We start from the raw sequence: 71,443 nt of genomic DNA on the forward strand, positions 1-71,443 counted from the left end.
CAGCATGGCTTGCCAAGAGGTGTCATGTCTGCACCTGGAATCTGAACCGGCAAACTCCGGGCCACCAAAGCGGAATGTGCGAACTTAACCGCTGTGCCACTGGGCTGGCTCCATTAGTGTTGTTTTGATTTGCATTTCCCTGATGATCAGTGATGTTGAGCATCTTTTCATGTGCTTATTGGCCATCTGTATATCTTCTTTGGAGAAATGTCTGTTCATATCCTCTGCCCATTTCTTGATTGGGTTGTTTGATTTTTCTGTTGTAGAGTGTTATGAGTTCCTTCTATATTATGGTTATTAAGCCCTTGTCAGATATATGATTTGCAAATATTTTTTCCCAGTTGGTGGGTTGTCTTTTCATTTTGATCCTGGTTTCCTTTGCCTTGTAGAAACTCTTTAGGCTGATGAAGTCCCACTTGTTTATTTTTTATTTTGTTCCCCTTGTCTGAGAAGACATAGTATTTGAAAAGATCCTTTTAAGACTGATGTCAAAGAGTGTACTGTCTATATTTTCTTCTAGAAGTTTCAGGGTTTCAGGTCTTACCTTCAAGTCTTGATCCATTTTGGGTTTATTTTTGTTTATGGTGTAAGAGAATGGTCTACTTTCATTCTTTTACATGTGGCTGTCCAGTTTTCCCAACACCATTTTTTGAAGAGCCTTTCCTTTCTATGTTGTATGTTCTTAGCTCCTTTGTCAAAGATTAGCTGTCCATAGACGTTTGGTTTTATTTCTGGGCATTCAATTCTGTTCCATTGATCTGTGTTTGTACCAGTACCATGCTGTTTTGATTATGATAGCTTTGTAGCATATTTTGAAGTCAGAGATTGTGATGCCTCCAGCTTTGTCCTTTTTTCAGGATTGCTTCAGCAATTTGGGGTCTTTTGTTGCCCCATATGAATTTTAGGATTCTTTCTTCTATTTCCACGAAGAATGTCACTTGGATTCTGATTGGGGTTGCATTGAACCTGTAGATTGGTTTAGGTAATGTGGACATTTTAACTATGTTTATTCTTTCAATCCATGTGCATTGCATGTCTTTCCATTTCTTTATGTCATCATCAAATTCTTTCAGTAATGTCTTGTAGTTTTCACTGTATAGGTCTTTCATTTCCTTGGTTAAATTTATTCCAAGGTATTTTGTTATTTTTGTTGTGATTGTGAATGGGATTGTGTTCTTGAGTTCTCTTTCTGTTAGTTCATTATTAGAGTATAGAAATGCAACTGATTTTTGTAAGTTGATTTTATACCCTGCAACTTTGCTATAATTATTGATTATTTCTAATAGCTTTCTGATGGATTTTTTGGGATTTTCTATACATAAATTCATGTTGTCTGCAGACAGTGAGAGTTTCACTTCTTCATTGTCAGTTCAGATACGTTTTATTTCTATTTCTTGCCTAATTGCTCTGGCCAAAACCTCCAGTACTATGTTGAATAAGAGTGGCGAGAGTGGGCACACTTGTCTTGTTCCTGTTCTCAGAGGGATGACTTTGAGTTTTTGCCCATTGAGTATGATGTTGGCTGTAGGTTTGTCATATATGGCCTTTAGTATGTTGAGGCACTTTTCTTCTATACCCATTTTGTTAAGAGTTTTTCTCATGAATGGATGTTGGATCTTGTCAAATGCTTTCTCTGCGTCTATTGAGATGATGATGTAGTTTTTCTTCCCCATTTTGTTAATGTGGTGTATCACATTGGTTGATTTGTGAATATTGAACCATCCCTGTGTCCCTGGTATAAATCCCACTTGATCATGGTGTATGATCTTTTAAATGTATTGCTGTATTTGTTTTGCCAATATTTTGTGGAAGATTTTTGCATCTATGTTCATCAGCAATAGTGGCCTGTAATTTTCCTTCTTTGCGTTGTCCTTGTCTGTCTTTGGTATCAGGGTGATGTTGGCATCATAGAATCTGTTAGGAAGTCTTTCGTCTTCCTTAGTTTTCTGGAATAGTTTGAGAAGGATAGGTATTAAGTCTTGTTTGAATGTTTGGTAGAATTCTCCAGAGAAGCAGTCTGGTACTGAACTTTTGTTTTTTGGGAGGTTTTTGATTACTGTGTCAATCTCTTTACTTGTGATTGGTTTATTCAGAGTCTCTATTTCTTCTTGACTCAGTTTTGGGAGGTTGTAAGAGTCTAAGAATTTATCTGTTTCTTCCAGATTGTCCAATATTTTGGCACACAGTTTTTTATTCTCTTATAATCTTTTGTATTTCTGTGGTATCCATTGTAATTTCTCCTTTTTCATTTCTAATTTTATTTGAGCCTTCTCTCTTTTTTTCTTAGTGAGCCTGGCTAAGGGTTTATCAATTTAGTTCATCTTCTCAAAGAACCAGGTTTTTGTTTCATTGATCCTTTCTACTGTCTTTTTTGTTTCAATTTCACTTATTTCTGCTCTAATTTTTATTTATTTCCCTCTTTCTACTGACTTTGGGATTTGTTTGTTCTTCTTTTTCTAATTCTACTAGGTGTAGTTTGAGATTGCTTATTTGAGATTTTTCTTGTTTCTTAAGGTGAGTCTGTATCACAATGAATTTCCCTCTTAGGCCCACTTTGCTGCATCCCAAATGAGTTGGTATGATGTGCTTTCAATTTCATTTGCCTCCAGATAATTTTTAATTTCTCCTTTACTTTCTTCAATGATCCACTGGTCATTCAGTAGCATGTTGTTTAATCTTCACATCTTTGCCCCTTTCCCACCTTTTTTCTTGTAGTTGATTTCCAGTTTCATAGCATTATGGTCGGAAAAGATGCTTGATATTATTTCAATCTTCTTAAATTTATTGAGGCTTGCCTTGTTATCCAACATATGGTCTCTCCTTGAGAATGTTCTATGTGCACTTGAGAAGAATGTGTAACCTGCTGTTTTTGGAGGGAGTGTTCTCTCTCTATATATCTATCAAGTCCATCTGGTCTAGTTTTTCATTTAATTCTACAATTTGCTTGTTGACTCTCTGTCTGGATGATCTGTCCATTGGTGTAAGTGGGATGTTGAGGTCCCCTACTATTATTGTGTTGTTGTTAGTATCTCCTTTTAGGTTTGTTAATAGTTGCTTTATGTACTTTCGTGTTCCTCTGTTGGGTGCATAAATATTTATTAGTGTAATGTCTTCTTAGTGGAGTGTTCCTTTTATCATTTACTGCCCCTCTTTGTCTGTTTTGTCTTGGAGTCTACTTTGTCTGATGTAAGTGTGGCAAGACCTGCATTCTTTTGTTTGCCATTAGTTTGGAGTATTGTCTTCCATCCCTTCACTCTGAGTGTTTGTCTTTGGGCTGAGATGTGTTTCCTGGAGGCAGGATATTGTTGGGTCTTGTTTTTTAATCCATCCTACCACTCTGTGTCTTTTGATTGGAGAATTCAATCCATTTACATTTAGAGTGATTATTGATATATGAGGGCCTAATGCTGTCATTTTATTGCTCATTTTCCAGTTCTCCTGCATTTCCTTTGTTTCTTGTCCTGTGTATTTTGGACTACCAATTCAGTTAGGTAGTTTTCTTTGTTGGTTTTCTTAGTTTTCTCCTTATTTATTATTTGTGACTCTGTTCTAATTATGTGTTCAGTGGTTACCATGTAGTTTTCATAAAAAAATCTCATAAATGAGATAGTCCATTTTCTGATAGCCTCTTATTTGCTTAGACTAAGCGAGTCCCATCCCTTTCCTCTATCCCTTTCTAAGTTGTTATTGTCACATCTTATTTCATCTTGTGTTGTGAGTTTGCAGTTAAAATGACAAGATTATATTTATTTTTGTTGGTTTCCTTCCCTTTATCTTTAATGTTATAATCAAGTGTTTGCTAACCTGTTTTGATGGCGAGCTGCAATTTTCTGATTTTTCCTATCTACTTATCTCCTTGCTCAAGGTTTTGTAAGCCCTTTCTTTTTCTTTTTTCTTTTTTTTCCAGATATGAGGGTCTTCTTGAGGATTTCTTGTAGCGATGAGGTCTTGTGGCAATGAACTCCCTTAACTTTTGTTTATCTGGGAAAGTTTTTATTTCTCCATCATATTTGAAGGATATTTTCACTGGATAGAGTATTCTTGGCTGAAAGTTTTTGTCTTTCAGAATTTTGAATATATCATTCCACTCTCTCCTAGCCTGTAAGATTTCTGCTGAGAAATCTGCTGACAGCCTGATAGGGGTTCCTTTGTAGTTTATTTTCTTCTGCCTTGCTGCCCTTAATATTTTTTCTTTGTCATTGACTTTTGCCAGGTTTAGTACTATATGCCTTGGAGTTGGTCTTTTTACATTGATAAGGTTTGGAGATTGCCTTCTGTCACGTGGATTTCCAGCTTCTTCCCCAGGTTTGGAAGTTCTCAGCTATTATTTTTTTTGAACAAACTTTCTGTTCCATTCTCCTCTTCTCCCTCTGGGATACCTATAATTCTTATGTTGCATTTCCTAATTGAGTTGGACATTTCTTGAGAGTTTTTTCATTTCTTTTTAGTCTTAGTTCTCTCTCCTCCTCTATCTGAAGCATTTCTGTATTTCTGTCCTCCAGACTGTTAATTCTGTCCTCCATAATATAAGCTCTACTGTTCAAGGTGTCCATATTTTTATTTAGCTCATCCATTATGTTTTTCATCTCCAACATTTCTAATTGGTTCTTCTTTATAGTTTCAAGCTCTTTTGTGAAGTAACTCCTGAACTTCTTGAATTGTCTATCTTTATTCCCTTTTAGCTCGCTGAGTTTTTAAGTGATAGCTATTTTGAATTCTTTGTCATTTAAGTTATAGGTTTCTGTGACTTCAGGATTGATTTCTGGGTACTTGTCATTTTCCTTCTGTTTTGGAGATTTAATATGTTTTTTTCATACTGCTTGATGGCATGGATTTGTGCCTCCACATAGAGATAGAATTTGGTTGCAGCTTCCACTTGCTGCCGCTGGGGGGAGGGGACAGGAGCTGTGTAATCTGCGCCCACCAGGATCCCCATCAGTTGTGCCTGTCTGAGCCTGGGCCATTCCTTGGGATTGCCGTGGCCCTGTAGGCTCTCTCACCAACTGTGGAAACAGTCACCTGGGGGCTCTGGGCTGCTGCCACCTGTTCCCACTGTCCCACCAGATGTACTCCCCTCCAGGGGGACCCTGTGATACTGTGGATATTTGCAGCTGCTGGGGGCACTTTTGCTCAGGCTGCAGATATGCTGCCATCTGTTCCTAGGTCACACCAGCCTTTGAACTTAGTAGGCGGGGCCTCTCCACTGGGATAGAGCCTGAGTCACTCCTTGGGGCCATGGTAGGACTGAGAGTTTTCCCACTGGACCAAGGAGCGATCACTGGGGGCTCAGGGTTGCTGCCACCTGCTCCCACAGTCCCACTGGGTCACACTTCCTCCTTTGTGGCCACAGCAGAGCTATGGGCACTTAAGGAAGCTGAAGGTTTGTTTGCCTGGACTCACAGCTACACCACATAAAAGATATTCTTTTTAAAAGCAACCAGTACCTTTTAATTTTACTCAATTATATTTTAACATAAATTTATGTGCGTATAGTATGTTCATACATTGTGTTATTGGCTAAGTGATATACAGATGAGTAAGACCCCAACATTAAAGCTCTTATATTTGAAGGTTTGAGATATTTAAACAATGAACAGGATGTGGCTAAAAAGTATAGGTGTCATTTAAGAGGAACAGATACAATTTTATGAGAGGTCAGAGGAAAGAGTGATATGGCTAGGGAATTGTGGAGAAGGTTCATTTGAGTCACTGGTATTTAGGCCAGGCCTGAAAGATAGGTGGGATCTAGATAAACAGAAGTGAAAATGGAAAGTGATTTCTTCGATTACTTTCATTTAGAAATGCATGACTTCGAAGGAAGTTTCTTAATATTACTTATGATTCCATTTTCCTAGCTGGAGTCCAAATTCTTTTATATGCTTTATAAGGCTTTTTGAGAACTGACTCTGTTTACCTTTCCATCTTTATAATTATAACTTCATTTGTTATCACTTCACTCATGATTATAACTTCAACCCTAATCCCACTCCAACCCATTGTATTCTACTCTCTAACCACACTGATTTTTTTTATGTAGTCAAAAATTCATATTCCTCCTTCTTTCCAGACTTTGCTCTGTCTATTTTCTCTTCTTCTAACTTATGTTTATTCAGGTCTCAGTTTAGGAAGCCTGTCTCGACTCCCAAAGATTGGGTGGGGTACACCTTCCTCTACATATTCACTACCCTGATTCCTGCTCCTCAGAAACAAGCAATTCCAATTCTTTTGGCTGTTTTTTCTGCTATTTTCCCACATATTTCTAAAAATATATATATTTTTCCTGCCACTCGATTTCTCAGTTTTAGATGAGATCTTCCTAATAGGAGTAATAAGGACTGAGCTCTTTTAGACAATACCCTGCAAATATACGTTTGCCTCTCTTCATGTTCTCAATGATGTTAAATCACCATTTTTAAATAAGCATGTTCACAGCTAAGCCATAAAACAATTTTTGCACAACTTTTTGTCTTCCTTGGAGTTAATACTTGGCTCCATTTTCTCTCTGTAGCTTTCAAAAATATATCCCCAAATTCTCCAACAAAACATGCATACATGTACATACACAGTTATATTAGGTGAAAAGGGACAGAAGATATGTTTGTATAAAAAAGGAAGTAGAGTAAAAAGACTTAAATAATCTTTACTAATAAGCAGGAAACCAAGAGTATTTCTAGGTGTTTTCAGGGTACCCTATTGCCCAACTTATGAAACTTAGCAATACTACAACACTTCCTTCCCCAAAATGCCATGAGAAAAGTGTAAACAAAGTATTGTGTGCTTTGAAAAAAGAAAAAAGTGCTATGGAAGTATAGGGGAGTGTGGGGTTAAATCTGATCATGAAAACCAGGCAGCCTTCATGGGAGAGGTGATATTTAGTTTGTTCCTTAAGGATGAGTAGGATTTTGACAGGCAGAAGAAGCAGTAATGGCACAGAAGTTTAAAATGCTCAGTGTTGCAGAAGATGGCAAGTCATTCGTGAGATAGGCTTTCAGAGTGCTGAAGATGCAATGGGATCTGATCGGATCTGTTTTAAAAAGATAATTCTGACGGCCATATGGAGGGTGGGCTAGGTTGGGGGGGGGATATGGGAGTGACACAGAGGCATAAACGGGACCTATTTAAGTCTTGAGATCACATTTTCCATTGCTTTCCTATCCACCATAGTATCTAGTACAAAATTTTGCACAAAGTGAGACTCAATAGATAAACATTACTGACTCACAGAATCAAAGGGTGTGTTCTGTTATATTGAAGTGGAGAGAGGAGAGAACAAGTGAGGGAAAAAGAAAGCAAAGACAGGAGAAGCACTCAGAGGAAACTGGATGAGAGGAAGCAAACAGGATTAAGCAAATCCTTCTAGCTTCCATTCCACCCATTCTGTGGAAAACAGCCCTAGATGACTGGTCTGAAAGTAACTTTTTTTTTTTTTTTGCTTAGAAATTTCCCCAATCGCTTCCTGTTCTCAGTCTCCTCTTGACTAGCTGCTAGCTTTACTTCCTCATTTGAGTGTTAGAAATCTTAGGCTTAGCTAAAACGGCCACCTGGTATACCACCTGGTCCAATCTAGAGAAACATCTACCATAAAACAGACAGCACAAAATAAGCAAATCTTAACAACCACAAATATTACCTCAATAACAAAATAGAATCCAGGTATAATTATCACCTAGTATTGAAACAAATGAGAACAAGCAAGTGGATAGTTAGGCAGCCTTAAAGTCATGTTTCTTAAACTCTAGCTAGTGTAAGAATTCCTTCTGGCCAGCTTGGGGATGGGCTGCTCAGGTCTACCTTAAAGAAAGAAGTTTCCATTCAGATGCAAGGAGTATGGTCAGTTAATGCACCCAGTTGTCAGCTCCTTCAGGGTTTGCCTCAATTTTTGAGCTGAAGTCATGCTCTTTTGGGGGCAGCCCCTGACCAATGCTTGAACAAGGCAATGGTACAGGAGCTCAGCCATTTCTTCCCCAACATGGGATTCCTCCAATTTGCTCTGGAGCTCCTTGTTGGGCTGGCAGAGACTTTACCAGGTCTGCATTGCAGTCTGGTCACTTTTCCTGCCCAATTCTGCTCCCTCATCCGTTATTTCACAGGGATTACTCCTTGTGGTGGCCATGGAGATACCCTACTCAGATCTCCTTCAAGAGAACCTGCTGTGGGGAGCACCGTTGACTGACAGCATCCAACTGCCACACCCTTAGTCTACCACAGCATCCATGCTGAGACCGTGCCTCCCTCGGGCTGTTCCCAGCCAATGACTGAGCATGGTGGGGGTTCTAGTGTTAGGCCATTCTTACTTAATGCAGGATTCCCCTAATGGAAAACCTTTGCTTGTAGGTTCTACATCAGCCTAGCTGACACTTTCTCAGAACTTCACAGTGGTCTGAGACTCTTCCCACCCAATTCTTCCTTCCCCTTTTCCATTCACAAGTATCAGACCTGCACCACAATCTGAAGACTCTCCCCACCTACTCTTACTTCTTCCTTCTTTGTCCTTCACGTGTGTTTCTCCCTCTAAATCTCTTGTATATGGAGAACCAGAACTGTTTCAGATAATGCTAATAATGGCCCAAGAAAAAAGGAGGTTAGATGGAGTTTAAGGATTGGCTCACTCACTCTCCAGATGACAAGATGGAACACATTCCAAATGGGATTTGAGGTACAGGAGGGCCCTTGGCACGAATTGGTGGCCCAGTTGTTGAAGACATCACCAGTGATAACTTGAGAAATGAGATGACTCTGCAGGTCAGAGCTCACCCTGGGAGAGGTGTTCACAGGGTTGGCTCATTATTATCCATGGGACTGATGGGACATGAGGTAATAAAGGCCAGGTAGTAACAGAAACCAAAGGTCACAATTACTCTAATGACTTGTAAAGTTGGAGAGACAGCCAAGGGAGTTTGACAGGGAGTTGTGGAGATACCAAAAAGACATGATGTCTCTAGAAGCAAAATAAGTGGGCAGCTAATAAAGGTTCTGGCCTGAAGAAAGCCAGGATGGGAGAGAGGAAAACTGAGGGTTGAGTTGGAAGCAGGAGTGGCCCAAATTACAATCACTCCCAATGACCCACTAAGAGACTTTGTGCTTCCCTTTCCCAAAACTCTTGGCTCTGCTGGGTTGGAGATCCTGGTCTCCAGAGGAAGTACACTCTTGTCAGGAGACTCAGCATGGGCCCTTTAAACTGCAAGCTAAGACTTCTGGCAAGACACTCTGGACTCTTGTGTCCAGAGGGCAGTGGGTGAGAAAAGGAGTCACTATCTTGACGGTAGTATCAGCAGGAGGAGGTAAGACTATGTTTACGTATAAGAAGGAATACTTGTGTACCCAGGTGATCCACTTGGATATGTCTTGGCCATTCCTTGCCCTAACATAAGTGCAAATGGGCACATACAGTAATTCCAATGTATGAAGTGTATGATTACTATGGGTTCAGATGTCTCAAGAAGCAAGGTTTGAGTCTCACCACCAAGTGAGCCACCAAGACCTATTGCGATGATAGTTGAGAGCGAGGGGAATTTAAAATGAATAGTGGAAGAGAAAGGATGGATACTAACTGAGGCCCTGAAACTGACTGCAGAGGCGGTGGCCATATTTTACCTTACCAACATTCTTTTTCTAAGTTTCCCCTTGAGAAGCCCTTGGGAACCATGACAGAACTGCTCCCCAAATACGTGTGGAGAAATGGATCTGTGTGGTGCAAGGGGTAGACTGTGGTAGCAATGGAAGTGATCTCCTTCAAGAGAAGCTGATGTGGAAGTGAAACACAGGCTCCAACTGCCACCCCACTGGACCCACTGTGGCATTCATACTTCCTCCAGGATGCTCCCAGACGGTAACTGAGCACAACAGGGGTACTAGGCCCATTCCTGCCTGACTCCAATGGACAAGTTTTGCTCTGGGACTCTCCATCAACCTAGGCAAAACTTTCTCAGACCTGAGGTGACACTTGAGACTGCTGATAGCCAAAACTTCCTATTTCTCTTCTTTCACAGGTGTTGGACTTATATCTCCATCTGTAGGTTCTCCCCATCTACCCCTGTGTGCTCTCCATTTTTCCGTCATGGAATTTTCCCTAATAAATCTCTCACGCATCTATCCCATCTTGGTATCCGCTTCTTGGAGAACCCAAACTGACACAGTCTGCAATAAACATTTTGCCCTCATAACCCTAACTCATTTTAGCATTTCCTTCCCAGGGAACCCAACTAGTACACTTGTGGAGCTTATTAGAAATGCTTTTAACTAGGTAAGGGTCGGGGCCCAGGAACTGGTCTTTCTTACTGGCATCTCACTGTTGTTCTTCGTGTTGCAATTGAGATTAGGTGAAAGACACTCCTTAATTTCATCCTCAAGATTAATAACTCCAAGACCATCAAACCAACATAAGAGCAGTGAAACTAATTTTTATTAAAAGCAAAAAAGGAGAAGAAATTCCAGCCCAAAAGGCACATGCTATGATATCAAAAGAAAAAGAAAAATTTTTAAGGGCTAAAGACAAAATGAGGGGGCTGGCCCCATGGCCTAGTGGTTAATTAAGTTCAGCTTGATCCACTTTGGTGGCCTTGGTTTGGTCCCAGGCACAGAACTGCACCCCTCCTCAGCAGCCATGCTGTGGTGGCTACCCATATACAAAATAGAGTAAGATTGGTACAGATGTTAACTCAGGGAAAATCTTCCTCAGCAAAAAAAAGAAAAAAAATAAAGACAAAATGAAAACATCAATGGAGTGTAGAAAGAGCAGAATTAACGCCATAAAGCAGGAGTTGGCAAACTGTGCCCAGAGGCCAAATCTGGCCTAGGGCAGTCAAATTGACTGATAGTTTCCTTTATGCTTTGTGTTACTTGTGTCTTGTTTAAAAAATTCTTCCCTATCATGATGTCACGACAATTTTCTCCTATGTTATAGTCACATTTTTGTTTTTTCCCAGTTAGCTCTTTAATTCATCTGGAATTAATTTTTGTGTATGATGTGAGGTAGGAAGCAAATTTTATCTTTTTTCACAGACATTTGACTCAACACAACTTATTGAATGAATCCTCTTTTCCCACTGATACTTTTTCTATTGAACACCAGATTCCCTTATCTGTTTCCAGAGGGTTCTCTTACATTCCATATTATCACGCTGTTTTAATCACTGCTTCATAGAAAGTCCTGTTGTCTGGTAGGCAGTCTAGCTCTTTAAGACATCTCAATTCATCACATTTGGGGAGTCTCTACGTATACCATTTTCCAAATAGTTATCTTATCAGATTTTAAAACTCTAACAAAAAAGGTTATGATGTTATAAAATGACATTTATTAAGAAAACCATGTGTGTCTTGTTTAAATGTTACCTCCTTAAAATAAGTAATCAGTAACTATTTGCTACATAAATAATAAAAATTTTATTAATGTTATAGAGATTCTTGAAATAGATTAAAAAATAATTGGAAACTCTCAACAAGTGAATATACAGAGAACGTACCTCAACATAATAAATGCATATATGACAAGCTCACAGCTAACATCATACTCAACAGTAAAGTGCTCAAATCTATTCCTCTAAGATCAGGAACAAGACAAGGATGCTCATTCTTGCCACTTTTATTCAGCATAGTATTGGAAGTCCTAGCCAGAGCAACTAGGCAAGAAAAAGAAATAAAGTGCATCCAAATTGGAAAGGAAGAAGTAAAACTGTCTCTATTTGCAGATGACCTGATAGTATACCCTAAAGATTCCACCAAAAAACTGTTAGAACTAATAAATAAATTTACGAATTCAGTAAAGTTGCAGGATATAAAATTAATATACAAAAATCTTTTGTGTTTCCATACACTAACAATGAACAATCAGAGAAATTAAGAAAACAATCTCATTTACAACTGCATCAAAAACAATACAATATTGAGGAATAAATTTAACCAAGGAGGTGAAAAACCTGTATAGTGAAAAGTATAGGACATTTATGGAAAAATTGAAGAAGACATAATAAATGGAAAGATATTCTATGCTCATGGACTGGAAGAATTAATATCATTCAAACGTCCATACTACCCAAAGCAATCTACAGATTCAATGCATTCACTATCAAAATTCCAATGGCATTTTTGAGAAATAGAACAAACAATCCTAAAACTTGTATGGAACCAAAAAAGACACCAAAGAGCTAAAGCAACCTTGAGAAAGAACAAAGCTGGAGGCATCATGCTCCCTTATTTCAAACCATATTACAAAACTATAGTAATCAAAGCAGTATGGTAATCAAAGCAGTATTTCAAACCATATTACAAAACTATAGTAATCAAAGCAGTATGGTATTGCCATAAAAACAGATACATAGATCAATAGGACAGAAGAGAGAGCCCAGAAATAAACCCGTGCTTATATGGTCAATTATTTTTAAACAAAAGAGCCAAGAATATACAATGGGGAAAGGAAGTCTCTTCAATAAATAGTGTTGGGAAAACTGGACAGCCACATGCAAAAGAATGAAACTAGACCATTATCTTACACTGTACATAAAAATTAACTTAAAATGGATTCAAGACTTGAATGTAAGACCTGAAACCATAAAACTCCTAGAAGAAAACATAGGCAGTAAGCTCCTTGACATTGGCCTTGGTGATGAATTTTTGGAATTGACACCAAAATCAAAGGCAAAAAATGCTAAAATAAACAAGTGGGACTCCATCAAACCAAAAAGCTTCTGCACAGCAAAGAAAAGCATCAACAAAATGAAAAACCAACCCATCAAATCAGAGAAAATATTTGATAATCATATATCTGATAAAGGGTTAATATCCAAAACATACAAAGAACTCATACAACTCAATAGCAAAAAACCAAAAAATCCATTTAAAAAAATGGGCAGAAGATCTGAAAAGACATTTTTCCAAAGAAGACATACCGATGGCCAACAGGCACATGAAAAGATGTTCAACATCACTAATCATCAAGGAGATGCAAATCAAAACCACAATGAGATATGACCTCATACATGCTATTACCAAAAAGACAGGAAATAACAAATGTTGGTGAGGATGTGGAAATCCTTGTGCACTGTTGGTGGGAATGTAAATTGGTGCAGCCACTACGGAAAACAGTATGGAGGTTCCTCAAAAAATTAAAAATGGAACTATCATATGACCCAGCAATTCCACCTCTGTGTATTTATCTCAAGGAAATGAAAACACTAACTCAATAAGATATCTGCACCCCTATGTTCATCGCAGCATTATTTACATTGGCTGAGACATGGAAGCTACCTAAGTGTCCATCGATGGATGAATGGATAAAGACAATGTGGTATATATACATATACCATATACAAGCCATGGAAAAGAATGAAATCTTGCCATTTGCAATAACACGGCAGGATCTTGAGGACATTATGGTAAGTGAAATGTCAGGCAGAGAAAGACAAATACTATACGATCTCACTCATATGTGGAATCTAACAATAAACAAACAAAAACCCCCTGAACTTACGGATACAGAGAACAGATTGGTGATTGCTTGAGATGCAGGGTGGGTGAAATGGGCGAAGGTAGTCAAAAGGTCCAAACTTTCAGTTATCGGATAAATAAGTCCTGAGGATGTAATGTACAGCATAGTGACGATGATTAATAATATTGTATTGTATATTTGAATGTTGCTGAGAGGTTTCTTTCTTTGGTCAACCATATTTACATGTTTCTTTATTCCAGTACTCTCAAATTTTTTATTTATTTATATATTTTTTATTGCAGTAATATTGGATTATAACATTATATAAATTTCAGGTGTAGATCGTTATATATTTCGATTTCTGTGTAGATTACACCATATTCACCAACCAAAGACTAGTTACCATCCGTCACCACACAGATGTGCCTAATCACCCCTTTCTCTCTCCCCCCTCCCCACTTCCCCTCTGGTAACCACCAATCCAATCTCTGTTTCTATGTCTTTGTTTGTATGTTGTTTTTATCTTCTACTTATGAGTGAGATCATATGGTATTTGACTTTCTCCCTCTGACTTATTTCACTTAGCATAATACCCTCAAGGTCCATCCATGTTGTCACAAATGGCCAGATTTCATCGTTTCTCATGGCTAAGTAGTATTCCATTGTGTATATGTATCCCATCTTCTTTATCCATTCATCCCTTGATGGGCACCTAGGTTGCTTCCAAGTCTTGACTATTGTGAATAATGCTGCAATGAACATAGGGGTGCACATATCTTTATGCATTCATGTTCTCATATTCTTTGGAAAAATAGCCAGCAGTGGAATAGCTGGATCATACGGTAGATCTATTCTAATTAAGAATTATTAAAAATTATTTTGAGGAATCTCCATACTGTTTTCTGTAGTGGCTCCACCAGTTTGCACTCCCACCAGCAGTGTACGAAAGTTTCCTTCTCTCCACATCCTCTCCAACACTTGTTTCTTATCTTGTTAATTCTAGCCATTCTGACAGGAATGAGGTGATATCTCATTGTAGTTTTGATTTATATTCCCCTGATAGTTAATGATGTTGAACATCTTTTCATGTGCCTGTTGGCCATCTGTATATCCTCTTTGGAGAAATGTCTGCTCAGATCTTTTGCCCAATTTTTAATTGGGCTATTTTTTTGCTGTTGAAATGTATGAGTTCTTTGTATATTTTGGATATTAACCCCTTATCAGATATATGGATTGCAAATATCTTCTCCCAATTGTTAGGTTCTCTTTTCATCTTGTTGATGGTTTCATTTGCTGTGCAGAAGCTTTTTCGTATGATGTAGTCCTATTTGTTTATTTTTTCTGTTGTTTTCCTTGCCTGGTCAGACATAGTACTTGAAAATATGCTGCTAAGACGCATGTCGAAGAGTGTACTGCCTTTGTTTTCTTCTAGAAGTTTAATGGTTTCAGTTCTTATATTCAAGTCTTTAATCCATTTTGAGTTAATTTTTGTGTAGGGTGTAAGATAATGGTCTACTTTCATTCTTTTGCTTGTTGCTGTCCAATTTTCCCAACACCATTTATTGAAGAGACTTTCCTTTCTCTATTGTGTGTTCTTGGCTCCCTTGTCGAAAATTAGCTGTCCATATATGTGTGGATTTATTTCTGGGCTCTTGATTCTGTTTCATTGATCTGTGTGTCTGTCTTGGTGCCAGTACCAGGCTGTTTTGGTTACTGTACCTTTGCAGTATATTTTGAAATCAAGGAGTGTGATACCTCCAGGTTTGTTCTTTCTTCTGAGTATTCCTTTGGCTATTGGGGATCTTTTGTTGTTCCACATACATTTCAGGATTCTTTGTTCTATTTCTGTGAAAAATGTTATTGAACTTTGATAGGGATTGCATTGAATCTGTAGATTGCTTTAGGAAGTATAGACATTTTAACTATGTCAATTCTGCCAATCCAAGAGAATGGAATATCTTTCCATTTCTTTGTGTCTTCAATTTCTTTCAACGATGTTTTATAGTTTTCAGTGTACAGATCTTTCCCCTCTTTGGGTAACTTTATTCCTAGGTATTTTATTCTTTTTTTTCCAATATAAATAGTGTTGTATTCTTAATTTCTCTTTCTGCTACTTCATTGTTAGTGTATAAAGATGCAACTGACTTTGGTATGTTGATTTTGTATCCTGCAGCTTGACTGTATTCATTTACTACTTCTTAAAAGATTTTTTTTGGGTGGATTCTTGAGAGTTTTCTAAATATAAAATCATTTCATCTGCAAATAGGGACAGCTTCACTTCTTACTTTCCAATTTGGATCCCTTTTGTTTCTTTTTCTTGCCTCATTGCTCTCGCTAAGACTTCCAAAACTATGTTAAATAAGAGTGGTGACAGTGGGCATCCTGGTCTGGTTCCTGTTCTTAGAGGGATAGCTTTCAGTTTTTCTCCATTAGGAATGATATTAGCGGGGCCGGCCCCGTGGCCAAGTGGTTCAGTTCGCGCGCTCCACTGCAGCGGCTCAGGGTTTGGATCCTGGGCGTGGACATGGCACTGCTCGTCAGGCCATGTTGAGGTGGCGTCCCATATGCCACAACTAGTAGGACCTGCAACTAGGGTATACAACTATGTACCAGGGGGGGATTTGGGGAGATAAAGCAGAAAAAAAAAAAAAAAAAAGATTGGCCACAGTTGTTAGTTCAGGTGCCAATCTTTAAAAAAAAAAAAAAAGAATGATATTAGCTGTGGGTTTGTCATATATGGCCTTTATTATGTTGATGTACATTCCTTCTATAGCTGTTTTAATCAGAGTTTTTATCATAAATGGATGTTGTATCTTTTTAAATGATTTCTCAGCATCTATTGAGATGATCATGTGATTCTTATTTTTTATTTTGTTAATGTGGTGTATGTATCACCTTGATTGATTTGCAGATGTTGAACCATCCCTGCATCCCTGGGATAAATCCCACTTGATCATGATGTATCATCTTTTTAATGTATTCTTGTATTCGATTTGCTAGCATTCTGTTGAGGATTTTTGCAGTGATGTTCATTAGTGATATTGGCCTGTAATTTTCTTTATTTTCTGATGTCCTTGACTGGTTTCGGTATCAGGGTAATGTTGGCTTAGTAGAATGAGGAATAGAAGAATAGAAGAGGAACCTTCCCAGCCTCTTCAATTTTTGGTAAGAGTTTGAGAAGAATAGGTTTTAAGTCTTCTTTGAGTGTTGGTAGAATTCACCAGAGAAGCTTTCTGGTCCTGGACTTTTATTTTTTGGGAGGTTTTTGATTACTGTTTTGATCTCATTATTGGTGATTGGTCTATTCAAATTCTCTATTTCTTCTTGATTCAGTTTTGGAAGGTTGTATGATTCTAAGAACTTTTCCATTTCTTCTAGATTGTCCAATTTGTTGGCATATAGCTTTTCATAGTATTCCCTTAGAATCTTTTGTATTTCTGAGGTGTCTGTTGTAATTTCTCCTCTTTCATTTCTGATTTTATTTATTTGAGCCTTCTCTCTTTTTTTCTCAGCGAGTTTGGTTAAAGATTTGCCCATTTTGTTTAACCTTTTCAAAGAACCAGCTCTTGGTATCATTGATTTTTTTCTACTGTTTTTCTAGTCTCTATTTCATTTATTTCTGCTCTGACTTTTATTAATTCCTTCCTTCAACTGATTTTGGGTTTGTTTGTTCTTCTTTTTCCACTTCCTTTAGGTGGCTTGTTGGATTGTTTATTTGGGATTTTTCTTGTTTGTTGAGGTGGGCCTTTGTTGCTATAAACTTTCCTCTTAGAACTGCTTTTGCTGTATCCTGTAGATTTTGGCATGTCATATTTTCATTTTTATTTGTCTCCAGATAATTTTTTATTTCTCCTTTGATTCCTTCATTGACCCAATCATTGTTCAGTAGCATTTTGTTTAATCTCCACATTTTTGTAGCTTTTCTGATTTTCTTCCTGTAGTTGATTTCTAGTTTCATAACTTTGTGGTCAGAAAAGATGATTGATATCATTTTAATCTTCTTAAATTTATTGAGATTTGTTTTGTGGCCTAATATGTGATCAATCCTGGAGAATGTACCATGTGCACTTGAAAAGAATGTGTGTTCTGTGGTTTTTGGATGGAATGTTCTATATACATCTACTAAGTCCATCTGATCTAATGTCACATTTAAGACCAATGTTTCCTTATTGATCTTCTGTTTGGCTGATCTATCTATTGGTGTAAGTGGAGTGTTAAAGTCCCCTACTATTATTGTGTTCCTGCCTATTTCTCCTTTTATATCTGTTAATAATTGCTTTATATATTTAGGTGCTCCTATGTTGGGTGCATAGATATTTACAAGTGTTATATCTTCTTGTTGGATTGTTCCCTTTATCATTATTTAGTGTTCTTCTTTGTCTCTTGCTACAGTTTTTGTTTTAAAGTCCATCTTGTCTGATATAAGTATTGCTACCCCAGCATTCTTTTCTTTGCCATTTGCATGAAGTATCTTTTTCCATCCCTTCGCTTTTGGTTTGTGTTTTTTAGGTCTGAAGCGTGTCTCTTGTATGCAGCATATGTATAAATCTTGGGTTTTTATCCAATTGGCCACCCTATGCCTTTTGAATGTCCATTGACATTTAAAGTAGCTGTTGATAAATGCGTACTTATTGCCATTTTGCTACTTTTTTTTCTGGGTGTTTTAGTAGTTCTTCTCTGTTCCTTTCTTCTTCTCTTGCTCTCTTCCCTTGTAGTTTGATGGCCTTCTTTAGTATAATGTTTGGGTTCTTTCTCTTAATTATTTGTGTATTTATTATAGGTTTCTGATTTATGATTACCATGAGGTCCATACATAATAATCTACATATATACAAATCTATATTCAATTGATGGTCTCTTTACTTTGACCTCTTTCTAAAAGCTCTACTCTTTTTCTCCCCTCCTCCCACATTTTGTGTTTTAGATATCTATCTAACCTCTTATTTTTTTTGTGTGTGTATCCATTACCTTCTTATCATTGAAATAGGTAATTTTAGTACTTTTGTCTTTTGACCTCCATATTATCTTCATAGGTGGTTGATCTGCTACCTTTACTGTATTTTTGCCTTTACCAGTGATTTTATTGCCTTTTGTCTTGTGATAATTTTCTTATTCTTATTTATGGTCTTCTCTTTCCCAGTTACATAAGCCCCTTTAGCATTTCCTGTAAAACTGATTTCTTGTTGATAAACTCCTCTAATTTTTGCTTGTCTGGGAAACTCTTTATCTCACCTTCCATTCTGAATGATAACCTTGCCAGGTAGAATATTCTTGTCTGTAGGTTTTTTCCTTTCAGCAATTTAAATATTTCATGACACTCCCTTCTAACCTGTAAGGTTTTGGCTGAGAAGTCAGCTGATAGCCTTATGGATGTCCTTTGTATGTCACTTGTTGCCTTTCTCTTGTGGCTTTTTGGATTCTCTCTTTATCTTTAGTTTTGGACATTTTAATTACAATGTGTCTTGGTGTGGGCCTCTTTGGGTTTATCTTGTTTGGTGTTCTCTGTGCTTCCTCTACTTGGATGTCTGTTTCCTTCCTTAGGTTAGGAAAGTTTTCAGCTATTATTTCTTCATATAGATTCTCTGCCCCTTTGTCTTTCTCTTCTCCTTCTGGGACACCTATAATACGAATGTAGTACACTTTATGTTGTCCCAGAGTCCCCTTAGACTGTTCTCCTTTTTAATTCTTTTTTGTTTTATCTGTTCAGCTTGGGTGATTTCCTCTAGTCTTTCATCCAGCTCGCTGATCTGTTCTTCTGTATCATCTACTCTGCTATTGAGTCCATCTAGTGAACGTTTCGTTTCTGGTATTGTATTATTCATTTCTTATTGGTTCTTTTTTATATTTTCCAATTCTTTGTTGATGTTCTGAGTTCATTCATTCTTCTCCCAAGATCAGTGAGCATCCTTATGACTTTTTGTTTGAACACTTTGTCAGGTAGGTTGTTTATTTCTGTTTCATTTAGTTCTTTTTCTGGGGTTTTGTCCTGTTCCTTTGCTTGATCTGTATTCCTCTGCCTCTTCACTTTGCCTCTTTCTCTGTGCTTATATCTATGTAGTAGGTGGGTCAGCTATGTCTCCTGATCTTGGAGAAGTGGCCTTATGTAAGAGATGCCTTTTGAGGCCCAGCAGTGTGCATCCCTCTTGTCACTAGTTCCAAATGTTCCGGGAGTAACCTCTGTGTGGGCTACTTGTGTCTTTCTGTTGTGGTAGGTTTGCTCTTGCTGCAGCTGCCCAGGGAGTCTAGGCTGTCCCCCTTCAGCCACTATATCAGTTTTGGGGAGCCCAAGCACAGTTGGCTGCAAGGTCTAACAGCACATTCCTGTTGCAGTTTTTCTGTTAGGTGAGTAGGCTCCTAGCATGGCTGGTTGCTAGGCTCAGGGGCTTACAATTGCTGTAGGCCACTCGCCTACAAGGTGGTTCTCAGCTCTAAGAGAGTAGATCTTAAAAATTCTCATCACAAGAAGAAAAATTATAATTATGGTGATGGATGTTAAGTAGACATTGTGGTGATCATTTAGCAATATATACAAATATCAAATCATTACATTGTACACCTGAAACTAATATGTTGTATGTCAATTATATCAATAAAAGAAGAAAAAAATTGGAAGCTAATATCCAATAAAAGGAGATTAACACAAAAATAGATGTGATTTACTATTTTATGAATATTTTGGGAACAGTTCTATTTCAGTTTAGAGAAAAATTAATATAGATCCTATACATTGCAACAAGTTCCAGATGGATTAAAGCCTTAACAACAGAACAGAATGAAACAGAATAATATACACATTCTGGGTCTTGGTGGGGAAATACTTTCTGAATATTGAAGAAAGATGAAATACTCTCAAAGAATATATTTCTGAATATATAAAAACTTAAAAAAGCTTTTCTGCAATAAAATATTGATATCAAGCAAGAGAATGGAGAAAAAATGACAATATAACAAAATAATAATAATGAAACATTTGCTTTCTAATATATTCAGCAAATATTTGCACACATACACATATATGTATGTGTACATATATGCATACATATATATAGACAAATACACACATAACTAGAAACATATAAATAAATATATAGTTTATAAATATATAAGGTATACATGTAAATATAAACATATATATGTGGTCTATACTCAGATCTAGATGATACTTTGTCAAGAAAGAAATATTGAAGTAAATGCAAACGTAGAAACACATGACACTGTCATAGTAGAAAACATAACATCTCATGGCAATTATATCAATTCGAACATGTATTACATTTAAAAAATTACATTAAATTTAAATTAAATTAAATTAAATTAAAATTACATTTTAATTACATTAAAAATGCAAGAAAAATGCAAGAGCCTAATTTTTGAAGACAAGTGGCAAAAAGGTTACAAACACATATTGCTAATAGGCTGGCAATGTCCTTCCCAGGCCTGAGCTCTAATCCTCAGGAGGCTGGGATTCTGACAGATAGGCTTCAAATCCTTCCTCAATGCGGGCCTGCGGTGGAGCCTGGAGGTAAAGATTCCCGTCCCCGGGGAGCCTGGCCCACTCCGGGTAAAGATCAAACCTTTTGCTCTCTGCTAGGCCTTATGTATTTCCAGATCGCATGATTCCTCATATTTTTACTTTCCAGCCCAAACTACCTTTACATTAGGCTCAGCACAGGTCAGGGTGATTGAGAAATCTCGTGACCGGGCTGCACTGAACTTTGGTTAGGGTTAAACCTTCTGGATTACGTAGGCCGCCTACAACACCCCCCGCCCCGCTTACTCAGTCGTTGGCTTGGAATCATTTGGAAACAGGTTTTTCATTTCCGTCAAACGTGCCCCAGCTTTTATCTGCTAAGACTATTAGGGGACCATTGGATTTAAAACAGTCCCTAAAGATTTGGATAGGGGTTAAAAAAAAGAAAAAGAATGTGAACCATTTGGAATTTATGATTCATCTCGAAAGATGAAAGACGCAGGGAGCATGAACACCAGCGCTGGTTGGAAGCCCATCTTGAAAATTCAGTCATGGTGGGACTCCTGAGCTTTGCTGAGCTCGATAATGTGAAGGATGACAGTGAGTTTTAGCAGCTGGGCACGTTTTGCACGTGGGCACATGCTTTGTACATGGACACGTCTTTTGCACATGAACACGTTTTGCACGTGGAAACGTGTTTTGCATGTGGACACATGTTCAGCTCTTGGACACATGGGGATGTTTTACACGTAGACATGGGACATGTTTCGCACGTGGGCACGTTTTACACATGGACACGTTTTGCTCAGCACAGCGCTGCGGCAGCGACAGGGGAGTGGGACGCAGGTGACCGCGAAGCGGCGCTGGCCCCGAGTCCCGGGAGCGGCGCCACACCGCCCGGGAACTACAACTCCCGGCACGCGGGGCCACCTCGGGCCGGACGCGCGGCCCCAGCGCGCCGATTGGCCCCGCCCAGCCGGCCCGCCGCGGTCGCCGGCCCAGGTCCCCGGCACCGCCAGTCGCCGGGCCGCCGAGCTAGGGGCGCGCGGCAGCGAGCGGCATGGAGCCCCGGACTGCGGACGGCTACTTCCTGGGCGACGTGGGTACGCGCGGGGCGCAGCGGACGGTTCGGGTGCCGGCCTCGGGTACAGGGGACGCGGGGCGGGGGTGCTGGCAAAAGAGCGAGGACGGCCGGAGCCGACTCTTGGGGCTGAAGAGGTGCTTCTGATGACATTCGCTCCGAGATCGGTGACGCGCCTGGCTGAGAGTCAGGGGCGTTTTGGTGGGTCCAGGTTGGAGGGCCATGTCCTTGAAGGAGCAGGGTCCGGTGATCCTATGCATCTCCGACGAGGTTTCTGTGTCCCACTCCTTGTCCTCGGCTAGCGCCTTGCAGGGCTGGTCATCATTGTGACGTGACAGTTGTAGGACTTCAGAACAGCAGACCTACCGGAGCGCCGCGCACCTTGGGGAAGATCAAGGAGTGTGTGCGCGCGTGGTCATTGCCAAGTTCTGAGGAGAACCTGGGAAATGCCCTGGCGGGACCATTCAAAGAGCAGCCCTGGCATGAGCCCAGTGTGGGAGCTGGAACCTCTTCCAGGCGGCCGATGTCATTAGCATCCTACAGACTTACCCAGGTGTGATAGAAGGAATCTGCTCCAGGAGGAGGATGTGCCCCTGTGACATCAGGTCACACTGAGTAAACAATGCGACCTCGGTTCTTCACTGAATCTTCTTTACCATTTGAGCTACCCAAGAATAAAATAGATTTGAGGGCAAAGGGAGGTTCTCTGGGGAAGCAAACTTTCCTGCCTATGAAATTATACTATGGCAAATGAAATGAGCAGTGAGAGCACATTGAAAGGTTGGAAAGAAACAAAAATCGAAGGTGTTTTTACACTGGTAAAAACAGTAGTGCGAATAAAAGTGAGAAGTCTTAACAGTAAATTTAGGTTAAGAGAAATTGCAGTCAGAGCAAGGCCAAAGGTATTTTAATTGATTTTCCAAAACAGCCACCTTCAACGTGATCAAAGGCATTTAATAAGCCTCTATTTTCTCTTGGCATTCTGCCCCAGGCAGGCATAAGACTTTGACCTGCCAGTGTGATCTGTGTTTGATTGGTTCAAATAAATCAGCGATGAACAGCTAAGCATGGAACCTACTTGAACACATATTTTAATATTTTTATTCCTGTAGAGCATTCAATAGCACAGTATTACTTCTGAGCATTTTTTTTTTTTTTGCATAGTTTAAGGAATGTATCTTTTGAAGAAAAGCGTATTCTAAACTAATGGATGCATAACTTCTGGGGTTTGTGTCTATTTTTGACTCTGTCATTGTTTTATTTAATATATGTCTCCAAAAATATATCCTGCTGACATTTTTATTCTCAACCCTCATGAATAAGCGGAATGTGTTGTATCCAAAACAACCCAGAAGTAGGGGCCCATCGTAGGAACTTTAACCCATTTTAACATTCTGATCTCAAGTTCTATATGTGTGGTGTGCTCCAATAAGTTCAAAGAATTAGGGGCAAGTCACATCCTAAAGTGAATCCAGTGTTTATAACTTAGATTAAAATGTAAACAGATTGTTATTGACCCAAGGTAAGTGTCTATTTGCAAAGCTGAAAAAAATGATCCCCATATTCAGCATCTGTACTCAAGAGCTTCTCACTTGGAAGTAAGAAGCTGGCAGAAGATGAAAGGCTGCCTTAGGCAATTTGGGCTCTAGCAAGGTGAGCTGCCGATCTTCTCCAGTTGTCCTTAGCCAGGAACTCTAAACAGTTCATTGCCGTCTGGGGTGTTCAGAAGGGGAGATGGAGAGAGAAAGGAGAGGCAGCTCTTGGGACTGTGATCAGAGCCACTGAGCCGCTAGGACACACTTATGTGCTGGACACTAGCCACAAGCCCTGGGACAGCTGTAAGACGGTCATCATTATTGATAATTAGAGACGAAACCGAGTTCACACAGCTAGAAAGTAGCAAAGCTGAGGTTTTAACTCAGGTGGCGTTTCGTTTTGTTTTGGTTTTTTTTGGTGGTTATTTGTTTTAAGCTAAAAGTCTCATACCTTTCCCATGAAATAGGCTGGTCTGTAATGATTTTGTCAACTTGAAAAGCAAATTTGCCTGTTATTTTATCTCAAAGTGAGTTTATTTGGGAATAGCCAAAAGAATTGCAATTTGGGATGTGCGTGCTATGGCAAATTAAAGGCAAATCCAGAAAACAAAGGAGGGGAGATGCTTTTATAGAGAAGCGGAATCGGGAGGGGCTGTTCTAAATGAAAGTCCATTGGGAGAAAGAAGCGGTTCAGGGTGGCAAGGGCCTCTCATCAGCTGAAGGCTTCATTTCTCATTGGCTGAACTGAGGCGTTTCTCATTGGCTGAGCTGCGGTGTTTCTCATTGGCTGAGCTGCAGCATTTCTCATTGGCTGAGCTGTGGCATTTCTCATTGGCTGAGCTGCAGTGTTTCTCATTGGCTGAGCTGCGGTGTTTCTCATTGTCTGAGCTGTTGACTGGTGGGGAGAGAAATCCTCTTTCAGCAGTAAGGTAGTTTTACTCCTCATCCAAGGTGCTAGCCTCCCTCTCTTCCTGTTTGGTGTAATTAATGGTGTTTGATAGGGCTTGAGAGCTCCTCCTACAGGCCTTCCAGACTCCAAGTTAGTTAAGGTTTCTTTTATTGATTTCCACAATTTGTAGGGTTACATGGAGTGTTGGACTGGTTTTGTGGCTGGGATGGATGAGCTGTGTCTGCTTTGGGTTTCTCGGGGATGTGGGACTACTTTTACCACCGATTGGCCATCTCTGCATTAAACCACATCACCTTTCCTACTGTGAGAAGTGTATTTCCCTCAGGAGTCCACAGTCAGGAGCATGGGTTGGTCTGCATCCCCGTGCATGGGGAACCTATATGCCAGCTCATTCTTCTGTTGAGTCTGCGGACTTTGATTTTTTAAAAATACAGTTGTATTGAAAGTACTTTGAGAGATCTAAATAATCGGTGTCCTTGCTGGGAAGTCAACTTCCTTAAAATTTTCTCAAATCTTGTTTGTGTCTCTGCCTTGGAGAACGCTGAATTGTAGAAATCTCTAGATGTGTCCTTTAGTGGAGAAACTCTGGGCACTGCTAATAAAAATGTCTCAAGGAAATCCATTTAGGATGATTTTAACACCAATTGGGATTCCAGGGCAGTCACTGGGGCCAGTAGTGGTCGCCATCTATAGCAGTACAAATGAGTTTTAATTTTTTGGCACAACTTTGAAGCCTTGGAGCATGGGGAGGCGTTGGGAGTTTCTTCATCTGGGGATTGAGGAACGGTGGGTTTCTCACAGCGGGAAAGATGATGTAGTATAATGCAGAGATGGCCAATTGGTGGTAAAAGTGCTCCCATGTAACACCTTTTGAAAGCAGGCTGACTTGAGCTAGACCACAAAGCTCCTTCAGGAGGAAAGAAAAAAGATTTGCTGCTCCAGGACGCTGGCGCTGGGACGCAGCGGAAGGTAAAGACAGTGCTTTCCTATGACAGAGAAACAACCGAACAGGGATTCCCCATCTTGGCCACACACTGCCATGACTCAAGGAGCTCTAAAAATTACTGATGCCTGGGTCCCATCCCCGGAGATTCTGATTTAACTGTTCTGGGGTACTGCTTGCGTGCCATATGTTTTAAAACACCCCAATTCATACTGATGAAGTGGATACAGACATAAGCGCTAATGTCAATCAAGAATTTAGTTAGTGTGATTTGATAGAATAGGAGGAAATGTCTTCCATCTCCTATTTCTACCTTCGTAAAGATTTAAATAGCACCAAAAAGCTGTCTGAAGCAGTATATAGAAGCAAACAAATTAGCAAGACCAGGTTGAAAAGTACGTCCCTTGCAGATACATAAGTCACTAGCAGCTATTTTAAGGAGCAGAATTTATAGAAGTGATAAGACAATTTAAATTCTTTGGATCTCCCTTCATGGCCAGTCTAGGTGAGGATGGAGATTAGGTTACTAACAGGAAAAAGCTGAGAAAACACTTCTAAGTCTGTGCTCGGAGATCTGCCTTGCTCCTGAGCATTTGACTAAACCTGTCATTTAAAATGGTCTCTTCCACTTGCTGGAGCTCACAGATGTTCAGAAAGGAGACTAGTGTGAGCTCACCTGTTCCATCATGGTTGCGACTGAATCCGTACATTTTTAACACGAGCACAGACATGCATCCTGCTATAAGATAAAGTGGAATTATGCGTGGGTTGGGTAGTTTGGGAGCTCATTCAAAGGGCCTTGTTATTCGGAGTTTCCCTCTTTGTGGGGTGAGTTTCATTGCATGGTTCCAGAGAACAGAAACCCCTGCAATTCCAGAAATGGTGGCCTGCCAGGGGTGGGGGTTAGGGGTGAATGCTATCCATGTGTGCAGCGCTGTGAAGGGTCACTCAGAAGCCACTGGGAAAGACTACAGGAACAAGTTGTTCAAACACGCACACTTAAGTGCCCTGGGTTTCTCGTATGGGTGGTAAAAAGAAACAACAACAGGGGCTGGCCCCGTGGCCGAGTGGTTAAGTTCGCGCGCTCCGCTGCAGGCGGCCCAGTGTTTCGTTAGTTCGAATCCTGGGCGCGGACATGGCACTGCTCATCAGACCACGCTGAGGCAGCGTCCCACATGCCACAACTAGAAGGACCCACAACAAAGAATATACAACTATGTACCGGGGGGCTTTGGGGAGAAAAAGGAAAAAATAAAATCTTTAAAAAAAAAAAAAACAACAACAGTGAAATCCATTAGATGCCTGTGAATGGTCAAGCTTTGAGAATTTGATTTTGATGGGTTGGAAAGGCAAAGCCAGAAATAATGCTCTCCTGTTTGGGCCTGTATATTTAACATGTTTGTTAGAAACCAGAGCCAAGAATCCCAGTGATGCTGAATGGCCCTAAATGGTTTTTGCTTTTGCATTGAGACAAGAAATGTGTCCCATGTCCAGATGGGTTAGTTCTTAAATATGGGGCATGCCCACAAACACACATGCACAGCCCGGTGTGGTGGGAAAGGAACCAATTTGAGACCCAGGGATTCCCGTGCTGGGTGATCTTAGGCAAGCCTTTTGCTCTGTGTCAGTTTCCTAAAATGGGTTAAATGAGAGGTTATAAGGATTTCTTATTAGTTTTTAAAATATAATATTTTATGGATATAATACTATACGTAGTTTTAAAAAATTGAATAAAACCAAAAGACTTGTCGTGAAAAATTTCTGTCTTCATCCAACGCCTCCTCTACTCCCACTACCCAGAGGCAAATACTTTCAACTCTTTTAGCTGTTCAGCTGGTTTACCTCCATGTTTCTAAATAACATGCTGGTAGAGCGATCTCCCGACTTTTAAGTTTTACGCTTCCTACAGACATCCTCTCAGAGGAGAGGAAGCCCTAGTCCACTTGGTGCTTCTCTACTCCCACACTGTTTCCCTCTAGGATCCTCCAATATAATTGAATTTTTTGTTTAAATCAGTATTGCAGCATTTACATTATTATGACGGTGAATGTAGTCCACAGCTTGCTCTGTTAGGATTACCTTGCTCTCCTTGTATGACTTTCACTTTCCTCGAAGGTAACGACTGTTCTTTTTATCTGTTTACTTTTCTTTATACACAATCACTAATTTATCCCAGACTGTCTGTGAGAGCCTTGCTCGGGCACCTCAGGTCCCATCAGTTCCACCCTCTGTCTTGTCCCCTTTATAATTTGGGGACACTCCCCGACAGCCTTGTGTCTTCCTACTCTATGTGTGCGGGTTGCTCCTTAGGCCTGCTGCCGGCCTGTCATCCTGGAGCCCCCTTGACCAAATCCTGGGAATTCACATCCTCTCTTTCCTAAGTTAAATCCTGGCTCCTGTATCTCCCTCTTTCCTGCTTTTAACTCCCTCATTCTGATGGAACACGTCTTCCAGGAATGTCCCGAGAGAGTGAAGGGGAGGCAGGTTATTTCAGATCTTATTATCCCCAAATGTCTTGATTCTGTCTCCACACTTAATTGGCAGTCTGGCTGTGTTTGGAATTCTGGGTTGGAAATCTGTTTCCCACAGAATTTCAAAGGCATTGCTTCTGTGCTCAAGTGTCCAGAACTGCTTTAAGAGGCCAGATGCTGAGGTCTGCCCGGTGGCACAGTGGTTAAGTGCGCACGTTCCATTTCTCAGCGGCGCGGGGTTCGCTGGTTCGGATCCCGGGTGCGGACATGGCACCGCTTGGCAAAAGCCATGCTGTGGTAGGCGTCCCACATATAAAGTAGAGGAAGATGGTCACGGATGTTAGCTTAGGGCCAGTGTTCCTCAGCAAAAAGAGGAGGATTGGCAGTAGTTAGCTCAGAGCTAATCTCCAAAAAAATAAAAAGAGGTCAGATGCCATACTGATTCCTTATTCTTTGTGATTTTTTTCCTCTCTGGAAACTTTTAGGGGTTTTCCTTATCCTTGGTGTTGTGAATTATATGACAATGTGGCTTGGTGTGGGTGCTTTTTATTCATCTCTCTGGCTGCTCACTGGACCCTTTCCATCTAGAAACTCATCCCCTTCAATGCGTGGACTTGAGTGTAATTTCTTTGAGAGTCCTCTTCTCTCTTTTTGATGCCCCTAATGATTCGATTTTAGACTTCCTGGATGGAATCTTTATTTTTCTTACTATTTTTCTTGTGCTTTCCATCTCGTCTTTTTGTTCTAACCTCTGGATTTTCTGAACTTCATTTTCCAACTCTTTTATTGGACTTGTTTTTAATTTTTGCTATCATATTTTTTGTTGCCAAAAGCTCTCTCTTATTCCTTGAATTTTCTTTCAAAAAGCCTCCTGCTATTGTGTCAGTGTTTGCTCTGCTGTCTGCTTGGGTATCGAGAATAGTGTTTTAAAAGTTTTTACCTGCATTGACCCTGTTTCTTCAGAATTCCTGGTTTTCTGTTTGTTTTGGTCTCTTTCTTGTTCTAATATGAACCGTGGCTGTGAATTTGTTTCTATGAGAGAGGCGCTAAAGAGATAGCTGGGCAGCTCTGTGAGTCCAGTGGGCAGGCTTGTCCATGGGTAGACTTCATGCCAGGAGTTTGGGTGAGCACCTGCCTGTTCACTGGGGGCTCTCTGTAGATTTCAATGTCAGCATCTGTAGGTCTCCCCTCTCCCCTATTTGCTCTCAGTGCAGCGGGGTCTTTGGGGAAGACCCAGAGGAGTGTGCGCTCCATCCTCCGTGTTCAACTTGACATGCCCACAGCTCCATCATTCTTTACTTCCTGTGGGAGGGGAGGAGGGAAAGGAGACTCCAACAGGGAGGTGACCCAGGGTATCTTCTCACTGATAGGGAGATATTTAGACTGGGAAGCTTACCCTACAGCTGGACTTCAAAGAGGACTTGTTAACAAACTGAGAATGCCTATTTAGGGCAAATGAAGGTATTCAGGGAAATCGTATGTCGTGAGTCACGAAGACTTACTGAGTACTTTTCTGGCCAAAGCATCGTGCATCATTCTCTTATTTTCTCCATAAAACGGTCCTGTGAAATCTTATCTCCAATTATAAGAAAACCAAGGCTCAGGTCATTTTAGATGAAAAGCTTCCCAAAGTCCCTTGGCTGAGATGGGGAAGACGAGGCTTCCCCACCCCTGAGGTCGTTAGGCGGCAGAGCTCCTTACTCTGTGGTTAGGCAGTGAGGAAGCAGGGAGGGGCGAGTTGGAGACGCGTGTGTTTGGGGAGGTCTGCCTGTGGCAGGGCTGCAGTGCTCATGAAGAAGCTGCCTCTTCCGATACCTTCCTTTTTCCTGGCTTTCACTTTATAGGTCATCTTTTTTGACTTTCTCTTTCACTTTCTTTTTTCCTCTCACTGAGTTTTGACTATTTCGTCCCTATAGGACGTTAAGCCTTTTCTATTGAATTTTTACCCACTTTAACACACCTAAAAACACACTGGCTGCCCTTTGACCTCAAGTTAACTGACAGTCTTTTGAGCACTCACAATGAAAACATTAAAAAAGCCATTGCTGAAAAAATCTTAAAAAGCAGCAGAACACTCAGCCCCAATTCCTAAGTAAAGGTTTGCACACATAAAAATAGAGATTTCTGTTTTCCCTTGAGAACCAACGTGACTGCTAATTTCAAGTGCACTCCAACTTTAATTCTGACTGCACTATTAAAAATTGGTGGTCATGATAAACAGCATTGACTGAGTACCCCCCTGTGCCAGGCTCCTAACAAACATTGTGTCCTTGGTCCTTACAACATCCTGCAGAGTAAGTATTGTCATCCTGAGGCTTCTGTTGTTACCTTGCTAGTCTCTTTGTCCTTGAGGGTTCATGCCCTTCAAAAATTTTTTTATTCCTTTACTATATCAGATGGTTGAGTACACTTCGCCATGCTATTCTGGAAGTGTCCATCGTAAAGGGTTTCTAAGTTCCTTTCAGCTCTAAAATTCATTGTGAGCCTTATACACACAAATCCTTGTCCTTGCGGGACCTTGGTGAGCGAGTCACTCGAGACCTCTGACTTTCCCTGGAAGCAGGCCTCAGAGAACCACCTCCACTGTGGCTTCAGTCTCAATTCACTGCTGCGACATCCCGCACGTGGCCATCCCTCACAGGTATGGTCTGCCCCTCCCTTCTTCCTCGCACTGTACTTATGGGTGGGGTAGGCAGAAGGCCATCATTTCAAGAATGTTTAGTGGGGTATTTTGGGGAAGGGCTTATTCCGGAGCCTGGAGAATTATTTTCAATCCGCAGCTGTGGCAGGGAAGGTCATTTCTGCAGCAAGGACCCCAGGCTCCTCAAAATTCCTGGCTCAAGCAACATTTCAGGGTACATGGTGGTATTGGCCCTGAGTCAACGCCAGTGTGTTGGATCAGCTTTGTCGTGAAGGTATTCTCTGCGGCATTTGGAAAACCCTCTTTGTTAGAGTGGAGCTGCTGCCAGTGGAGAGGCCAGCTGGGCTGGGGAGGAGCAGCCTGGAGCATGGAGCAGGGTCAGGGTCAGGGTCAGGGTTAGGGCCAGCACAGACAGAGCGGCGTGGATTATGGCCTCTGGAGAGTTTGGTAGGACCAGTGAGTGCCCGCTCTGCACGTGGGTGGGGAGCCTGGGCAGGCCATGTGCATCAGAGACACAGCTCTCTGGGAAGGCTGGCGGGGTCTGGGCTGAGGAGCTGCTATTTGGGCTCAAAGAGCAGAATTCCTTTGAGAGGTCTCAGGGATGACTAAGTGGGATGCTGGCAAATTGGCTCTCTGGAGGAAAAAGAAAAAAATAAAAGGAGCCAAAACAAGATCTGATTTGCTGCTTTCCCTGGTGTAAATGCTCACACCATGGCTGATTTTGAGCCTCAGTGTTTTCTGGCTGGTGCAATTCCTGGTTATGTAACAGTTGGGGGTGGCGAGCTGGTAGGAACTGGTAGGAACGCAGACTCCAGTGTCAGAGGCCCTAGAATTGTGCAGGTAAAACTCAGTACAGGGACTTACACGGGATCCAGTTACTGGAGCTGGGGTCCGGGGGTGGTGGTGGCGGGATGGCTCCTTATGGAACAAGGCCAGATAGTAGAAGTGGAAGCCAAGGTCCAACCAGGACTACCAGGAGTGGTCATGGTGATAACGACCCCGTCATAGCTAGATCATCTGTCATTTATTGAGTGCTTACGATTGTCCAGGCGAAATAACGTGCAGGCAGTATTTCTTCCAGTCCGCATGGCCACCCTGTGGGTAGACAAAAATATCTCCATTTTTTTAAGCGAGAAAACTGAGGCTTTGAGAGGGCGAGCAACTTGCCCAAGGTCTCAGAGCTCGTTGTAGGTGACAGATGGGAGTTGAGCTCACACGCTGGGTGATTCCTGCCCCTCCTCAGTCACCACAAATCCAGCTCCCTCTGGGGAGGCTGATGCCGAACGTCTTAAAGTACTCAACTGGGGCTTCTTAATTCCCCAAGGCTGGGGTTGGGCCAGCCCTCAGATGTGCAGGTGTCAGGGGCCCCAGCGAAGGTAAAGAGGGGTTTCCAAGCAGGGAGGCAGAGAGATACACATCTGGTACACAGGCTGAGTCAACAAGGTCATGTTGTGGGGCAGAAAAGGGGCAAAACGGTTCTCAAGCACCTGTCATTCCTTCCTGGCTGATGCTCACAGCCTCTGGCAGATTTGTAGATGATGTCGGTGAAACTCTAGTTTTCAAGATGAAGGTTTTCACGGAGCCCTTTGTGAGCTTGAGCTCGCCAGTGCAGGTCGACATGAGGAATGGTACAGGTATCACCATGACCTTGAAATGACCTTGAACCGAAGCTCGGGGAAGAGGCAGGAGTGAGCCAAGATGCAGGTCCAGAGCACCAGTGCCCAGGTGCTCTGTCTTCCAGGGGCTGCGGCCTTGGCTCTGGTTGCAACAAACTCCTATTTAATCGATGCCCTGGTGCCTGGCCCAGCCGCCGTGGGTGAGGCCTTGGGTGTGGCTCAGTGTCCTGGGCGAGGCAGGCCTGTAACGGGCTGGAAGGTGGTTCCATGGGGTGGAGGGCAGACCCAACTGCAGGGGGAAAAAGTTCAGTCTGGCAAGGAAAATATGCTTCTGGAGTGTATTTACCTGAAACCTGCGTGTCAGGTGCTGTGCTGGGACTGGAGAGTGGGCAGCGCTGTGCTATCTAAGGATGCTCGTGGAAGGATGGGAGGGGAGTCAAATCAGGCACTGTGTAGGGGAGTGTGTGTGCTGCTATTTGTCCAGAGATGGCGTAAAGAAGGGAGTGGCTGGGTGGGCTGCACGTTGGACGACTTCTGAAGGAGCAGACATTCGACTTGGTCTTGGTGGGTGAGGAGGAATTTACTCAGCTGAAGGGCAGAGGATGGGGAATGAGGAGACTGGGGGGGATGCGTTCCAGGCTGGGGACAGCACACACAAGGTGGGGGTGCTAAGAGACCAATTATGTGGCAGAACTTGGATTTAGGGGGAATGCTAGTCCCAGAGGGAACTTGCCAGATGGGTGGGTCTCAGGTTTCCAAGGCCACCTCTCTCCCTAGGGGGATGGCACAGGGATGTGGCATCTTGTCACAACTGGGGTCCAGGCACAGGGGTGGAAACAAAGCCTGAGGTCAGGACCAGCCAGTGGGTTGACTAATGAATGGTGTTTTCGCGCCCTCTTCACAGATTGCAAGCAGATGCATCCTTTTGCCTTAAGGTTAAGGTTGCAGGCTGACCCTCCCCATCTTTTCAGTGGGGGAAGCTGAGCTTCCCACTGAGGGCCAGTAGGGCCCTTTCATGCAGCTCTGTGGGGCACCAGGTGGCCCCCACATTCTTTGTGCAGGAGATGGGGTCCCCACTTCCTCTCTGCCCCTCCCCTCCTGCTGTAAAGCTGTCCCCTGTTGACAGTCTGTGGTTGGTACCAGCTGCCAGTGACAACCTTCTCCACCCCCAGGTCCTCCTCCATATTTTTGTTACTCTTTTAAAAATATAATCGGGGGGCTGGTCTGGTGGCACAGTGGTTAAGTTCATGCTCCCCACTTCGGTGCTGGGGGTTCGTGGGTTCTGATCCCCGGCATGAACCTACACACCGCTCATCAAGCCATGCTGTGGCAGTGTCCCACATACAAAGTAGACGAAGACTGGCACAGATGTCAGCTCACCTTCCTCAGCGAAAAGAGAAAAAATAATCGGAAAAATTTTAATTGTGGTCAAACATAAACTTTACCATCTTAAGCCTTTTTAAGTGTACGGTTCAGTAAACTATATGTACACCGCTGGGCAACAGATCTCCAGAACTTTTTCATCTTGCAATACTGAAACTTTGCACCCATTAAACAAGAACTCCTCCTTTCTCCCCTCCCCTCAGCCCCTGACAACCACCACGCTGCTTTCAGTCTCCACGAATTTGACTATTCTACATGTCTCATAAGTGGATTCATGCAGTATTTATCTTTTTGTGTCTGGCTTATTTCACTTAGCATAATGTCTTCAGAGTTCATCCATGTTGTAACATGTGCCAGAATTTCCTTCCTTTGTAAGGCTGAATAATATGTCACCGTATGTTTATACTACATCTTGCTTATCCATTCCTCCCTTGATGGACATTTGGGTTGCTTCCACCTCTTGGCTGTTGTGAGTAATTCTACAGTGAACATGGGGATGCAAATATCTCTGAGCTCCTGCTTTCAGTTCTTTTGGGGATATATCCAGAAGTGGGATTCCTGGATCATATGGTAATTCTATTTTTAATCTTTTGAAAAACCAGAATACTGTTTTCTATAGTGGCTGCACCATTTTACATTCCCACTAACATTGCATAAGGGTGCAGTTTCTCTGCATCCTCATCAACCTTTCTTTTCTGTTTTTCTGATGGTAGCCATCCTAATGAGTGTGAGGTGATATCTCATTGTGGTTTAGATTTGCATTTCTCTGATGATTAGTGGTGTTGAACATCTTTTCATATGCTCATTGACCATCTGTATGTCTTCGTTGGAGAAATATCTATTTAAGTCCTTTGCCAATTTTTTAATCAGGTTATTTGTTTTTATGTTGTTGATTTTTAGGAGTTCTCTATGTATTCTGGATATTAACCCCTTTAGATATATGATTTGCAAACTTTTTTTCCCTGGTCTGTAGGTTTCTTTTTCACTGTGTTGATTGTGCCCTTTGATGCACAGAAGTTTTCGTTTTCTTCCTTTTTGTTATCACATCTCCCGCTTCTTATCTCTGCCCTCAATCACTGCTGCTAAGACCATTGCAGCTGATGTTTCTTCATTAGAAAATACAGTTACCAGTAAGTTGCATTTCTTCTACACACTGATCATCAAGAAATAAAGTTAGATTTTCTTTTAAAAATTTTATGTCCAGTCTTCATAATTTGTTTTAGTAATGCCTTCCATTCATTCATTCACTTATTCATTCAACAAGGGAGTGGATAGGAGTGAGCCATATACTGTGCCAGGTGCTGGGAATACAGAGCCAAACCAGCGATGCTTGTCACAGACTCGCTGCAGCCCGCCTCCTCCCTGATGGTTCCTGACTGGCCCTGGGGACTTGGGTCGTCTTGCTTTTGAGTCTCCATAATGTGAAATGTTCCTCCAGTATCACGGTCATCGTGTTGTTTTGATTCTTTGCACATTCCCCTCACCCGTGACCATGAACTGCTAATTGTCACATCTTATCCATCTTTGAACACTGCAGTGGAAGGTGCTACATCTCTAGATAGTGACTGAATGCAGGCATGTGGGAGCCCGCGGTTCAACCTCAGGGCCTCCCTCAGTGCAGGCAGCTGTCCTCGTCCTTGGCTGCACTTTCCTTTTTGCGGCAGGACCTCGGGCCTCGCCCTGCTCTCTGTTTCTTTTAAAAGTTGCAACCGCTCATTCTATTCTTAGGGTTTTTGCTCCCCTGAGATTGACTTTAAAGTGATCCATAGCCACTTTTCCCTAACCCCCAAGATAGCACGTGAGTTGCTGTTAATTACCACTGGGGAAACATACTGTGTTCCTTTCTTGAGATGGTAAGTAGAAAGTTCCACAAGCTTGGCTTTTATATTTTGTGGGAATCCAATCTTCCTCTGTGTTGCAGCTCCCCCTTAGCCTCCTCCCACCCATCCACGATCCAGTCCTCATTTCATGGGGTCACACACGCTCTTGGGCTCATGGGCAAGACAGATGGGTACAACTGGGGGGTAAAAACGCTAGAAATGGACCCCATTTATTGAGCACTTACTCTATGTGCCAGGCCTCACACTAAGTTTTTTGTACTTTTTAACATTCACTTAATTTTCATAACCCACCAATGAATAAACTTATTATTATCCCAATTGACAAGTGAAGACACTGACACTTGGGGAAGCTGGTTGTCACACTTGCCGGTAAATGGCCGAGCTGAGCTTCAGACCTCAGTGGGTCTGGCTCTAGAGGAATGCTGGCCATGGTACTAGACTGCCCACTGTAGAGGTGGCCGGGCTGGTGTGTGGAGGAGTGGGGCGATCTCCAAGAGCAGACAGTCCTCGACGTGTAACTGACGAGGCGATCCATCTGCAGAGGAAATGAATTCACCCCAGATGTGGTTTATAAAAGTGCTTCTGATAAGATTCTGGAACTATCTACTTGATTAGGTTTTCTAGGGAAATGTAGTAATAAAGGAACTTATTATGAAGAGGCATGTAATGTGATCGTGACTGCTTGAAGTAGGGACCTTGACAATAATGATATATTAGTATTAATCCAGTATTGTTGTCATTTATGACTTTTTTTTTTTTTTTTTGCTGAGGAAGATTCACCCTGAGCTAACATCTACTGCCAATCTTCCTCTTTTTGTATATGAGCCAGTCACTGATGGACAAGTGGTATAGGTCCATGCATGGGACCTGAACCCAGGCAGCTGAAGCTGAGCATGCTGAACTTAACCACTAGGCCACTGGAGCTTGCCCTATGACATTTAAAAAAAAGCTTCTAGAGGCCAGCCCAGTGACCTAGTGGTTAAGTTTGTGCACTCTGCTTTGGCAGCCTGGGGTTCACAGGTTTGGATCCCAAGCACTGACCTAGCACTGCTCATCAAGCCATGCTGTGGCGGCATCCCACATAAAATACAGGAAGATTGACACAGATGTTAGCTCAGCGACAATCTTCCTCAAGCAAAAAGAGAGGGATTGGCAACAGATGTTAGCCCAGGGCCAATCTTTCTGGCAAAAAAAAAAAAAAAAAATGTGTCTATAAGACTCTACTGTATCCCAGATGCTGTGATGGGTGCTGAGTAAACATTGCCGTGTTTTCTGCATTCGGGGAGTTCACAATCTCTAGTAGTTAGCATGCTTTTGTCTTCATCTGCCTGAGACAAGAAGGAAATGTCCTTCTCATATAATAGGAAGCCCAACTGTCAGCTGTGCACAGGCCCCATGGGACCATCGACGACCTGTGGTTCTCAAGACTCTGGTACTTTCCATTTCCCAGCTCTCCTGGCTGTATCGTTCTTGGTGGTTCCATACTTAGGCACAGGTAGCCAGATGGCTGCAGCATTTCCGAGTTCACTTCCAGGCAGTATCCAGAGGAAGAAAGGAGACCGTCTTCTCCTGTAACTCCTTGGGCGAGAGTGAGTTTTTCAGCTGTGACCCCCTCAGCAGTCTCTCTCGCTTCTCGTTAGCTAGAGTTGGGTCAGATGTTCCACTGGAGATAGGATTACTGTTATGGACTTAGACCACTCATCTGGGGTGGAAAGAATGGGTCCGAGAAACAACCGCACTGACTGTTATATAGTCTGTTTCTACCATGTGGCAGATAGCAGGCAAACAGGTGGTGGCCAGAGGACAATAATGCCTGGTGGGCACAAACAGGCCAGTTGTGGGGACAAGAGGAGGGGCTACTGACCCAGTGTGGATGGGCTGAGGTGGGGCAAGGCCTGCCAGAAAAAATAACCACTGGATTTGAGTCTGGAAAGGTACAAGTTAGAAGTTATCTAGGATGAGTGAGGAGAGGTGGGGGGTTGGAGGATGAGATGAAGAGGCCAGAGCTGGGGCGAGAAGGGGGCTTTTATTCAGAGGGAGAAGTGTTGTGTAAAGCGGTGGTTCTCAAAGTGTGGTCCCCAGACCAGCTGCACCAGCATCATCTGGGAGCTTGTTGGAAATTCAGATTATCAGGCACCAACGGAGAACTACTGTTCAAACTCTGGAGGTGGGGCTCAGCACTGTGCGTTTTCGCAAGCCCTCCAGGTGGTGCTGATGCAAATCTGAGCACCACTGGTTGGAAATATGGGGAGGTTGGAGTGCTGCATTCTGTGTCCCTTGTTCTCTAGAGCTGGGTGGGGGGCAATGAGGGGAGGGGAGGGATGAGAAGAGTAAGCCATTGTATAAGAAAGAGGGACATTTTAGAGAATTTTACTCCATTTGGGATAGCGCCTTTGTTTATTTCTTAATCAATTACATATTTGTTGGACGTGTACTTTATGAGGTTGGAATGCAAAAATGAATAATTATAGTTTCAGATGATTGAAAATGAAAACACAACATACCAAAACGTATGCGATGCGGCTCAAGCAGTACTTAGAGGAAATTTACAGCAGTAAACATCTATGTTAAAAAGAAGAAAGATCTCAAATCAATAACCTAACCTTCCATCTTAAGACACTGGAAATAGAAGAGCAAGGTAAACCTAAAGAAAGCAGAAGGGAAGAAATAATAAAGATTAGAGAGAAAATTAGTGACATAGAGAATAGAAAAATGATAGAGAATAGCAACAAAACCAAAAGTTGCTTCTTTGAAAAGATCAAAAAGACTGACAGACCTTTAGCTAAATTGACCAAGTACAAAAAAGCAAGAAGACTCAAATTACTAAAATGAGCCGTGAAAGAGGGGAGCTTTCATTACTATGGCCTTACAGAAATAAAAAGGGTTATTATCAGGGCCCACTATGGACAATTGTGCATTCGTCTGCTCAGGCTGTCACAACAAAATACCGCAGCCTAGGGGGCTCAAACAACAGAAGTTTATTTTCTCAGTGTTCTGGAGGCTGGAAGTCCCAGACCAAGGTGCTGGCAGGGCTGGTTTCTCCTGAGGCCTCTCTCCTGGGCTTGCAGGCGGCCGCCTTCCTGCTGTGTCCTCACATGGCCTTTCCTCTCTTCGTGCACATCCCTGGTGTCTCTCGGTGTGTCCTAACCTGCTCTTCTAGTAAAGAGTCCAGTCAGACTGGATTAGGGCTCACCCTGAGGGCCTCCCTTTAACTTAATCACTTCTGTAAAGCCCCGTCTCCAAGCACAGTCACATTATGAGGTACTGGGGGTTAGGACCTCAACCTGTGAATTTTGTGGGGGATACAGTTCAGTCTATAATAAATTGTATGTCAACAAATTAGATAATGTACACGAAGTGGACAAATTCCTAAAAAGACATCAACTACAAACTACCAAAACTGACTGAAAAAAAAATAGAAAATCTAAATAGACCTATAACATATGAAGAGATTGAATTAGTAATTAAAAAACTTATAACAAAGGAAAGCCCAGGCCCAGATGTCCTCACAGGTGCCTTTGACCCAACATTTAAAGATTTAATACCAGTTCCTCATAAACTCTTCCAAAAATTAGGAGAGAGTGTACTTCACAATACCTTCTGCGAGGCCCGTATTACCTTGGTACCCAAACCAGACAGATACATCAAATCACAAGAAAAATGACACTTAGGAATACACACACAAAATTCCTCACCAGAATACTAGCAAACCAAATCTAGCATCCCATACAAAGGATTGTATACCATGACCAAGTGGGATTTATCCCAGGAATGCATGGTTGGTTTAACATCTGAAAATCAATTAACGTCATACAGCATTTCAACAGAAGAGCAAAATGCTGTCATGATCATTGCACTCGATGCAGAAAAAGTATTTGACAAAATCCAGCACCCTATCATGATAAAAACATTCAACAAACTGGAAATAAAAGAAACTTCCTTGACTTGGTAAAGAGCATCTACGAAAAACCCACAAGTAATATTTTCCTTTATGGTGTAAGATTGAAAGCTTTTGCTTCAAGACGAGGAACAAGGCAAGGAAGTGTGCTCTCCCCACTTCCGTTCAACACTGTTCTAGAAGTTTAGGCTGGGGAAATTAGGCAAGAAAAAGAAAAAAGGCATCCCGATTAGAAAGGAAGAAGCAAAACTTTCTCTATATGCAGATGATGTGATTTTGAATGTAGAAAATCCTGAGGAATTCCCTAAAATTGAATGATTTAAAACATGGTCCTTATTTTCAAGGTACTCCCAGGCAAGGAGGGGGGACAGTGTAAATGCCGTGAGTGAGTGCGTATGTGTGAGTATTTGTCGGAGAAGGGTCCCAGAGCAGATGTTTCAAATGGGTCCACGTGGAGTATGTAACGTGTCAACAGGAGATTTCAGAATGGACGATTGGAGTGGGGGCAGAGGTGGGCATTTCAGGCAGGGAGAACATATGCAAAGAGATGCAGGTGGGCAGTGATGAGCTCCAAGTGACAGGAGAGTGGGGTTTGTTTGGGGTAGTGGTGGGAGATGAGTCAAAGAGGTGAGCAAGGTCCGAATCACGAAGACCCTTATACGCTGTGCCAAAGACTTTGGATCCCACCCTTCAGGCAGTGGGGATCGCTCAAAGATTTTGAGTAGGAGCCCGTTACGTGATCAAATATAGGGTCTCGGGTTTTGTAAAGGGTGCCCGGAGTTGTCCATATCTTCATATGACCTGATAGAAGTGGCGTGGTCTCAGCACTGGGTCTGTTTTTCTTTCCAGGTTTCTGGGTGGAGCGCACCCCGGTACACGAGGCAGCCCAGCGGGGTGAGACCCTGCAGCTGCAGCAGCTCATCGAGAGTGGTGCCTGCGTCAACCAGGTCACGGTGGACTCCATCACACCCCTGCACGTGGCCAGTCTGCGGGGCCAGGCGCAGTGTGTGCAACTACTGCTGGCCGCTGGGGCGCAGGTGAGCGGCCCTTCAGGACAGACCCCTGAGACTGGCCGTGGCTGTGGGAAGGGATGGGACCAGCTCAAGAGGAAACGAAGAGGCTTGGGATTGGCATGGAAAGAAAAGAAATCCCTGCAGGAGACGGAGAGGGAACGGAAGGAGGAAGCCAGGATGGGATGTTCTGGAAGCCAAGGGAGGAGGGGGGGGCAGTCTCTATGCCAACCGCACACTGAGGACCAGTAAATGTGGTTGTGGACTTGGCTAGTGGGAGGTCACTGGGGGCAGAAGAGAAGGCAGTTTTAGGAAAGTGCTGGAGGGAGCCCCTGCTCTGTCGTGGGCAGGGGCAGGCCGTGCACATCAGATGCAGGCTGTCCGGGAGGGCTGGCGGGGCCTTGGCTGAAGAGCTACTGTTTGGGCTCAGAAAGCAGGATGACTAAGTGGGATGCTGGCAACTGGCTCTCTGGGGGAAAAAAAAAGGTAAAAAGGATCAAAACCAAGATTCTGATTTGCTGCTTTCCCTGGTGTAAATACTCACACCATGGCTTTGTCAGCCCCCAGTGGCTTCTGGCTGGAGGGATTCCTGAATATTTAACTGTTGGCTGTGGGTTGGAGCCGGCCGGCACACCACTGGACAGCCGGCGCATATGGAATGCAGGCTCTAGGGTCAGGGCTTAGCGGGCGAGGCAGAAATGAAGACTGTGCACTTCTTACTCTTTTCAAAAGCTTGGCTATGAAGGCGGTTCAAGAGGAACTGGAACAAGCTTCAGCGTGTACCCAAATAGCAGCTGAATTTGAGCAAATTTTATGCAGGATCTGCCAGTTTGGGGAGTTGCCTTTTTCCTGCCCTGTGATTTTCCAGCTGGAGGCGGCTTGTGAGGCAGGTTCAGGCACTCCATCTAGCTGAGGCTGGAGTTAAAACCTACTTTTATACCCTGCCTTTCTCAGCTTGCAACCTGGAGCTCTCTCTGCCTGCTCTGTGCTTATTAAGGGTTTGGGTTGGTGGTGAGAGTGAAGCTGAGTTGATCCCACCTCGAGAGAGAAAGGGGCCCCAAACAGGACGACTCGTGGACGTAGGAGGCTGGTAGGCACTCCCCACCCCATCTCCTTTCTATCTTTGAACTCCCTTGCCTGGCAGGCGCCTTGGCACATGATTCAAAGCCTAAGAACTTCTTTGAGAGACGAAGACATGTCTTTGCAAAGATGAATGTGCATTGAGAGGAGACTGCATGCATTTTCCGCCCCGCCCGCTGACGCTGGTTTCTACCCCCCACAAGGTGGACGCCCGCAACATTGATGGCAGCACCCCGCTCTGTGACGCCTGCGCCTCGGGCAGCATCGAGTGTGTGAAGCTCTTGCTCTCCTACGGCGCCAAGGTCAACCCACCCTTGTACACAGCATCCCCGCTGCACGAGGCCTGCATGAGCGGTGAGTGGCAGGAGGGAGCTGTGTGGACAGGAAGTGGAAGCCATCAGCAGGCGAAGGAGAGCTCCCTGTCTGTAGGTCACTCTTGGTCTCTTCCTCCTGGAGACACCGTCCTCATCCAGGATGAGGGAGCTGTTGTTTCTATGATGGGATTTTATTTCTTAGCTGACTGCTGGTGCCTTTCAGATGTTAAGACTGGAGGTTGGTCCATGTTGCCCTGTGGGCCCTGGTCGAGTTGGGAGACGAGACCCAGACACATTGCCAAGGGCAGGTGCTCTCAGAGGAGGGGGATCTGGGCCTGGAGGCTCAGGGAGCAGGTCCGATTTCAACTGCCCTCCAAGAATGGATAGATTCTGCATGGTGGGAGAATCGGAAGCCCACTCCAGTCTCGCTGGGTCAGAAGTTCCCAGGAGAGGAGCTGCAATGGACAGGGCTGGAAGTTTAGGATGAGAGCAGCTGGTGGAAAATTTTTTAAATGACAGATGTAGGGGAAGATGGAGAGTTCCCTCTCTCCACTTCCGTTTGATTCTTATGGCTGGTCAAACAATTGAAAAGGCAGGTTAGCAGGAAAAAATCAAAGTTTAATAACGTAATACATAGAAGAAACCCAGGAAAACTGAGCAACTCGCCACAACGGCCAAAGCCACCACCTTGAATACCATCTTCAGCTAAAGACAAAGGAGGATGCTGGGGGTAGTGGTTTGGGACTTCAAAGGGGAGGCAGGAAATTCACATGGAGATGGAAAAGCAAATGTTTGCTAGACAACTTTTGCTGGGCCACCTATACAGAATGTGGCCCGAGAGACAGGATTTCCATAAGGTGGCCTTGTTGGTGCCTTTCCTATCACACCTATTTTACATTATACTAGAGTTGTCTCACGGTGCTAGCTCCTTCCTGGATCTAGGCCTTCTGTCTTAAATTCTGTTAGGCAATTTGGGGAAGGCCAAATGTTCTTCCTGAGTCTTCTGAGCCTTTATTGTCTTCTGCTCAAAATAATCCACATACCAGAGTGGGCACATCTTGGGGTGGCCTGCCTTGAACCCCATCACAGAGTAAGGAGTTTGTATTTGACTGTTTTGGGCAAAGGTTGCAAGCTTGTGGCCTATATTTTGATTGGCCGGCACGGTGTTTGTCTTTGGTGCATTTCGTTGGGGTGGAGGGTGTGCTCTTCCATGCCTCCACCCAGGGCCACTGTTCTCTGCTGCCTCACACCCTGGTCCCCAGGTAGGCCATCCTTTGTCGTCTGCAGGCACTGGGAATTGCTACAGGCAGCTCTGGAAGGTTTTTGAGCAGATGTTGAACGATAGGAAAACAACATTTTTGAAGGGTTGGTTTAGTGGCCATCCACGTATACTGTAGGGGAGGGGAAAAAAATAGTTTTTCTTTTACCCATGTTAGGTTCATTGGCTGGGGCCCTGCCAGTTAGACTGACATAGGACAGATTGACAAGAGAAATGTGAGTAGAAGTTTGTTAATGTGTGCCTTGTATGGACACATGGGAGAAGTCAGTGATGAGCCACTCAAAGGGGTGGTTAGAACTTGGGCTTATGAGCATCTTAACAAAGAACAATAAATTTCTAGAGAAGTGACAAGACAAAGGAAACGGACTTTGAGTTTCTAGGGGGGCAAATTGTGGGATGGGAACTAATGGGAGACAAAGGCCAGTTAGTGAGGTTTATCGTGCAGAATAATCCTCTGGTGCTGGCTCTGGGCTGGTCAGGGTCTAGAGTTTTTCCTGGTGATTAACTTCTGTCCTTCCTCATAGAGAGGGGAGGGGGACACCTTTACAAATTTAAGGTCCTGCTTTTAGCCAAATGGGGGAGGGCAGAGAGCTTTTCTTCTATCTGCTGCTTCTCAATTGTCTTCAGCTCAAAATAATCCTTACGGCAAAGTGGCATATTTTGGGGTGGCATGTTCTGCTGTTCTTCAGCAGATAGACTGAACTGGTGGGGGGTGTCCTGGAAGTGGAGAAGTGAGTTGGGGGCCATCGCAGTGATCCAAGTGGGTGGATTCATTTAGAAACTCTGGGGTTGGGGAGAAGCAGTGGGATTTGATATGAGGGAGAGGAGAACACGGGGTCAACACCAACTCAGGGCTGAGCCGGGAGTGCTGCCAACCACTGAGCTGGACTGGCCAGGAACAGGTGCCTTCCGGGGAAGGGAGGCAGGGGACGTCATAGTGATCAAGACATCCAAACAAGAACGGCCAGCAAACGGCTGTAGAGGTGGGGCCGGGTTTCAGGGCTAATGGTGGAAAGTCCATAGCTGCCAACAGCAAAGTGTGATGAAGTGAGGGGAGAGGATGATCCTGGGACAGAATGAACCTTGACCCAAAGCCACACTAAAGATACCCGAGAGGAGCCCGGGGAAGAGGCAGGAAAGGCGTCTGCCGGGATAACGGGTGGGGAACCCGGTAAGAAAGTTTAGAGAAGCTCATCCAGGATGCCAGCAGCTGTCTGTCATCCCCTCCAGCTGGGAGCTCCCCACACAGCTTAGGGGCACCCTAGAGATGGGGAGCACCTTCTTCCCAACTGAGGAGCCAGGGAGCAGTGAGGAGAAGTCTTCTCTGGCTGTTCAGAGGCCGTGTTCCCCAAGTTTTCGTTCTCCCAGCAAGAGGGCCGGCCGCACCCTCCCTTCCTCCCGCTGCCACGTGGGCCGGAAGAACCCCTGGGCTCTCAGCAGAAAGGACAGCCATCCCTGTGCTCCCCAGGGCCAGGTGGGGTCGTGAACTCCTCTTAGCTCGGGATAGGGTCCTGGTTCTCCTCTCTCCCCCCTCCAACCAAGCATGGGGCTTACCTGTTCCAGCTGCTGCTTCTGTCTTGCCTGTTATTTCAAATGTTTGTGTTCTTTGACGGTTTTCATCCTTTTCCATTTCTTTTAAGGAAGTTCCGAATGTGTGAGGCTTCTTATTGACGTCGGGGCCAATCTGGAAGCACACGATTGCCATTTTGGGACCCCTCTGCACGTTGCCTGTGCCCGGGAGCATCTGGACTGCGTGAAAGTGCTGCTCAAGGCAGGTGTGTTGCTGTTTATACCTGTGCTGCTCGGGGCAGGTGTGTCGTGTTGACACCTGCTCTGCTCGATGCAGGTGTTTTGTTGACCTGCGCCGTGTGCCGGCAGAGGGCTGGGTGGCGGAGTCAGACAGCCCAGGTTTGAAGCTGGCTCTTCCACTTGTCACCTGAGACCGTGGGCCTCAGTTTCCGTATTTATAAAACTGGGAAAACAAAAGCTGTTTTGCAGGGTCGTTGGGAGGATCCGTGATAACATTTCTGCAGTATCTGGTGCACCGTAGGTGGTGGACAAATGCTAACAATTATTTTCAGTGGCCACAGGGGATCGTCCACAATACCCGCCTAATACGCTTGCTCTCTAAGTCAGGAAGGGATGGGATGCAATGGAAGATGGAGTCGGCTGCAGTTGGAATCCAGGTTGTTGTCAGATGTTCTGAAAAGCCTCAGGATAGAGAGGTTCCCAAGGTGAAAAACAAAATTAAAAAACAACCAACCAACTGAAGGTTAAGTTCAGGGCCTGCCTGCCACAGAAATTTTCAAATGGAGCCAAAGTGGGTATTGGCAAGGAATTTTTATTATGAACCCAACTTAAATATTTTGTTGATGGAAAATTTTAGCTCAGCCATCTCCTCTATTCTGGGTGCAACTTAGGATAAGAAAACAAAACTGTTCAGAAATAGAAAGATTATGAATTCTCTCCAGATGAGGGTCATTTGAGCTCAAGCTGTATGTACTTTTCTATTAGGGAGTCTTACTCACTTTAATGTGCCGCTTTTGTCTTTTCATTGGAAAAGATTCATTTTGTGTAAGGTTAGTCCTTGGGTTAGTTTTTATTTTTTATACAATGATAAAATATCTAGATTAGGAACAGTCATAGGTCTTCTTTCATTCCATTTTTTCTTTAGTTCCTTTTGTTGTGGCTAAAGGGGAAAGGATTAAATTTGTGGTTTTAACCCCAACATCCCTTCTGCATTAGTTAGGACTTTATAAAAGTGATTATTCCTTTGTCAGTAATAGGAAACCAGCTCCACCTGAGTGAGGGGAGTTCTTGATTCAGGTAACCGAAAAGATCCGAACTAAAGCAGGTTTCAGGGTCAGTTTGACCCAGGCATTAAACAGTGTCATCAAGAACTCACTCACTTTCCTTGAATCCTGCAGTTCTGCTTGTCTCAGTGTCCACTTGATCCTATGCCTGGTGTCCCTAATGGGGGTAAAATGGCTGCAGCAGAGTCGGGCTGAAATCCAAACAATTCACTTTGTGAGGCTTCTGATGGCTCTCTCAGAGGAGTGAAGAATCTCTTCCCAGAATGTCTCCTTCACACCTCCCCTTATATCCCATTGGCCAGAATTGGGTCCCTGTCAAACCTTGTCCTTTTGACCAGACTTTGCCAAATTCTGTTTGGCTCAGGCCTGGGTTGGGGGAAGGGATTAACCCAATCAGAGCCCACACCCGGAGCTGGAGGTTAGGTACCCAGGTTGCAGGGTGGCAGTTCAGTGGGGCAGATTGGCAAGGAGTGGCAAGGCAACCACAATGTCCATGACGGTCTCGAGGAGGGGAGCCTGTAGTTTCCAAGGGAGTTTCCTTCCCCCCGGGGAATGGAGTGAGGGATGAATGGAATTCTCCTGGGGAAGGATCCCGAGGGGTCAGCGTCGTCACTTGATGTTGACTGCCCCCACACTGTCAGCTCTATACTTATCCTTGGTTGCTATTCTAGTCTTTTCACATGCTCTCCTTTGACATCCCTTCTTAGATCAAATGCATTCTTTTTTTTTTTTCCCTAAAGAAAACTATTTTTTAACCATGGGCAATCTCAAATATACAGAAAAGTAGAGAGAAGAGGACAGCATGTGGCTTCTTTTTAAAGTAGCGATTCTTAACTTTGTGGAAAATCTGATGAAAGCCACAGACCACATCTCTAGAAGAAAAATGCATGCAGGCGCTTTTGCACATGATTTTGGAGACGGCCCCAGCCCTGCTGGAGGAGCCGAGCGCTGGGGGGGCCGTGTGGCACCTCCCAGGGATGGATATGAAGCTGCTGGTCTCTTATAGGCCCTGAGGCCAAGTCACTGAGCTGCAGGCTATTTTTGCAGATGAGGAGAGCTGGAGAAGGTGAAAGTCCAGTTATCACGGTGAAGCAATTTTTAATCTGTAAATATTTAACTGCTGGAAGCGTTCCGAAGGAGCTAAGTGAGGCATGCTGGGCTTCCGTCCTCCCAGCCTGGCGCTTGTCACACGCTTCTCAGTTATTGTTTCTGCAAATATATACTGAGCCATTTGTGTTCGCCATGTCCCAGTTCTTGGCGTGCTAAGGTGCGTGACGGTGCCTTCTCTTCGCTAAGGTTTTACTCTGAGTCCACTTTAATCCCATTTTGCTTTGAAATCAGGATTTTGATAACGAGCGGACTTTGACCTCTTTTCTCTCAAGCCCAAAGTTGAGGATTTTTAATACCCAACTGGCATCGGTTATTTTGCTGGCTCGCTCGCTCGCTCGCTCTCCCAGTTCAAGGCACATTTCATCATTAGTCCACACAAGGCCACTTTCTCCTCCTTCTCCCTTCCTTCCTTCCTCTGTCCTAGCCCACCACCATTCTAATGTGTCCCTCTATGTGTTTTTGTAAGATACACATTCATTTAACACGTAGTTTTAGAACCTCTGTCCTGTGCCCGTGGTGTGTGCGTGTGTGTGTGTGTGTGTCCACAGGGTGGTTGTGTGTGTGCGTTTGCGTTCGAGGATAGGAAAGACAGCTTGAGCCCCAGGACCTGTGGGGAGAGACTGCGTTGGGCTTTAGAACTGCATCTTAACTCACAGGGAACTTTTTTGTTTTCTTTTTCTTCTTTTTGGTTCTATTTCCAGTTCTATTTCTTTATTACTGCTACCTGTCTTTAGCTCTCTTGTCATAAGACTAAAACCGTAATTCCTGCTTTTTGGATTTTGAAAGGGATTTTGAGCCGGCTGTAGCAGAGTCCGTCTTGATTTTGTTTCCCGGATGGGGATGGCTTTTGTACACCGTGGCTGGCGGAAAATGTCCAAGCCGGTGTTCCTCTCGGCTCCACGTTCTCTCCTCGGTGATGCTTGTCCCCCCGCTCTGGTCCTGCAGGGGCCAATGTGAACGCAGCAAAGCTTCATGAGACAGCCCTTCATCACGCGGCCAAGGTGAGGAACGTGGACCTGATCGAGATGCTCATCGAGTTTGGCGGCAACATCTACGCTCGGGACAACCGGGGGAAGAAACCGTCCGACTACACGTGGAGCAGCAGCGCCCCAGCCAAGTGCTTCGAACACTACGAAAGTGAGGCGGCCCTTCTTGTCGTTGCTGTTCGAATGACGCAGTGTATTCTAGAATTGCACGAGGCCCGTTATGCGAGAAGCTCTGTTCTGACAATACGTCAGATCATTTATGAGTAAATAATCTCAAAGTCCATACGGGGCTGATCATACAGACGCAAGCTTCACTCTTCAGGAAACAAAGTAGAAACGATCTGGCTAAGGACGAGACTTCTTTGGGTACACATCTTTAAATGAGTTTACATAGAATTACATTCACAAGAGCCTTTCAAACATCTGTCAGTTGAAAAAAAATTGTCAAGTTATTCAAATTTTTGCCATCCCTACCCAACCAAAATCCATTATGAATTCAGAGGCAAACACCATCCATGTCTGTTGGTTAACCATTTCCTAGAAGATGTTTCTTTTTCTGCATCCAAGTAATTTGGGGGAAGAAGTAACATGGGAAAATGAATTTCACCTGTAGTTCTTTTTTTCTTTCTTTTTCTTTTTAAAGATTGGCCCTGAGTTAACATCAGTCGCCAATCTTCCTCTTTATTTTTTCTGCTCCCCAAAGCCCCCCAGTACATAGTTGTATATTCTAGTTATAGGTCCTTCTAGTTCTGCTATGTGGGACGCTGCTATGTGGCTTTATGGGCGGTGCGAGGTCCATGCCCGGGATCTGAACTGGCGAAACCCTGGGCCACGGAACTGGAGTGCAAGAACTTAACCACTTGGTCGGGGGGCCCACCCCTTTTTTCTTTCAGAGAGCTTTTTGTTTCATACATTTTCATAAATTGAGAATATTCTGGTTAATTTGTGTTTTTATCCATCACAGATCATTCTAAAAGGCAGTGCTTGAGGCCAGGCTCTGGTTTTGCAAATATTTCCGTGCCTCAGCTGCCAGGGACCTCCAGCATCTGCCCTCCCTGGCCCTGGCTTGCTCGCCCTACAGCTCCAGGCTTCCTCTGTAGTCTTGAGGTGCTGGCCCTCTGCCAGCAGGACTTGCCTTTGCATCCCGTGTCTGCTGGAGCTGTTCTGTGATGTGCGTCAGTTCTCCTTGGGTCCCCTTGTGGCCCGTGGCTCTCAGTTGAGAGAGCGGAGCCTGTGGCCTGGAACGGCAGGAGCTGGCAGCCAGCACCGGCCCAGCACTAACCCTTGCCCCATCCCTCATTTGTCTGGAGGTTTGACAAACAAGCCTGCTAGCCATAGTTAGTCCTTTGCTGACAAATCCGTGTGCCAAGATATACCATTATGGAAAAAAAAAAAAAAAAGAAAATTGAAACAAAAAATCCCACAAAATGAAATCCCTAGGCACCTCCCCGGAATTCCATTTCCTGATCTTCCTTCCTTGGTCCCTGGCTGTCCTTCCTGGGAGTTTTCCTGAGAAGGCGTGCAGGGCACGTCCTCGTTCCAGGAAAACGGAGGTGCTTCCAGGCCCAGCTTGGGGGGTTTGTTAACCTGGAGTGTGTTATGCTACTTCCTTTAGCTGACCTCGCATGCTTCCTGTTCCTTTTTCCAGAGACACCTCTGACCCTGTCACAGCTGTGCAGGGTGACCTTGAGGAGGGCCACGGGCGTCAGAGGGCTGGAGAAGATCGCCAAGTTGAACATCCCGTCCCGGCTCATCGATTATCTTTCCTACAACTGAGCTGCAGGCGTGGAGGCAGGAGCAGCCTGATGGCACCGTGGCTGCTGGCCTTGCTGAGCCCAGCGTCGGGCTGCAAAGGGTTCTGCCTTGTTTGTTGAAGCCGTGCAATTGCCATAGATAGAACAACGTTCCCCGAGTCCCTTTTGGCTGTCCTGTTTCGTCCTCTCTGCAGACTCCTGGAGGACGTTTCCAAGATGTTGGGAAGGCCCTGCCTCAGCTTCTGCTGGGGGCCTCTCCCTGTGCTGGCTGTCTGAGAACTCTACTCTAACACTGTCCGGTTGTCGTCTTTTCACCGACCTTCGTCAGAGGGACTCTCAGAAAAGACTCTTGTGGGAGCACGGAGGAAGGCCAGGCGGGGCTGGGGGTCCAGGGCACTGCTGCTGATTTCCATGTGCCTGGGAGGCCCAGGCGCCTGGCACCATCTCCGATTCATTCAGCACTGGGGCGGCCCTGGGCGTTCAAAGGGAGGGTGTGCCACAGAGCGTGGGCCCGTGGGAGGTCGGATCCTGACCACATGGCCTGGGAGGGCTGCTGTGGTGACATCCTGCCACTTGGACGCTGTTTTCTGGGGCCGCGGTTGGCACTTTGCAAGGCCCACCTGCGTGCATCCCGAGGCCAGGTGTGGCCATCACTCAGGGGGCTTAATACGAGTCTTAGTTGGGGAAGGTTCGGGCTCTCAATTCCCCACAACTAGCACAGTGTTTCTTAGGAAGTTTTTCTCAGTTTTAGGTCTCAACTCTTTAAAAAAGTTGATGTAGGGGATAAAAAGCTTTTAGAGGTTATATGGGCTGTACCACTTAGGTTTTGTTAATGACTCTAAAACAACAAGTGTGTTAGCACATATTCCCAGGAGTAGTCATTTCTCATGTGAAGGGCTGTTGTGAAATTCTTTAGGGATTATTTTTCATCTTTTTCTAAAGATGAATTCTTCTCCCACCCGAAATTATGCTAACTCCTTGAAGCTCTGAAATTGGCAGGAGAGGTTGCCAGCACCCCTGGCTACTATCAGCCATTGATCCGTTCATTCTCTAGATACCTGTGGAACATCTGTTATGCTGAAGCGTTGTCTCAGTGCTCTGAACTGGACAGGAGTCGATTCATCATGCAAGGCAGGGGGGGAAAATGTTTCGCAGTCTGTTCCTGTAGTAATAGAAATAATTAGTTCTACGTTGTATGCCGTGGGGTGCACTATTAACTTCTATATTCAGGCGGCGTTTGTCTGCCTAAGATTCTGTATCGTAATTAAAACAAAAACAAAACCAGGGAGTTAAGCTGGAGGACTTTGCATAATTAGTTCAGGTATATTTGTTTCTGGGGAAATGGAGAAGGCACCACTTGTGAACGCTGTCGTGGGTCATGCCCGAAGCCAGTGTCCCCAGAAATGTGAACGTCACCAGATTCTCCGAGGTCTGCCTGGGCCTCCCACCCCTGGGGAGTGTGTGGAATAGAATGAGCCAGAATTGGCCACGGTAATGCCCGTCGTGCTCCGCCACCAGAAGTGTCTCTTCGCAGGGTGACTTGGGTGGGGCCCAGGTCTGGTGAGAAGTTTCATGCTGGCATCCACGGGTGTTTTCCATCTCTGCTGCTTCAGCCATTGTTACGGTGGTATGTCATCGTATGCTGAGAATAGGAGCCACTCCTGTTCTGTTACAGTCTTGGTACATGTTTTGGGTAAATCATTGTTTCTGCATGTACTAATATCAATGAAAAAATAACCCGTCCATCTTTGTAAGAGAAACTTGCCTCTAGCAATGAAAGCTGATAATATTTCCACACGTGGAGCACTGAGTGCAGAATCTGGGCCCCATACTCTTTGCTCAATAAAAGTTATTGAATAGAGTCCACGCTTGTGTTCACACCTCCCTTTTCTTTTTTTTTTTTTCCTTTTTATTTATTTCTGTTTTAGGAAGATTAGCCCTGAGCTAACGTCTGCCACCAATCCTCCTCTTTTTGCTGAGGAAGACTGGCCCTGAGCTAACATCTATGCCCATCCTCCTCTGCTTTATACGTGGGATGCCTGTCACTGCATGGCTTGATAAGCAGTGTGTATGTCCCAGCCTGGGATGTGACACCCCGGGCTGCCGAAGTGGAGCACGTGAACTGAACTACTATGCCACTGGGCCAGCGACATGGCCCTTTTCTTATTGGGAGCAGAAACACTAGATGGGTTCATCCTATGTGAGTTGAGCGGGGCCACTGTCATCTTCCTGTGTTTTGGAAGGTCCAGTGATGGAGCCGTGCCTGTCTCTGTCTCAGACTCCATCCTCTTGCCTCTCTCCTTGTCTCCTAGGGCGATCTCAATGCCACCCTCACGGGGAGAGACTCTGCCCAAGGGATCAGACGACTAAGGTTTTAGGGCCCCCTGTACTCCCCCCTCCCCTGCTTTATTGAGATGTAATTGATATAAAACCTGCCTGTACCCTAAGTAGGGGTGTGACTGTAGACAAATTTATCCACTGCTCTGGGCTGGATCTTCCCAGCTGCAGATGAGGGAGGAAAGATCAGACTTTGATCATTAAAAGGATTTCGATGATCAACCACTGAATCTTACAGATGAGAAAATCAGGCCCCGCTAGCCTCGTATGTTTTGTGAGGCTGAAATTAAGTGATTAAAAGATGCCTTGAAAAGTATAAAGTGCTCCCCAGATGTAAAATGTATATGATTATGACTGTACTCTTGTTTTGTGGATCTTTGTAGATCTTGTAGCTGTGTAAATGATTCTCTTCTGACTTCGGGGCAGTACCACCCATCTCAGGGGTAATATATTCAGAAGACTTCTTAGGTTACATTTCAAAACTCAACGTGCAGCTGACAGATTTCAAGAAGACATTTGCAACATAGATAACAAATTGGCAATCAAAATGTATAAAGACCTTTTATAAATCATTAAGAAAAAGATTAACAACCCCATAGGGGAAAAAAAGAGGCAAAGACTACGAACAGGAAATTTACGAAAGAGGAAACCTCAAATGTTCACTGACATTTGAGAAAGGATGGTCAGTTATAATGGGGGAAATGCAAATTAGTGAATACTTACCTCAACAAAATGATACCATTATATACCATCATCTTTTTATTTTTATTGAAGTAAAGTTGACATACAACATTGTATTAGTTTTACATACCATCATCTTGACGAACATTCAAAGGTCTGACAATTTCTTAATGTTGATGGATCCTACGGAAAAGTGGAGACCCACAGGCTGCTAACGAGAGTGTGAATTGACAGCTGTATTTTGGAGAACCATTAGATGACGTCTAGTACGATTAAGTGTTTACACCCAGTATTTCTACCTTTACAGATATCCCTTAAAGAAACTCTCAGCCCCATCATAAGGAGACGTGTGTGAGGATATTTAGTGCGGGAATGTTTGTAGTAGTGGAAGGCCCCATTAGTCAGGGAGAAGTTATGGAACATGTTGTAACAACGCCTGCACTCTACAAAAGTTAAGATGAGTTAGAGTTATATGTTTTTTCTTTTAACGATTGGCACCTGAGCTAACAACTGTTGTCAATCTTCTTTTTCTTCCCCCCAAATACCCTGCAGTACAAAGTTGTATATTTTAATTGTGGGTCCTTCTACTTGTGGCATGTGGGACACCGCCTCAGCGTGGCCTGACGAGTGGTACCATGTCCGGGCCCAGGATCTGAACCAGCGAAACCCTGGGCCGCTGAAGGGCATCATGCGAACTTAACCACTTGGCCACGGGGCCTGCCCCAGAGTTAGATATTTTAACACAAATAGATCTAAACGTTATAAAGGCAGATGAAAAAAAGGTGCCAACCTGTTTGTGTACAGTATGAACTCATTTGTATAAATTGAAATACAAAACAGCCTAAGTACCTAAGGATGCCTATGTGTGTAGTAAACGTACAGAATCATGGGAACTATATGCCTGCGTCCCACTGTGGTTCCCTCCAGGGGAGAGAGGGACATGTGACTTGGGGATATAATCAAAGGGAACTGCACCTCTCTGTGATATTTCGTTTCTTTAAAAGATCTGAAGCACATATGGCAGAGTGCTGGTATTCATTCATGTTGGGTGGTGAATAGATCCATGGGTGTCATTCTCCATGAGTTTCAGTATTTATTTTTTTCATACTAAAAATTTAACGCACAATGGAGGGACAAAGGGCAGAAATGTCTTTAGAAAAAAAAGGAAGAGATCTGTGTGACCATCATAAACTGGATTCTGTTTAAGAATACTTTCCTATTGGCCACGAGGTCATGTTTGGGGCTGTAAGATCTTGAGCGTTCCACAATAGGGGCTGATGCTTTTTTTGGACCAACCTCATTTTTGGGCGAGGAAACAGGTTGCAGCCACTTCTCTTGGCTAAACTAGACCTAAAAAGCCCTGAGCATGCTGTGTGCCTCACAGGGCCTGCCCGCATCTCACCTGAGGAAAGTGTTGGGTAAGATCCCTTTCACTGGTTAGCCTCTCCTGCTTCAGCATGACTCAATCCCTAGACGAATATGAGCCTTCTAGATGGGGCTCCGGGGAAAGTCTTCAGCTTCAAATCCTACCATTTGGAGAGATCAAAGCCAGTTCCTCTAAATCGAGGAAGCATTTCACAGTGGGAAGACGCAGCCTCGGGTGCCTGGGTGCTGCCTGCCCTCTGCAGGTGGGGCGAGGGGCGGCAGAGGGAAGAAGTGGGGTCTCCCAGCAGTGCTGTTGCTCTCCTGCTCGTCCCTGGGTCCCCTCTTGTCTCCAGGGAAGGAAGCAGAGTCTCCTCCCTTCCTCCTTCCTTGGCTGACGCTGAAGCTTGCACAGAAATGCTACGTGTGGTAAACCATTGGTACTTCTAGATGAGTCTGCACAAAGCTTTGAAGTTGTTTGGGACAAAAAGAATGCCTCCCCCTTCCTCTCCTGGGTTGCTTGGTCAGCACTACTGTTCATGCTTTCCTTCCAGGGGCCACTCCCTTTACTTGAAGCAGTTGGTTCTTTTTATGCTCACAAAAAAAGAGCATAAAACCAACTCCCAACACACAGCTCACCAGCTTGCCCATCCTGTGAGCAGCTGTGCTGTCTTCCAGACGTAAGGAGGGATTGCCAGGGGGTAGCAGGCTGTGACTGCTCTCCCGCCCTCTGGGCAGGACTGTAGCATTTACCGTTCTCCCTGTAATGGCTCAGAAAATGCTTCCAGACCCTGGAGTCTTTGCTTTTTCTCTTTTCTCAGTGTTGCTACCACATGGCGTTGACAGCTAGGCCCCGGTTAGGTTGGTGTGAAAGTCTTGTGATCTCTGGCAATTTGATTGAAAATATGTCTTAAGTTGGTCCAATCTAAACAGGGTGCCTCCTAAAAGCGTAATGTCTCAAGACCATAAATAAAGGGAGAAAAGGTTCATGATAGATCTCTCTCTCATGCACACATTTATTTATTTATATAAAATTTTGCTTCCCAGCAGCTGGTGTCCAGGTGTGCGGTTCTTGTGAACCACAGACCTCAGGGCTAAGAGAGAATTTGCAACTGAACGCTGAACCAGGATGCACACTTAATTTAGCTCTCTGCATTCTGCTTGATCAACAAAGAAAACTTCCATTGCTTCTTGTTGTTAATCTGAATCCTGAGACTAATTCTTCTGTGTTAGAGGCAGAGGTTTAGATGAGACGAGAAGGAAGAACATTCGCCCATTCTTTGGTCCACTTTCCCTATCCATCTATCCACCCACCCACCTACCCACCCATCCATCCATCCATCTACCCATTCATCCATCCACCCATCCATCTATCCACTCATCCTTCCATCCACCCATCATCCATCCACCCACTATCCATTCACCCATCGATCCTTTTTTCTTTCTTCTTCTTCTTTTTTTTAAACCAGTTATTCTATTTTAGTTTCTCTGCTGGACACTAAGGATACAAAAAACCATAAACATAAACTTGCCCCTGCAGGATCTCACTCTTTCTCAGAGAGCAGACGCAGGAACAAATGCTGCATCTAGAAATGCCATGGATTGGGGGCATGAGCCCCAAACAGGAAGGAAGAGCCAACTGTGCCAGGGCTGCTGGGGAAGCTCCCAAGGAAAGAAGAGGGGGAGAAGGAGAGAAGAGAGATGATCTTGATCTGTTTCTCAAGTCTTGGGTTAATAAATGCAGTTGCATAACATAAAAACAACCTCATTTTTATATTCATAGTGTTGTGTAGTTTACAAAGCTTATAAGGACCTGGGTTATTGGCAGCACCTCTCCAGAGTGAGTATGAAGACACAACAGACTCATTGATGCAGCTTCTGTTCTGTTTCATAACTTTTCTCCCAAGCAGAGCAACAGGAGAATGAAGTTTAATTCCTTGGAATTTTACATGTGAAGGGTGGGGAAGGGTGAGTTCCATCGTGCTGCCTGACTGCTGAGCTGGGACGCTGGTTCTCTCCTGCCCTCAGACAGAGACTCACACTTTATCTTTCAGGCCTTCAGGCTTGGGCTGAACTACACCACCAACTCTCAGGGTCTCCAGTTTACAGATGGCAGATTGTGGGACTCGTCCACCTCCATAATCATGTGATCCACTTTTTAACAATAAATCCTTCTTTCTCTCTATCTCCCATTGGTTCTGTTTCCGTGGAGAATCCTAACACAAGAAGGGAGTATCTTGCAAATCTGATAGTCATAATTCAACACAGCAGTGCCTACTGAATATGAACCTAGGACCCATCATTTGCCAAGCAAGAATGTTGCTTTAAATTTGACGTTTATTAAAATATGTGTTATAGTCTACTGCCTATTAAGCATTGACTTTTGTCAGGGACTAATGTAAGAAAGCACTGGGTTGGGATTCCCAGGCTCGGGATCAGATGCACCTGAACTATCAAATCCCACACCCTGATTTTCCAAGGAGGAGATGAAGGTGGCCATGGAACTTTCCTGATCTTCTATTCCAGTGGTTCTCAAACGTTTAGCATGTGTCAGAGTCACCTGGAGGGCTTGTTAAAATGCAGATTGCTGGCGTCCACTCCCAGAGTTTTTGATTCAGTGGGTCTGGGGTGGGGCCCGAGAACCTGCATTTCTAGTAAGTCCCAGGGGTCCCTGGGGCTGCTGGTCAGATATGGGGAGAAACGACACTTTGAGAACCTCTGCTCTATCCCTCTGCAGCTTCCTCTTCACCAGGCTCTCTCATTTTCCTTTCTAGCCCCAGTTTAATGAAACGTCCCTGAAGTGCTTCCTGACGTCACCTGGAACCGAGTTTCTAAGGCTGGAGTCCCTGCACATGTGCTTTGCAGATCTTGGCTATGAGGAGTATGATTGTGTCTTTCTCTCTGCCACCATTTGTTCAGACTTCACGCTGCAGCCAAGCGTTTGAGCCTCAGGAACTGAACGCTGTAATTGCGTGTACTTTGTGCCGACAGACAACTGCTGGTTACCTCAGACCAGGTGCGAATCATTATTTCCCTCGGAACATTCCGACCGCTGAAGGAAGTGATTGATGAGTGGAAGACATCCAAAGACGTCAGATAAATCTGTCTTATGATGAGTAAAGACACGCCACTGTTAACTGTGCTTCCTTTCGTGTTTTTATATTTCCAGTTGAATTGAGGCCCTCTGTAAAGTCTTGCCCTTGAGCAGCTTCATGAGGTAAAGGCAGGGAGTTGCTGCCATCTTTCTGCCCCCAAACACTGAGCAATAGAATAAAAATATAACTTGGGAACAACTACATCCACATTCACTGCAGGATGGGGACAGTTTCTCTTGCTTCTGGGAACTTGTCAGACTGAGTCCTTGAGCACCCTATTTCCTCAGGAGCTCCTTTTGCCCAAACTGGGACATCTAGTCCTCTTAGGAAATTAGAATGCTCACCTGGGCTTGTGGCGTGTTCCCAGGTGGACGCTCTGAGCAAGGCAGCTACCTGAGGTCAGGTTTGTTTCTCACAGTGCTCAGGAGGCTACAGCCAGAGTATGAACAACCCCCTGGCCAGCACAGCCAGAACTTTTAACAGGGCGTCAATAGCATCCTCCACAAGGCCAGAGACAATGGCTCTTCATATCTCTTTATCTGCTGGCCTATCTATCTGTCTATATCTATCTATCTATCTATCTATCATCTATCATCTAACTATATTTATATCTGTATCTATATTTATCTATCATCTATCTACCTATCTATCCATCTACCTATCTATCCATCTATCTACCTACCTACCTATCTATCCATCTATTCATCTATCTATCTATCTATCCATCCATCTACCTACCTATCTGTCTATCTATCTATCTATCTGTCTATCTATCATCTCTCTATAGATTATTTAACAGACATGTATTGAATGTCCAATATGTGCTTCTGAACTGGGTATCAAGAAGGGGAATGCAGGGTCTTAGTGTCCTTCTAAGACCTTCCCATTTAGGAGGGGATAAAAGATATGTAAACATTATCAACATCAATCTCAAAAAAAGCCAGAATGGGGGCTCACATGGTCTTCTCTTTCTGTGCACATCTCTGCTGTCTCTTCCTCTTCTTATGAGGACACCAGTCCTATCGGGTCAGGGCCCCACCTTAATGACATCATTACACATTAATCACCTCACTAAAGGCCCCATCTCCAAATATAGTCATCCTGGGGGCTAGGAATTCAATATACAAATTTGGGGGGGCACAATTCAGTCCCTAACATATGGATGCTTGGCTTATTTCCTTTATACTGCAAGCTTCTAAAGACCAGGGACCACGTTATATTCACCTTCCACGGTACCTGACACAGAGATATTCCACACATACCGGCTGAATGAATGGACTGCAGGATGAAGCCAGGGCTACAGGGCTGCCATGTACAGCTGCCCAGGCTGTGCACTGCACAGCTCCGCCTAGACTACAGTGTGAACAGAGTTCCTGGGAGTGCTGTAGGGCTATGTCCACTGGGTTGACTATGCTCATTTTTCTAATGGAGGAATTTGGGATGTGTCTTTTTCTTAATTTCCCCAAAGTTGCTATGTTCTTCTCCCACAGCTGTGTAAACTCTAATTGCTTGAAGCACATTATTATCTCAATTAGACTGTGAGTAACAGAAAGCTTACTTCATGTCTTAAACACAAGAAGATTCTTTACTTTTACATAATAACTCTGGGGGTAGGCAGTTACTGCCTGTCCTTTAGAGCAGAAGTTGACAAACTTTTTCCATAAAGGACCAGACAGTAAATATTTTTGGTTTTTTGGGACATATGGTCTCTGTTGCAACTACTCTGTCACTACAGGGCAAACAAAATCAGACACAGACAAATGAAAGAGTGTGGTTGTATTCCAATAAAACTTTATTTACAAAAACAGATGGTGGGCCAGATTTGGCTCACGGGCCATAGTTTGCCAACCCCTGGTATAGAAGCTCAAGTATGCCAGGGCCAAAGTTTTTATAATTTTCTTGACTTTTCCTTCATGGTTCCAAGATGGCTGCCACAGCTCCAGTCATCATGTCCATGTTCCAGGCAGGAAGAAAAAGGAACAAGCAGGGACAAGGGGTGTCTGCAGGCTAAATAAGTCTTGTTTACTGGAGGCCCCATCCAAAAGCTTCTGTTTATAGCTCATTGGCCACTCACATCTGCAAAGAAGACCTGGACATACAGTTTTTGTTTTGTGTTTTTAGTTTGGGTACACTGCTATCCAAAACAATACAAGTTTTCTCTTATTAAGGAAGAAAGGAAGAATAGAGAGTAAGTAGCACCTAGCAGCCCCAAGCATAACTGCTTTTTTTTTTAATCCTCCTCCAAGTAATTAGGCAATAAAGCTTCCTCAGTTTGTTTCTGGTCACCTCCAACTTCTCCCCATTGTAAAATCCTTAGAGGGGAGCACAACCTTCATACTCTAACGTTGCAAAAAGACTACTCAAATTTTCCAGTTCTTGTTAAGAAAAAAGCAAAACAAAAACTCAACAAGTCCTTTCAAGCAACATCAATTTCCAGGTGGGGAATAAAGAAGAAAAGAGGTGGGAGAGAAAGGATTCTCTGCATCGCTGGCACAGCAGTGATTGTCAGCAGCTTGAAGAGAGGAGCGGTGGAGGCTCCTGTGGCTTCCGGCATGATGGCTGATGGCTGATGGATAATGGCTAATGGCTAATGGATAATGGATGATGGATGATGGATAAAGGATGAAGGATGATGGATGATGGGTACTAGGAACTATCTGTCCTGCTTGTTCAAGGGTGTAGGCAAGAAGATTCCATGACATCTCTTGATCATTCTTTCAACGCCCCCTCATCCAAAAGGATTTGTGAAAAGGCAGGAGTTCTCCTGGGCCCCAGCTTTTGCTCTGTTTTCCATGAGTCTTTCCAAACTACCACCATGCAGATGCTCTCCTGGGCCTGTGAGGCATGTGGTGTGCAGAAAGTTCCTAACTTGCAGACCTAGGGAGACCCACGTCCTCTCAGGACCTAAAGTGTAACAGTCTCTCTCTCTGATCTCTTTCCCATCACCTCCTCCCTGTCTCCAAATGAGTGCTTTTTTTTGAGTCTATGGTGACAAGGAGAGGAGAAGATGCCCTGAGTTGGCACCAGGATCCAGGAGAGCTGGCGTAGAGTAGAGGAAGACCACCATGCGCCCTTTCAGCCTTTCCTGCTGATTTACGAGTGGCCCCAGATGGTGGTCTGGATCCCTGGTTTTACGTATTTTTGGTGACTCTCTCTGACACCGTCTTGGCCATGGCCCCTTCCCTTCCCCACTCTTTCTTCTCTGGCATTCTCTCTTTTCAAACTTCCATGTCTTTTGGTGCAATGCGGTGCGTGACTGCTGTGGACTGAACTGTGTCCCTCCAAAGTCACATGCTGAAGCTCTGACCTCCCAAGTGATTGTATTGCAGATGGGCCTGTCTGCAGGTGATGAAGGTTAAATGAGGTCAGAAGGGTGGGGCCCTCATCTGACAGAACTGGTGCCCTTGTAAGAAGAGGAAGAGACACCAGAGCTTGCTCTCTCTCTGCCCTGTGAGGACACAGTGACCAGGCGCCATCTGCAAACCAGGAAGAGACCTCTCACCAGAACCCAACCAGGCTGGCACTTCCAGCCTCCAGAACTGTGAGAATCAAACGTCTCTTGTTCAAGCCCCCGGTCTATGGTTCTTGTTACAGCAGCCCGAGATGACGAAGACACTGCCCATCCACCTGGAAGTCCTGGAAAGAGCAGGTTACTGTGTGGATTCTGGATATTTGTGGCTTTGAGGACTGGAGTTTTTACCTCCCACTGTACTCTGAACTTTGCTCAAACATGCACATTAGCACGATGAGGTGTAACGCTGGCCTCAAACACCACCACCACCATGTGTCCAGGCAGGAAGAATGGCGTTTGTCAGGAACGCGTGTCCTAGGACCTGGGTCCCCAGGGCACACGGCAGGGAGTTCGGCTGGCCCCTGTTAGTGCTTCCATTGCATCTGGCTTCTGTGTATACTCTGCCCAGAGGAAAGAGCCTGAACATCTCAGCCGTTTATTTTGTTATCATTTCCCAGGTAGACCCTGAGCCACGAGCTGCAGGACTGCAGGTGAAACCTGGGAGATGGTAAGCAGTCCAAGAGGAGACCACTCGGCCAGGGCATTTCTGGGGTCAATGGCTGAAGGAAGAGGGCTGCCTTTTAGCAGCATTTGGAATCTGGAATTTGGATTTTAGTCGCAGCATGGGGTGGATGGGTGAATAAGCAACTGCTCTGAGCTTGTTCCCTGGACAAGGGAGTAAGCCCTCCCTCTAGAGTTCCAGAATCTGCCAGGAATAAGTGGCCTTCTGGCCCAGACGTTGGTCAACAGCAACTCCTCTCCCACCGTTGCCACAAGTTCAGCTGCCCCTTGGGGTTTCTGACCTTTGAACCAGCAGTGGTCAGGATGCCCAGCCCGCAGTGCTGGGGTGTTAAAGAGGCCGCAGCACTTTGTCCTCAAGCCAGAGAGTCAGCAAAGCAGAGAGAAAGCAGAGCAACTTCTCCGCGGGAACCAGTCCCGCCATGCGGGGTGGTCAGTGAGGGGCCAGTTCCCGGAGGATCATGGAGCAGCTCATCTCTACTGTTGTTCCGGACCCTTCTGTGAATCTCCCCAAGGCCAGTGCTCCCTCCCGCAGTGGGAGACTTCCTCCTGCCTCCCTGTCCCTCCCAAGGCTGCAAACGGCCCCAGACTGATCCTCAGCCACGGGCTCTAACCACCCCACCTGCCCACCCAGCTCTGGTGCGCCCTGCGACCTGAGGCAGGGACTGGCCACCTCCAGAGGCCCCTGTCCCATCTTTGGACAGCTCAGCCTTTGCTCTGAGATGACACTGAAGCTTTTACTCCTTGGCTTTTGCTCCTTCTTTGGGACTAAAGAGAACAGGTCTGCTTTTTCTCCACTTGGCAGTCCTGCAAATAGAAATGCTGATGATTTGTCTTAGTCTGCTCAGGCAGCCAGAACTGAACACCACAGACTCGGGGCTTAAACAAGAGAGATTTATTTCTCACAGTTCTGGAGGCTGGAAGCCCAAGGTCAAGGTGCCGGGAGATCCAGTTCCTGGTGAGAAAGGACCGTCTCTCTGTCAGCAGATGACCTTCTCCCTGTGCGCTCACAGGGTAGTGACAGCAGCTCTGGTTCTCTCTGTCTTCTATAAGGGCACTAGTCCCCTCACAGGAGCCCCACCCTCACCACCTCATTTAGCCCTCATCACTCCCAAAGGCCCCGCTTCCAAGCACGACAGCACTGGGGGTCAGGCTTCAATGTAGGAAGTGGGGAGGGGACACAAACATTCGGTCTGTAATGTCGTTATTATTCAGCTCCATTCCTTGAGCGTTTACTGTGTGTCACAACAGCTGTATCAGGGGTGTATTCCTATCTTCATTGTTTTTCAGATGATACAAGTTTCCAAGAGGTTAAATCACTTATTCTAGTTCACGCACCCCACTTGACACCCTGCGTCCTCACGTGCGACGACGTGAGCCAAGGATTCACCCCAAAATATTGGTCAGCCGCCGGTGGGGCCCACATTTATGGCCTGAGTCTGCACACGCACAGACTTCCTTGGCTTCGCTGGCCGGTGACCTGCGGCGGTGAAAGATGCTCCTTAGGGCGAAGCTCAGGGCAGCCGCACCTGCCTCCTCCGTCCCCGCCTGGCGTTTCAGCGCTTGGCCACAAGGGGGCATCGACGGGCCGGCACGCCGCCTCCACCGCCCAGGCCTCCTTCTGGGATCTCTGCCTGAGCCCGTCCTCCCGGCCGGCGTTTGCCCAGCTGTCTGAGGCCTGCGCCAGAGCAGGGTATTTATCTAGAAGGCCTCTCTGTCCCTGCCCCCCTCGGTAACCCCCAGCACTCCAGGGACACTGAAGGCGACTCGGTTCCAAGAAAACGCTGATCCTGGACTGCCACCTCACATGTTACTGCTGAGCTGTGTGGCGCTGGGGCAGGAGTGTCCCCTCTCTGGGCCTCCGGCTCCTTATCTGAAACACTCAGGGTGGACTATAAAGATCTCTAAGGCCGCTTCTGCTCTCAAATTTTAATGCTGCAGGGAAGGCAGCAGGACTGAAGCATACGCTGCACCCACGGCTGTGGGCCAGTTTCCAGTTTCTGCTCAGCCATTACGTTGGCTGGGTGACCTCAGGCAAGCCACTTTCCCTCTCTGGTTCTCACTTGCTTGTCCGTAAGAATGAGGCCTTTCAGTGGGCCACCAGCCTGTCCCGAGGATCTCTAGGGCCCACGTGACTTTGCCTTCTCCTGCCTCTCCAGGATGCTGGCTGATACAGGGCTGGCTGGGGCCATCTCAGAGAAAGGGGGCTGGACTTTCTAGGCCGCTAAGAAACCCCACACCTGGAAACTGGAACCTTCCACCTTCCTGCTGCTGAGGGCTGGAGGAACAGCTGAGTTCTGGGGGAGCAGAAAAAGGCAGAAGAGCTGCGCCCCGGGCACAAATCCCACCGTCTCATGCGATGACAGATCTCCCAAGAAGAGCCGTCGCTTAGCTTGGTCCAGACCCCACTGGGAATATTGACTGATGCTGCTTATTGAAGTGCCTCCCCCGTGCTGTGAACTCTCTTGTATTTAAACATATTTGTGTCTCTAGCAACCCCCACAGCAGTGGTGCAGAAGAGTCAGCTGAGGCACTGATTAAAAAGACAGATTCTGGTGGTGGCCCAGTGGTGGTTGCATTCTCCCACTCTGCTTCAGGGCCCAGGGTTTGCAGGTTCAGATCCCAGGTGTGGACGTATGCAATGCTCATCAAGCCATGCTGTGGAGGAGTCCCATATACAAAATTGAGGAAGATTGGCACAGATGTTAGCTCAGCAACAATCTTCCTCACCAAAAAAAAAAAAAAAAAAAAGATTCAGGCCCTGTTCCTGAGTTGATTTCCTGGGTCTGGTGTGGGACCCAGAAATCCATGTTCTTTTAACCAGCTGTCCCTGTGAAATAATGCCTTAGAAATGAGTTGAAGGAATCAATAATTTTCATTAGGGGATTTTTTTTTTCTATTCTTTCTGTGTTGGTTCTTTTCGTTTTAAATAATATCTTAGTACCTTGGAATTCTGGGAAGGGTGATGTAAAAATAGCCATTTTTCAGAACCAGCGCTTTCCGTCTCATGTTTAGTCTGGGGCAATGTTCCCGCCTCTCCTGGGCTGTGGTCACTGTGGAATGCTGGTGGCATCGCACAACCTCAGCACCCCTCAAAACCCCGGGTGCTCTCAGCTGCTGTCTGCAGCCCCCAGAGAGGGCAGCTGGGCCACCACCAGGCGTCTCCCCCAGAGCAGGCCGAGGACACGTGTGGCCTTCTTTCACCCCAGGACACCTTGGAGGCCAGAACCTAAATCCTGCCCCTCAACCATCTCAAGCACATGAGGAACCCTCAGTTTGGGGCGGATAAATGATGCCTGTGCTGGGCTCAGAGCACAATCTAAAGACACAAATTGAGAAGTCCTCACAAGGAAGCCTTCTCTCCTTAGGGACTTGGCATGTCCATTTTCTCCCTTCTCTTTCCCTCTCACTTGATCCACCTCCTAAACCCCAGACCACTTTCTGGCAGCTGTAACCCAGCTGCCCCTCCTCCTGCACTTGGGGTCTAGCCCCGTCCCCAGGCACTGCTGGGACCCCAGCCCGACCTCTGACCTCTGCAGGCAGGGGTCCCCTGGCCCCCTTCAGGCTGCCCTCCCTTGTCAGGGCCCTGCCACCCCCCCAGCCTGCGCCTCCTCCTCCCCCTGTAAGCCTGGCTCCAAAACCAGCCATAACAAACTCTCAAAAGAGGAAAAGGGGGAAAAAAGTTAAAAAATGTATCTTGGCCTCAAAACCCAGGATCAGATTCACTTCCAAACCACTTAAAACAGCAAAGTGAGGAGGCTCCTACATGCGGGCTCTGCTGTGGCGGGGTCCCCTGCCTCGGAGAGAGGTCTCTGTTGGGGGCGGGCGTGTAGGGATGGGGCGCCCCGGGAGGGGATGGTCCCCTGAGCAGATCTGAGAGCTTAGCCCGCACACAGGCGGGACTCAAGGGGAGGAGCCGGTGTCTGGAGTTAATTGTCAGACCCGCTTTTCCATCACATCTCTTGTACCCCCTCCCCTTCCTTGGCCCTCCAGCCAGCCCCAGCCTCCGGAGAGAGTCTGGCTTGTGGGTTTCCTGTAAGTCCTTCCGCACGTGTTTCTGCCCCAGGCCTGCTCGGGTCAGCCCTTTCCTCCAGCCCAAGAGCGGAGCCAGCTCCTCCGCCTCCTTCTGGAAAGGAGCACCCTTTCTTGGCTCACCTTTGCAGGGAGGCAGCCGCGGGCCCAGGGCTGGGGGCTTGGCGACACTGTGTCCCCGTACGGAAGTGCGGTCGCTGCCACCGGGTGTGCAGTGCGCAGGTGAAGCCTGAGAGGTCACTGCAGGAGGAACGAGCCGGGCGCTTGGATAGGCCTGCTGCTGCGGCGATGCCTGGGACCTGAGCGCGTGGGTCCTCCCGCAGCAGGCCCCTCTTCTCAGCACTGAGCCCAGGCAAGAGCCGCCGCTGCAGTGCGCTTACTAGAGAAGAGGAGGAAGGATTCCTTCACTCACTCATTCGTTCCCTCATCCGTCATTTCAGCATTTAATGCGCACTCACTCTGTTCCAGGCTCTTTCCGCAGATCGACAGGCAGGCTGTTCCAGACATTGGGCTGGAGAGACCCAGGCAGCTCTGAGCTACAGCCCAGCCCGGCTGCAAAACCACAAGGAGCTGGAGCCTTGACCCTGGGCCAGCCGAACCAACAGCTGCAGCTGTAACCGATTACTGTGCCTGCACCGAGCGCTCCCCCGCCTCGGGGGTCAGGCATCCTTCTCACTCTGAAGAGGAGTGGCTGATGCCTCCCACACCTGTAGGGAAGAAGTGCAGGCCTGTGTGCTAGGATGGAGCCGGTCGGTCCCCTGGGTCCTGCCTCCATGGTCCCTGCCTCTAATTCTGCCCGCCACAGCCCGCCAGCCTCCAGGACATGGTCGCCCATCTTTTTTGCCCCCCTTCCTGAACGCCAGGTGCTCCGGAAGGCTCAGGCCAGCAGGTACCCTCTCCATGCTCGACGCTGAGAAGTGGGCTCGCCTCCAACGTGAGCTTCGCCCCTTGTACAGCTGTGCGATTCTGCACATTATTTACCCTTCCAAGGTTTGGTTTCCTCCTCAGAAACATGGGAGTAATTGCAGTTCTTACCTCCAAAACTCTCAAAAGATTCATTATTATTCAAATTTTCAAAGACGGTTTCAAAGCAAAATGCTAGAGAGACACATCATCGAAAGCTCATTTTATGATGGTCTCAGAATATGCCAGGGGTGGTCCTGAGAGTTTGCACACGTTATCTCAGCAAATCCTCAGACTGTCTCCATGGGGTAGATACTGCTGTGAGCCCTAGTGCTAATGGGAGAGAAGTTAAGGAACGTGCACAAGGTCCCACACCCAGTAGTGGCGGAGCTGGGATTCCATGCTGGGTGTTGACACCAGAACCCATGCTCTCTGTTTCCCGGCTGCGTTGAGATATAACTGACATACAACACTGTGTAATTTTTGAGATGTGCAACCTGAGAACTCACACTTTTCCTCATTGCCCTGTCCCACCTCCCAGTGCGAAGGACGGTCAGTCACAGGGTCCCCACTGTTTGCAGAACATTGTGGCTTTGCCTTCAAGGCTCCATGCTGAGTCCCGCCCCAGCCTCACTCTCCAGCCTCTGGACGACGAGGTGAGGTCCTTGTGCGGAGCGAGGCAGTTGCTGAACGGCTGCATGGTGACTGCCCTGCTGGGGGCAAAGATCCTGCTCTGGAGCACGGCACTCTCTCCACCTTCAGAAATTTTCCTTCTGGCTCTAGTCTCTCAAGAGATTTCGAGGCTCCTCCTTGCCTTCGGTCTCAGAGTCGCTGGGTTTCCCCTGTGCCTTCTTCTCACTGCATATGACTGAGATGCCCCGCAGAGGGATGAGCTGGCAGAATCTTCTGCCTCTAGTCCTGCCAAGCTCTGCCGCTACCCTGCTAAGAACCCTTGGTCCTCAGGGCAAAGCCCAGTCTCCCTGGTGTAGCTTTCAGGGTCCTGCCCAGCTGCTTACTTGTCCAGCCTCATCTTTCCTGGCCGCCTGCTGCCATCCTACACAGAGAAGTCAGCTCTAGGAGTCGTCCCTGACTCCCTGGCCCCACGCAGCCACCTCTTTTATGGCAGCACGTGGACCCTTCCTCGCACTTGTGGATTCACATGCCCATCTGGCCCGCAGTAGACTCCTTCAGGCAGTGGCCTCCCCTGTAGCATCTTCATCTTCCATAGAAAACTATGGGTGCCGGACAGCAATGACCATCTTGCAGACGAGGGGTCAAAACTGGAGATGAAGAGGGATTTTCCATCAAGCCCCAATCCGCCAATGTGAGACATGGAACCGGAACCCAGTTCCGTGGTGTCCCAGGCTGAACTGTTTAGGGAGCAAGAGGGCATCCCCACCCACGTCCACCCCAGGGCACTGAGAAGGAACCACAGAAGGGGGACTTACTGCACACAAGCTGAGGACTGACCACAGGTCCCCAAATCCTAAATACTGAACTCCCGACAGGCTAGCATCTCCTCTCAAGAAAACCTACCTTCTCCCTCCCTCCCCAGATTCCTATATGCAGAGTGAGGGAATGCATAAAACTGAAAAAACAAAAAGAAACCTGTCTGCCCAAATCCCCAAACACCCTTTATTAGAGTTATCTGAAGGATTACATTACCAGTGGAGACCACACAGGTTTACTTACACTCGGGCCCGTGTGGTCAGACGCGCACCTGGGCCTGAGCGGAGAACACGAAGCACTAGAAGAGCAGAGGGCAGGCGGGCTAACGGGAATTTGGCAAGAACGCGCAGGCTGCTGTTTGTGGTGGCTGCCAGACGAGGAAAACTGAGATGGTGTGAGCAGAAGTGACTGGAAGGAGAGGGCCTTTCCAAGAAATTGCAGAGGGATCTCCTTCCAAGGGGCTGGGGGCCTCTGCAGACATGATCTCATTGCCTGCTCCTGCCATGGCCTCCAGGGGTCCTAGGGCCGGGGTCTCCGCGCAGTCCCAAGTCCAAAGAAGACTCATACCGCCAACTTCCCCAGAGAGGCCTGGACCTGACACTTGCCCGCTGACAGCCGAGGGACCAGAAGGTCCCCCCATGGCTAACACGGCAGAAGTTTCCTCAAGCTTCAAGGGTCCTTAGAAACACTTGAGCTCTCTCAGGATGAAAATGACTGAAAAAAAGCAGTTATTCAAAGAGAATTGTTTCATTCTGTCCCAAGGGGGTCAATTGTCTCGATTTGCTTTGGTAAGAGGACAGGGAATAGGACCCAGCTGTGTTAGTCATGGTTCTCCGGGGAAACAGAACCAATGGGGTGTAGATATAGAAGCATAGAAAGAGAGTTTTTTCTTTTTTTTTAGGAGGGATTGGCTCACGAAATTATGGAGGCTGAGAAGTCCCACCACCTGCCGTCTGCAAGCCAGGGGCCCAGGAGAGCTGGCGGTATAGGTCCGGTTCAAGTCAGAAGGCCCAGGAACCAGGAGCGTCGATGTCCGAGGGCAGGAGAAGATGGACGTCTCGGGTCAGAGACAGCAAATTCTCTCTTTCTCCACCTTTTTGTTCTATTTGGACCCTCAACGGGCTGGACGATGCCCACCATATTGGTGAGGGCAATCTTCTCTTCTCAGTCTATGGATTCACATGCTAACCTCTTCCAGCGATGCCCTCACAGACACACCCGTGAATAATGTTTCACAGCTCTCTGGGCGTCCCTTAGCCCAGTGAAGTTGACTCACAAAATCAGCCATCATACCAGCCGTGTGGAGGGAGACTCGAGGGTGCCCGGCGCTGTGGGCAGAGAACATTTTGGGGATCGACTAAGCAACATTGTTGGTTTTTTTCTATGCTGCCAGCACTTTGCTAGATGCTAGAGGGTACGAAGATGAGGCAGAGCCAGACCTTTCGTGGGGCCATCATTACTAGCTAGCCCCCATCTTTTGGTCGCCAACTATGTGCCAGTGCTATGCTGAGTGATCTCTATACACCATGTCATTAATCTCCACGGCAACCTGGGGGGCTGCTTGGCAGCACTTCCCACTCACAGCGCTTAGCACAGTGCCGGGGACTTTCCATTGCTGTTCTTGAGTGAATGGTTGACAGTGCTGCAAAATAAGGAAAGGGAAGCCATAGAAGAAAAGTAATCTGTCACCAGTTGCTGAGTATATGAGCAAGGGGATCAGATCCAGAATCCTAGGACCCCAGTGGTTAAGAGCCCAGGCAGACAGCCCAACCTGGACCTGGCTGTGCCTGTGAGTGGCCATGTGACCTTGGGAAGGTCTCGGATTCTGCATGGATCAATTTGAATATGGAGATAATGTTTATTTCAGAGGGCTGTTGGGAGAATTAAATAATATAACATAGACTGGCCTGTAGGATTTGTTCAGTAAATTATTTCATGAGTTTCACCCCAACGCTGGGTCTGTGAGAGCCTCTTAGATTCATGCTTCGTCCCCAGAGGTCGTCTTTTATCATCCCTCCTTCAGTGTCACTTCCTCCTCAAACTTTGGGCTAATCTTCAAAGTCTTCTCATTACAAGATGACCCATACAGGAACCTAACCAAGGCTTTTTAGCACAGACATTAACATTTATGAGAGAAAACAGGCCTATTTAAGAGGACAATATGATTAAAATTAGAAACTGGACACAACTTGCTGACTGTGGTCATTGAATGACGCCAGAATAAGTGACCAAAGGCTTTTTGAAACTCACTTTATCTAAATAGTTGAAGAATAGTAAGAATATTAGGGCTAACAATTAAAGAAGGAAAGAAAGAAAGAAAGAAAAAGAAAAAGAAAAGAAGAAAGAAAGGAAGAAAGAAACAGCTGAAATGTCACAATGAGGAAGAATGAAGACTAATGCTAATCAGGCTCTGATTTGAATCTCAGTTATGGTAAATATTTGTTAACTGAAGTAAGATTCTGTATCTTGCATTGGGTTGTCATAGGAGAGTGTTGGCTGAATGTGAGCTGTGGCTATGAAGTCTGAGATCTGAGAAGTCCCGGCACTTCATCCTTCATGGACATGATGAAAGCAGAACCCTTACCCAAGGCAACCAAAGAGCATGCTGGAGCCTGGCATGGTGATCCATGCCCCAATTAGGCTGTCTGTTAGTGGTTTGTCCTTGCTTCCCAGGCCGTGGGGCAGAGACACCCATATTTGGGGCCGATTGGGGGAAAGGGAAGAAGTCGATTTCTCTCTGTCTCTGTAATGACAGAATTGTGGTCTGAGATGGATGTGAAAACATGACATTTTCCAGTGCAGCAGCGTCTTGTTCCCTTTGCTGCCAACCTAAAGAAACTTGAGGAGTCTTAGCAGCTGGGGCCTGGGAGGCGCCGTCAGCCCTGTGGTGTGCAGCTGGAATGCAGGTGGAGATGGGGTGTGGACTCGACAAGAGAGAAAGACTCGTGGCAGCCACTCCCTTTCAGTCTTCCTCTTTTCCAAATCCCAGTATTTATTTTGGCTCTGGGCAGCAGACCCCTCTGGGGTCAGAAGAACCAAGTGGAACAGAGGCAGGGAGGAGGCTTTTGAAAACCACAGGGTTAGTGATGAGACAGTGAAAAACAAACCTAACCAAAATACTGAATTAGGATGGGTAGGGCAAAGTGGATGTCAGGACTGTTCCGTTCCATCAAGGGCAGTGTGCAGAGCTAAACACACCCAGATTCCTGGTTCCTGGCAGACCTCAATTTCCTGGAAAACCTCCATAAAGTGATGCCAAGCTGTAGCTAAGTGGCCACAATAAGCCTCCCTTGCTGCCCCCATAATCATAAGCTTTGAGGTTAAGGGATCTGAATGTGATAAACAAAGCTTCCTAAAGGCCACGAGAGGTTTCTCTTTGCCCTCCCAGCCCCACGTGGGCTCTCTGGGCACCTCATGGCCCCAGCACAGACTGGGGCTATGTCCTTCTCCAGCATCCCTAGGGATGCCACCCAAGCTCTCCGATTGGCTGGAGCCACAGATCCATCACCTCCAGCTACAAAGCCTCTCAGAGCCTGGAGCTCACCTGGAGTTCTGAGGACAGAGGGAACCCTGTAGTCATAACCTCCTGGACTGGACCTTTCTACCTGTCCTTGTAAACGTTCCTCTTTAGTTTTGCTCTGTTTGTAGGGAGGTGAAGGGAGTTGGAGCAGAGAGCTGGGCAAATATCAGGTTCAGTCTCTGATGGGGTCCGGCACTGAAGAAGCACTTTCCAGGTGGGAGAGACTGTGAACAATCAAGGACTGTACCCTTGGGAGCTGTCTCCCAGTCTGCCACCATAATTCTGCTGGAACTGGAAATGTAGGCCTCAGCATGGCTTTTCAAGGAGTCCATGGATGGCCTCTTTGTCTGCATTATTTTCCCTGATCAGCAGGGCCAAGGGGGTCTGCCTGTCCCTCCAACCATCTGCTCACATGTTTGGGCTTTGGGTCCTTCGGACCTTAAGTGGCTAAAAGGTCAACAGTCACCCTAGGGGG

The 71,443-nt window shown here is 45.3% G+C and overlaps 1 protein-coding gene across 1 annotated transcript; it reads left to right on the forward strand.

Moving 5' to 3' along the window:
- The first annotated feature begins 21,843 nt into the window (after nt 1-21,843).
- ASB13 (ankyrin repeat and SOCS box containing 13) lies at nt 21,844-51,420 on the forward strand. Its single transcript, XM_046679690.1, has 6 exons — nt 21,844-21,997; nt 40,063-40,250; nt 41,507-41,657; nt 44,537-44,671; nt 47,765-47,956; nt 49,454-51,420. Exons 1-6 carry the CDS (start codon nt 21,955-21,957, stop codon nt 49,579-49,581), a joined length of 837 nt encoding a protein of 278 aa, XP_046535646.1. The 5' UTR covers nt 21,844-21,954; the 3' UTR covers nt 49,582-51,420.
- The last annotated feature ends 20,023 nt before the right edge of the window (nt 51,421-71,443 follow it).

Source organism: Equus quagga, chromosome 12 (assembly GCF_021613505.1).
Source record: "Equus quagga isolate Etosha38 chromosome 12, UCLA_HA_Equagga_1.0, whole genome shotgun sequence".
NCBI classification, from domain to species: domain Eukaryota; kingdom Metazoa; phylum Chordata; class Mammalia; order Perissodactyla; family Equidae; genus Equus; species Equus quagga.

What these genes read in the sequence shown, in the direction of transcription:
- ASB13 (XM_046679690.1), top strand. Translation starts at nt 21,955, where the DNA reads ATGGAGCCCCGGACTGCGGACGGCTACTTCCTGGGCGACGTGG. An exon ending in TGCTGGCCGCTGGGGCGCAG is followed by an intron (nt 40,251 to 41,506) that starts GTGAGCGGCCCT and finishes ACCCCCCACAAG; the next exon opens with GTGGACGCCCGCAACATTGA. An exon ending in GTGCTTCGAACACTACGAAA is followed by an intron (nt 47,957 to 49,453) that starts GTGAGGCGGCCC and finishes TCCTTTTTCCAG; the next exon opens with AGACACCTCTGACCCTGTCA.